We start from the raw sequence: 72,089 nt of genomic DNA on the forward strand, positions 1-72,089 counted from the left end.
ACAAGCTTGAAGCCGACCTCAAGGCGGTCACTGAGCAGGTGACTGAATTAATAAAGAACAAGTTGGCTGCCGATAAAGCGATTGAGGAGGCAAACGCTGAGGCGGCTAAGAAACTTCAGGATGCGCTGGATGAGGAGAACCGGAAAAAGAAGGAGACACCACGGTCTGATGCGAACTTCAACGAACGCTTACGGTTATTAACAGCCAAAAATCCGGAACTCGCAAGATCCATAGCAGCTCAAGAAGCCAAGGAAGCAAAGCGGTTCAACGCTGAGAAACAAATGTACGACGAATATGCCAAGGCTCACAAGAAGACCAAAGTGGTTCCCTCCTCTTTGGCTCCGACAACACGAAAAAGGAAAGTTCCCTTAAGGAAGGCTCAAGTCACCGAGCTGCTGGGCAGAATCACCGAGACAGTTGTTGACCCTCCACTAAACCCGGCTTTGCAAACCGAGGATGACTTCGAAAAGGATCTCGAGCCGCAACCTACAAGACAGCGAGTTTTCGATGCAGTTCTAGTCAGAACGGTCGGTCAACCGTTCCCTCCTCACCCGGACACCACGGGAGCTGGAGGTTCCTCTTCAAGGTCGGCTCAACCGGCTAAGGGACAACCAACAGATGAACTGATGGAAGACTTCCTGCCATCCAAATTGAACAAATAGGGGCTCTCTTTTTCACCTTACTTATGTTTACTTCGGTTTTTTTTACATATATAATATTTTGCTCTTTTGCGGTTATCTTTACTTATATATAGAAAGTTATTTTTGGAAACCGGCCTACATTTACATTCCGACATGATTTTGAATATTTTAATTAAAATAATCAAAAAGGGAGAAATTGATAAGATAAAAGATAGAATTTCTCAAAAATTTTCTCAAAATTTTTCAAAATTTTTCGAAAAATCCTCCCAAGTCAGTTTCCAAAAATCCGGCCAAATAAAACTCACAAGACCGGCCTACATTTGCAATCGTACAGGATTTTGAATATTTTAAATAAAATAATCAAAAAGGGAGAAATTGTTAGATAAAATTAGATCGGTTAATAGAACTTAACACAAACAAATCTCCTATGCAGGAACAGACAAAAAACCGGACCGGTCAAATCACTGAACCGGTTAAGAAACTCAACTGGTCAAACACCTAAACTGACCAGAAACATGACCACACAAAGAAGGCAAGATCGGTCAAAACAAAGAAGGCCAGAAACACTAGACAGTCAGTCATTAGAAGCCAAGGAATAACTGGAAGCCATCCGGTTAACACAAATAACCGACCAGCATAAGAAGATATTTCGGGTATCTTTTGAGAATGATACCAAAGAAACAGACTGAACATTGCCATATCCATACAAATCTGAGGACAGTCTGCAGGCTACAGAAAACCGTCCTACAAGATCTTTCCACTTCAGGATAAATCAGAAAGGCAATCTTCCAAGTACAGACAATTGTCTAAACGACAGTTACCACATTGAGTAAAAGACAAACCTAGCCGGTTTGACCTACATACTAGAAGACTAGACCGCCAGGTCTGAAAAGTTGATCGCCAGGTCTGAATCACTGAACCTCAGCTCAACCAATCAAATTCAAGGAAATGAAATGTGACAGTTGGCACATTTCACCTATAAAAGGAGGAGCCGAAGAGGAGTAAATGTGGGACACAGTGGACAATTAATTTACAAGTGATAAGATTGTGTTCTATCTCTAGAAAGCTTAAGTGCTAAGTTGAAGTGTGTATTTAAAATTTCGGTTAAAATTGTACGGGTGTTATCGAGCGGGAAATAAGTCTCGATCGGATTGTGTTTGTATTCCTTAGTGAATATCCTTCTTGCGGTTTTGAGAGGAAGGGGTGACGTAGGAGTTTTATCTCCGAACATCCATAAAAACCTGTCTTGTTACTTATTTTCTGCTGGTTCTATATTCTAACCGATCTGTACTAATCCATTTACACCGCTATAACCGTTTCAACATTACCTAAACCCAATCACTAAGATCCAAAACCGACCCAGCAACTTCCAAACCTGTCTTATCCAAAACCGGTTTTGCCTATCTCGTGAGTGTGCTGCTTCAACCTGAAACAAACATCTTCCGCGCTTGAACTTGGTTCTAGAGTTTCTGACAGTTTGTGTAGTATTGAAACCCCGGTGTTAATCTCTAACCGGATTAATCACCACCCTTTGAGTGAGACGCGCTAACCGGCCCAGACCCCGGTCCCCTAGCCGCGACCTAGATCCTAACAAAATGGATTATCTTAAAGGAGAAATAGAACTCTAAATGAAGTTGCAAGATCCATAATAGCCGATTTGGGTGTTGCTAAGAAACTTTGGGTAGAAGCTATCAATACCAGTTCATACTCAAAACCGGTCCATCATAAACAAACATTTTAATAAAAACACCTTTTCAGGTTTACCATGACAAAGTTCCTAATATCTGGTATTTTAGGATCTTTGGCTCTAAGGATTATATCCGCAACAATGGAAAAAACTATTTGACTGCTTTTGACGCCAAATTTGATGATGGTATTATGTTAGGATATTCTGCAGTTAGTAGAGTGTATATAGTTTATAATAATAAGACTCTTATTGTTGAAGAATCATCCCATGTTGTATTTGATGAAACTGTTGGAAATAACACATCAATAACCATTGATTTATCTAATAGATTGGAAAATATTAATATCCAATCTGACAGTGAAGATGAAGTTCAGGTCTGCCAAAGATTTGTCTATGACCAAACGGTTAATAACTCTGAATTTTAGCAAGATCAAGCTATTTCACAGCAAGTACTTGACACTTCGGATAATGCCGAGGAAACCGGTCGGTCTGACACTATTCAGCCTACCAGTCAGTCAAATCTTGATCAAATAATCAGTCGATCAGAAAGCATTTCAAGAATGAACATCAAATGGAATAAAAATCATCTTAATGAGCTAATTATAGGTAACCCCTCTACATCCATTAGAACTAGGAATCAATTGTTAGAAGAATATGCAAATTCTACATTCATTTCACATATTGAACCTAAAAAGGTGGATGAAGCATTGCTTGATCCAGATTGGATATTAGAAATCCAAGAGGAACTAAACCAGTTTGAATGAAACAAAGTCTGGTATCTAATTCCAAGACCAACAAATAAATCTGTCATTAGAACTAGATGGGTCTTGGGAAATAAACTCAATGAAAACGGTTTGGTTACGAGGAAAAAGGCTAGACTCGTGGCTCAAGGATACAAACAGGAAGAAGGCATTAATTTTGAAAAATCATTTGTTCATGTTTCCAGATTCGAGGCCATTAAAATCTTTCTAGCATTTGCTGCATTTAAAAATTTTAAAGTCTTTCAAATGGATGTTAAAAGTGCTTTTCTTAATGATCATAAATGAAGAATTTTATGTTGAACAACCTCTTAGTTATTAAAATCCTACATTGATTAGTCATGTATATAGATTGGATAAAGCACTCTACGGTCTTAAACAAGCTCCTAGAGCGTGTTATGACACACTTACAAAATTCTTGTTTGATCATAATTTTACTATAGGATCTGTAGATAAAACATTGTTCAAATTTGAGAAAGATGAACATATTTTACTTTTACAAATTTATGTTGAAGACATTATCTTTGGGTTAACTAACCCCAAATTGTGTGATAAATTTTCTAAATTGATGATTGATAAGTTTGAAATGAGTATGATGGGGGAGTTGAGCTTTTTCCTAGGTCTTCAGGTTCACAAATTGAAGGAGGGACTTTCATAAATCATGCAAAGTATACAAAGGAACTACTAAAGAAGTTTGGCATAGAAAGATGTTTTTCTACCTCAACCCTAATGAGCTCCTCGGTCAAGCTAGACAAAGATAAAGATGGTCAAAGAATTAACATCGCTGTATATTGTGGAATCATTGGTTCTCTTCTTTACTTAGGGTTTAGGGTTTGAGTATGTAGGAGGTTTCAGGCTAATCCCAAATAATCTTAGTGTATTGTTGTGAAAAGAATATTGAAATATCTTAAGGGAATTCAAAATGCGGGACTGTGGTATCCGAAGGATTCTAGTTTCAATTTGACAACTTATTCCGATGCAGACTATTTAGGTTGTAAAGTCGACAGGAATAGCACCAGCGTGACTTGCTAGTTCTTAGGTGACCGGCTTGTGTCCTGGTACAACAAAAAGCAAACCTCAGTGGTGTAGACATTCATTTTTCACACCTAATTTTATAGTTTATGCTTTTCATAAAACTGAGTCTATAAAATTTTATCGAATTTATTCACGGACTCATTGCACGATTTATATTAAAGACGATTATTTTTAGAACAATTGTGTTTTTAAAAATAATTGATTTTGGATTCTTAATAAAGTTAAGGTAGTAATTTGTCTATGTTACAACACTTAGAGAAGTTATTATACTTAGAATATTCAAGGTTTTATTTAATTAATTACCTTGGGTATTTATAAACAAATAAAAATTAAAAAAATTATTTTACAAAATATATATTAGCATTTTTATAAAATTTCGTTAGGTATATTTTGTTTTCTTTTAATTAGATTAGTTGTTAGATTAGTTTGTTAAATTAGTTTGTTAATTTAGTTAGATTAGATTTTGCAATTTGATTTCTTGAATAAGTTAGTTAGCATTTTATTTATTTAATTAGAATTGTTCCTTAGAAATAGGAATAATTACAAATAAAATTGTTTATTTGTGTTTTTAATAAAATTATTTTTTTTTTAGGATGAAAGGGTGTGTAAAGGGGATAACTGTGGAAAAATAAAAATATAATGGTGTCTACACAATCGTGAGAAGAACCCTAGGTCAAAGAAGAAGAAAAAAAGAAGAATAAAGAGGTTGCTAAAATAAAAGAAGAAGTTGGCAAAGGAAGAATAATTTAGCGGAGTGTTGAAGAGATGCATGAAGGGCTTGGTCAATTTTTTAATTAAAAATTAAAATGACCAAGTATTATATCATTATTATTAAAAGCTTAAATTCTATTGGATATTACTTGACATTTAGTGACATGTCAAGTGGAGATTGATCAATTTTTTTAAACATTTGTATATGTTTAAAAGAGAAATCTCATTCCAACGGTCAAGTGTACTAAATGGGCCTTTGGGCCCTAGGGTTTCATAGCTTTGCCTATAAATACTCATCTTAAAACCCTAGTAAAGGACTTCAACTCTCGACATTCAACCTTCACCTTCTTCTCTCTCTTCTCTCTCTTTTTCATATTCAAGTTCCCCTAGACTGCCTTTTTGAAAATATTAAGCAAACACCACTCTTGTTAAGTTGGTCACAAGATTTGCTTAGGACATCTTAGATAAAACACCACCATTAACATCAAAAGAGCAGCCCCATTTCTGGGATCCATTTGGATCACCAAAGTCGTAGTTAGTTAGGGTCTAGGTTGGAAAATCTGGAGCAGTGGACTTTGCTGTTGTAGTGGCATGTATTCCTGACGCTTGTTCTTCAGCCTTCCAGAACTTCTTCAAGGGTCTCGGCGCTTTCCAGACGACGCTTGCTCTGTTGTAGCTGCTGCTGAATTAGACTTCTGACGCTTCCCAGGCGACGCTTGTTGCAGTCTTCAACTTCTTTTTTTCTGCATTTTAGATTTATGTTTATTTTTTTTTACATTTTTTTATTTTTCTTAGTTAAGAGTTTGTGGCTTGATTAATCCTAGGTTAGAAAAAAAATAAGATTAAACCCTAACTAAATTTGAACCCAGCCCAAACTTAGACTTAGGATTTTCCTTAGACTTAGGACTTTTTTTGAATTTTGTTTTTTTTAAATAAAAACCCAAAAACTAAAATAAAATTTTAGACCCTTTAAATAATTCACTAAAGTTCTTGAAAATTAATCTAGACTTTGACCAATTAATATTTGATTAATAACCTGTCTAGTGTTGATTTTTAGGATAACTTTATGTGTAAGATATTTGCTTTATTTTTTTTCTTTTGTGTTTGTTTATTCTTTCTTTTTTGTTTATCTCATGCAAACCCTTTAAATGTTTAAAATGGAAAATTTCTAAAAAGTAAAGCGTAAGAAATTTAAAAAAAAGGCCAAAATTAATTAGTAGAGACCTTAGGGGCGTTGTGGTACATAGCATCTAAAAAACTATTTCCCACACGTAACCAAACGTCGAACTCACATTTCTTAATTTCCTAATTTTTGAAATTAGGTGGAGACTCTCTAGTCGTGAGGTTAATTAATATTGAAAAAAATAAAAAAGGCCTATGACATACTTCCCATTAAAAAACTTTCAATCTCTCCCAGATTCGACGGAAAAGTAAGATATGGAGTTGTCTATAAAGCCTCATTTTTAAAACTTCAATTTTTTCAAACATTAAAATTAATTCCCCTCACGTTTTCAAAAAATAAATTTTTTTTAAAAGAGTGTCCCAGAATTTTCAAACTAGTCGATCAAAATATTTTTTTAAAAATCGATCACAAGTGGAGACCTTAACGGCAGAAGCAGAGTATCTTGCAGCCGACAGTTGATGTGCTCAACTACTCTAGATTCAACAACAGCTAAGGGATTTCGGTATTAAAGCTGAGGAGTTCCCGATATTCTATGACAACACCAGCGTCATTACCATAACATATAATCCAGTATTGCACTCGAGGACAAAGCCCATCCACATACGATATCACTTTATTCGGGAACATTTGGTGCAGAAGCATATTTGGCTAGAATATGTATCAACTGAACAACAAGTGGCATATCTTCACCAAGCCACTCCAAGAGACTAATTTTTCTCACTTTAGAAATATATTAGGACTTGCTGACATTAATTTAAATTCTCTAAAATACTGACATGCATTCATGGAGAACCCTCAATATCTTTTAAAAGAAATCATCACATATGTTTTCATGAAAAAAACGGGCACACATTGAGGGAGAAGCATTTGCTTCTCCACATATATTTTATGAAAAACCGAGCATGTGTTCAGGGGGAAGCTTTCATTTCTCAAATTATTCCAAATTGCATAAAACTTTTCTTAAATCATTCATATGCATAAAAAATAGAAGGAAAAACAATCTCAAACAAATAAAACCGGACAGCTCTCTCCTTTTGAAATCGGTAAAATCATTCTACCGAAACAAGTGTAAACAAAACCGAACGGCTCAAGAAAAATGGAGATAAAACCGATCGATTATTTAACTGAATAACTACCACCCGGAAAAATCCTCGGTTCAAAGCGGAAGCGGTTTTTTCTTCAGGCCTAAATAATCGATCACCTGAATACCGATTTTACAGACAGCCGACCAGTTATTTACATGAAAAATTTTGGTAGCTTCATGTTCCAATCAAAATAGGACAGATGGCTAGTGTTTAGCATGTCTTATCTGAACCACTTCTTCTTAAAAAGAAAACAGTCATTCCTCAAATAACGTGAAGACCTATGTGTATCACCGTTCAAATCGGAAGACTAATATTTAAACAAAAAGTTATTTTCTTGGAAATGAAACGGTTATACTCTTTTGTCCAGTGGAATCTAGGATGAATTCCCAATCATAACCTCATCTATTTAATTATTCCCTCACGAAAAGAAAATATTCACATCTGAAAATCTACAAACCATATCATCTCTTTCAAAAATCAAAGACATGAATCCATCCCTCTCTAACAACACCCTTCTCATCGATTTCGTATACGTTCTATCTAGTGAAAATTAATAAATTGTCTACATGTTCAAATCCATAGAGGAAACGGGTTTGAGACCATTTCTAGAAGAGTGTCATGTTATATATGATTATGTAGTGGTTGAGTTTTTCAAAAATGCTAAAATATTCTACGGAAATCTCATCATGTCTAAGGTTCAAGGGAAGGAATTCATCTTCGGTGAAGAAGACTTCGGACGAAGCTGCGAACTTCCAACTGAAGGATTTATTGACTTCTCCTTTTCAAATGAAATACTTGATGATATGTCCTACTACTTCTCAAGTTCATTCGATCCCGTCCAAACTCATGGAGCCAAATCTCTTCTATAAACTGAATACCAAATCCTTAGCGAGGTCATTGGTAAATCCATTCTAGCCAAGGAATCCGTCAATCTATGCTCTAAGAAAGCTTTTGAAATAATGATAGCCATCACAAAAGAAATTTCCATAAACTAGTCGAAGGTGATATTCGACAATCTGAAGAAAATGATCTCTTCGGACAAAATGATGATCGGCTATGCACCTCAACTAAGTTGTCTCTTCTTTGATCTTGACATCTACCTTGGCCTAGGAGATGGACTCAATCCATCCCTACTTATAACAAAAGATAGGTTCATATTTATATTGATAGGGTGGAAAGAGCGAGGATCAAGAAAGAAATAACTCTAGGATCTCCTAGTTATCAATCTTAGGATCAAAATTCTCCTATCATTCTGTTCGGATGGGAAACCGGCCATTTTGCATCATGAACCAGCTACTATGTATGTTAAATCGACTTGTTGGCTAAAATTCTAATGAAATCAAAGTTTATTAAAGATAAGCTGCATTAACTATTCGTCTCAAGGAGAAGCCTTAGTTTCTCAAAAATATCTCAACCGTCTAACGCACTTAAAATGCATTAATCTTTCTAAGAACCGCTCGATTTTTGAGCAAAAACCGATCGGTTCGGTTTTTCCTTTAGATAAATGACCGACCACTTTGGGAAAGAATATGTCCATTTACACATGTGAACCTCTCGGTAGTATCTTTGAAAAGTTGTCTTAAACAATTAAATATGATTTCAATTTTCAAAAGGTCATTCCTCGAGTAACGTGAAAAGTTATGTCTCTTAATACTCACATTTATGACTAACATAACGGCTAGATTCCTTTGCCCAATAGATTTTAGGATGACCCTTAAGCAGTTTCATATGCCTATTTATGGATGATCTTTCTAAGAACAACTCACATCAAATTTATCTCAGATTTCTTTAAAGTCTAGAAATCTTTCCCTCACTCTCTACATTCTAAAATGAATCCATTTTTGCTCTCAACACTCTTCTTGTTGATTTCAACTCTGTTCTATCACTAGAAGATGATGAAGTTCTCGAAATGATATTCATACCTTTGGAAAATTATGGATTAAGAAAATTCCTTGATGGATCTCGAGTGATCTATGAAGAAGAGTTTTTTGAGTTTTTCAAAAATGCAAGAGTTGTTGACGGTTTTATTGTGTCAAAAGTGGGAGGGGAGTCTCTCCTTATTGATGAAGAAGATTTCACTCAGCTCTTTGATCTTCCCACCGAAAGATTTTCCGAATTCCATACATCCCCAAACAACATCATCCAAGACATGACCTTCCTCTTTTCAAACTCTCTAAACCGCGTGGAAACTCATGGAGTCAAGTCCCTTTTAAGAACTTATGTCCAAATTCTTAATAACATCGTTGTTAGATCTATCCTGGCAAAAGAATTCACCCATCTCTACACAAAGAAAATCTTTGAAATGATGATTGCCATATTCAGTGGCATTCCAATCAACTGGTCACATGCCATCTTTGATAACCTGATGAGAATGATCTATTCACCAAGAATGATGACATGATATATTTCTCATCTTAGTAGCTTTCTCCTCGCCCTCAACATCAATCTTGTACACGGATCCAATCTTAGATCATCCAACCTTCTGACCAAAGGAAAGGTCGAAAGATGGATCCATAGGAGAAAAGCAGCACAAGCTAGAAGGAATGAAATCTAAGATCTTCAAGTTATTGCATTATGTCATTTTCAACCTAAATAAATGTGAACCGGTTATTTTGCCTCAAAACCGGTATTCTTATCTTGAATCGGCATTTTAATTAATGAAGTTGTTATCAATTAAAATTAAGTTACATTTAATAAATGTTTTTAAAGTAAAATATTAATTAAAGTTTAAACTGCTATATACATTTATGGATTAAATTTGATCATTATTTTTATTGGGAATAGACTTATTTTCAAAAGAGGCGCCAAATTTGCCTATTTTGATGGGGCGTGGGGACATACGTTAAAAACTAACGGTTTAGTTCCCTATTTTAATAATCATTCATAAAACCGGCACACCTTATCAATTAAATGGAAAGCATGCCGGACTTTAGGAATATATTATACGCAATCCCTAAGATATCTTATATACAAAACCCTAACACATCCCTCTTGCTCTAACATCTCTCTAGAAACTATACATCTTCATCTTCTCTTTTCAATAAAAACATCACAATGGGAAAAGATAATGATCTGTTTAATCATATTGTCTAGTTTAACTTCGACTGCATCTATCATGGAGGATCGATCGAGATTCAGAAGTTACTCCAATCTATTGAAGAATCTGGATTGAGGAATTTTCTAGAAGATCCGGCGATCTATTATCCAGAAGCGGTTCGTGAGTTCTTCTTCATGGAGAGGCTAGTGAACGGTTTCATTATGGCCAAATTTAATGGTTTGGAGTTCACCATCACCGAAAACATATTTGCTGATGTTTTGAAACTCCCAATAAAGGGATGAGATTTCATAAAGGGACTATCTCAAACGGAGACATCTAGGCTACAAATGTTATTCTTCGATACCGATATTCTGATAAACTTTGACAGAAAGAAGAAGGATCTGAAATGTGAATATCGCGTCTTGTGCGATATTACCGCCAAAGCATTATAAATGAGGGGCGGGAACTTTGACTATCTAACTCGATCCAAGTTCGATATGATAGGCGCCACAGTGAGAGGCGACAAGATAATCTGGGTACTTATTCTGTTAAACACTCTGTGTGAGATGGTGTCTCCACACTCTAACAGAAGCCTTGCTTTTGCCATGCAGATCGACTGGGTCTTAAACTACCTAATAGTACCTAACGGTCCAGGTACCCCACTTCCTTTCAGCAAAATATTAACTTATGTTTGCACTAGGAGGTATTTCGTTAGAATGAGAAAGGCCAAGGGATCCATGTTCGGAGCCTCTAGCTAACAAGAAGACTGAGAACAGTTCTACTAACCCAGACAACCGGACGAAATCATTGAAGAGACTCCAATCTGACGATGAGTCCACCGTCAGCGCTGACAGTATGGCAAGAACAAGACAGAAGGAAACAAATAAGATCTCCTCCACCCAATAGAAAAATCAACCTAAGGTAAATATTCAAACCCCACCTCGTTTTGATGCCACAACTATTAATCTGCCTAAGAAGAAAGTCTCGACACTTCCCAATACTACGATTGAGCTTGCGGTTTTAGAGGTTCAATCGGTTGTATTTAATATTATACAACATGTTGTTGATGAAACTGATCGGTCATCTCCACCTGAAACTAATCGGCCCACCGTGTTAGAAACCGGCAAGTCAGAGAAGGTATGTACCGGTCAAACCGATGTGATTCAAGAGATTCGGGAGGAGATCCTAACCGACGTTGTGTACACTCCAACTATAAATGATCAGATGATCATAGAAGCTACTCCGAACCTTTTTGAATCGCTTAGTAAACTGATTCCGCCCCTAACAAAGATGATGAAGATGCTGAGGAAACCATTAGACGTATCTTCAAGGAGGTCGAAATGGAAGCTAGTGAAACAATAAATCTGTTTTATGCATGGGCAAACATAAGACTTGCGACTACTTTTAGTGACGTATTTCTGAAAGTTCTAGAAGAAAAGAAGTGGTCTACACTTCTGTCTTTCAGAAAGGTGAACTTTTTTTGACGAGAACCATATCAGTTGTTGAGGCTCTACTAAGGAGCGAACATGTGGAGGCTTTTGCTAGAAGGAAGTTAATGCTTCTAATCCTTAGAAAACACTAAGAAGAGTTCAATCTAATGGGGGCTACAACAAGAGAAGATAAGAATGTCATTGTGCTATTAAAAGCTGTTATGGAGGATTTTCTATTAACCATTTCGAATTTTGAAAGAAGCAAGCCAATGCTTGTACCGGTTGAAGAGGTGCCTCATCCTCCTCAAGGTGAAAATCAAATAACCTAAACTGAGCCTTTGGATCCCGAAGAATGAACTTCTCCAAGAAAGTGGACGAGCTTAGAAGAAAGAGAGTTGTTTTATGGGTATGAGGTTAAGGGGTCATGCGTCAAAGAACAATACCTAGGAATGTCCAAACAAGCCTATGAACAGATTTCTAAAAGACATAAAATCACTTTGGATGATGAAATTGACTCAAGTTTGATGGGAACAACCTCAAATGAAGATGGAAATGAGGAAGGGGAAGATACTGCCAATTCCAATCCACCACCTGTTGAAGAGGAAATTGAAGCTCCTCCTACCAAAACACTAATCCAAAGTCATCTGGTCATGGTCATAAGACAAAGAATGATAATGTTGAAAGACCTGCCTATACGGAACGATATCATCAAGTTAGCTCTCACCATACACGACCTATTCAATTATGTGCTCTTGACTCATCACGATCCAACTCTGAGGAAACTCCAAGGCCGGACGTTGAGCAGATTATCCGGAACATTCTAGCTCCATGGAAAGCTTTTGTTATGCCTCGATTGGATGACATGGAAAGAAATCAAGCATCCTCATCAGACTCACACAATTAGGGATTGGAAGGGTTAAGACTAGAGTTGACACAGGAATTGGGACAGATAAAACCCATGATCTGCAAAACACTCACTATTGTTTAAGTCGTATCATCGCAACTTGTCAAGTTGGTCAAATCCCAAAGTACTGCCGATACTGAGAAATTGAGGGAGCATGAAGAGGCTGCTCGAACGTATTTAGGAGGAGATTAATACAGATGATACAGCCATGCTAGCAACTACGGCCAAAAAGACCAAAGATGCTAAATGAAAGAAAACTGTACAACCTACAGTAGTGAAGGATGATATAGCGAAGAATGATACGTCGTTACACCAATATAGAGTTGTGAACCCTCGGCCTCAACCAGAAGTACCCAAATCAAAGATTCCACGTAGTGCTCGGTATAATCGAAGTTTATGTCGAGGTGATGAGTCTACAGTTGAAGAGGATCCTATTCCATCAAGGGGAAGGGGTCGTGGAAATGTTACCAGAGATCTGCCCGATTCCTTCATGTCAGGGCTAAGGATAGATATGGAAAATAGGGTTGCTGAAGCTGCAAGGAAAAGAGGGAGACACTAAAACTTTCTTCTCTCTACTTTTTCCTTTATGTCCTTACGATCAATACTTTCTTGTTGAAATATCTGGTTTACATTACTAATATCATTTCTCATTATGTTTATTAAACAGGGATGCTTCATGATAGTCTGATTTTAAAATTGCTGGTTTTGATTGTTTTAAGGTTAAAACAATCAAAAAGGGATAAATTGAGAGAAACTAGATCATTGTTTTTAATAAATCAAAAGGACTCTCATAATTTATTCAAAGTATCAAAGAGGGAGAAATTATTATAATTAAATGAAAATTAACTTAATATAAGTAGCCAACGATTACAATGTTTTGAATATTTAGATTAAATAATCAAAAACGGAGAAATTGTTAGATAAAATAGGTAATTAATTATTATGATTAATTAATTATCAATAAACACTTAATCAAGTTAATTTTGTGCAAAATGAAGAAAACTGGGAATTAAAATTGTTTTCCTTGAAAGACGGATTCAAAATCTGCAAACACTATATAAAGAAGCGGAATCGGTAGTCTGATCGGTATCATTCTCAATTATGTATAAAAAGAGGAACCGGTAGTCTGCTCGGTAGCATCTTCGGTTATTTATAAAGAATCAGAACCGGTAGTCTGACCGGTAATCTAATCGGTAGTCTGATTGGTAGTCTGACCGGTAGAAGCGCAGTTAGTAGAATGTCTGGTTATTTGTTCGGTATTATAAATGAAACAAAACTGGTAGTATCCTTACTTCGGTTTTATCATATGCAGAACTGGTAGTTCCTCTATATTGGTTATATGTTCGGTAGCATCTATTTAATGGTAGTGTGCTCGGTTTCTCTTCAAGAAGCGGAACCGGTAATATGTTAAAACGGTTTTATACAAGGCGTAGCCGATATTTTCCACATCAGTGCTATGCAGATTGTATCCGGTAATTGCATAGATCAACTTTCACGCGTCCAGACTGTTTTATTGCCATTTTGGTGCAAGTCTGATGAAGACTTCTTGGGAGCAGATGTATGCCAACTTAATCTAGACTGCCATTTTGGTACATGTCTGATGAACTCTATTGGGAGCAGTTGTTTACCATATTATTCTATATAGCCAAATCATTAGAAGACAAAATTGTATGTTGATTGGTCCTCAGAAATCATTAATCCAATTAATGTCATGTTGACTTATTATCATAATACAAAAAAGATCAAAGTATATCACATCTACTGTACTACTCTGAACCTCAACCAATCACAATCAAGAAAGGTTTACTATCAAGCAAATAAATTCGTTGAAGAAGAAAATATATCCGTTAATATATTTGTCTACTTAAGAAGACATAAGTCATCTACTTCAGCACAGTTTTTAATCCAGCTAACCTTTCAACCTTACAACTTTTGTAACCTGAATCCTTGCTATCAAATCGCTCAAGATTTCAAAATAGTGTGTGTTAGAAACTCAAGTTTATTACAATATTACCTATTCTGTGTGAGTAGTGAGTATTGTAAGTTGACAGAATCTTTTTCTGTTCAACAGAGTGAGCTTATTGAAAGGTCGAAAACAAGCATTTACTAAGCCTCGGTTTTTCGACTAAGTTTGTGTACGCATTGTAAATATATTGAATATTCTAATGAATATCCTTTTCAAAGATTTGAGAAGAAGTGATGACGTAGGAGTTTATCTCCGAACATTCATAAATCTTGTGTTGTGTCTTCTTTCCCTTACTATTTTCTAAACCGATTATTTGTTGTTTCAAGTTGAAACAAAAATTTATGCTCTTGAACTCGGTTCAAGAGTTTATGACAACTTGCGAAGAATAGAGATCGATATTAACCTCTAAGAGGGTTACTATCGATCGGCGTGTTTATAAACGTTCACTTTTGTGAGACCCCAATCTCCTTTGGCGATCCCTATCCTAACAGACAACACCAATGCTATTGCGATAACATACAACCCGGTGTTTTACTCTCAGACGAAGCATATTGAAATCATACACCATTTCATCCAAGAGCATATCAGTTAGAAGCATATTCTCCTTGAATATGTTCTAACAAGATCAGTAAGTCGCAGACGTGTTCAAGAAGCCACTCCTCAGACTAAGTTTTATTTTCTTAAAATATTTTTGGTCTTGTAGACCTTAAAATTATTTAGTTTTTAAAACATGCACAAATTGAAGGGAAAATTGTTAATGTTTAAAATAATCAGAAAGACATATGAAGACGGAGATTTCAATTGGTGTAATTAGTTCAGTCGTCTAAAGGAGCTACGTACTTAGACAAATATTTAATTAAGAAACTTCCAAATTAAGCTTGGTTAGACGTCTATTTGTGAGAACAGACATCTAAAGTGTTTGTAGACCAGCATAGTTAGACGTCGTCTGAACAGACACATGTTAGACGACTATTAAACAAGCGTAGTTAGATTTCGTCTAAACTAGATGTCTACCCAACTTAGACGCAAGGTATGCGATGGCATGTTTGACGTCTAACTACGTGTGCCTTTGGACGTCTCATCTTCGGACCAATCAAAAACAATTGTCACTCTAATATGCGCTGTCATTTAATTTTTCCGTTCAAATAGTAAAATAGTCATATTCTAAATTCGAATAACTTGAAAACACATGTCTCTCAATGTTAAGAATATGACTAATATACCCTATAGTTAATTACTTCATGAATTTGAAGTTACTAGGAATTTGGTAAAATATAGTTAATGATGACTTCTTTTAGGAAAAGGCTTCTAAAATTAAATGACGGTTTTATTTTAAATAATACTTGTTCAACACGTGACTGTTCAAATATTATTTAAGGACATCTTTCATTCCTAAAGGATTTTTTACGCTATTTGCAATCTTAAAACCCTAGTTTGATCTCTACCTTCTCTCTAAAAGAAATTTGAATCTTTCTTGTCTACTCTCTTTCTCATACTCAAAGATGACTGCTAAAAAGATTATCTCTGTCTCACAATATCTTACATGTAGATTTTGATTCGGTCTATGCTCTTGAACAACAAGATATCGTGGAGATGTTCAAATCTCTAGAGGCATATGGCCTTAGAAAAATTCTCAGCGGTCCTTTTATTCTATATGAAGATATTAGGATCAGTGCTAACAATAGAGACTAAGGTATGACTATTGATCACATCTTATGATAAACGTTTCGATAGTAATCATGTGAGGGATTAATATCTGTTTTTATTCTTCACAAATCCTTCGAGCTCTTGAAAGAGATTCAAGTACGGAAGTGTTTGTCGGATCTAAAGCTTTGAACTAATAAAAGAAGAAAGACATAAATTAAAGAACACAGGGAGTTGTTTATGGATGTTCGTAGAAAACCATCATACATCACCCCTTCTTCCACAACCAGAAGGATATCCACTAAATACTTTGAATCAAATACAACTTACTGAGCTAGCTAACTCTCTATTGAACTGAACAACCTCTATTTAACTTACAATATTCTCAACAATATTCTCACAGGTAGATAGTAATTGATTCTTTCTCTCTTGAATTTGAAGAATGTAAGAAATTAATAAGAGCAAGAGTAAACTTGTGAATTCAGTGAACTAGCAAGGTTGTAAGCAAGTGATTCGTCCGTTGTCCTTGAGCATCTATTTATAGCAAAAGGACAACAACGGTTGAATCTTCTTTATGGACATGTGGCAAGCGTTCATTGGAAGACCTGTCATAATATTAGAAATATGCAGACTCTGAGCAAATGGATTGTGGCCATACCGAACTGGTAGTACGCTAAATATCCTCCTAATATTGTCTTATACTAGACAAACTGTTAGAAGGACATTTGCATATGTGGCATTCGTTCATTGGATACAATTAGCTGGCTTGTCAAACTGCACATAATTGAGTGGAGCAGGAGTAGCAGACAGCTAGTTGATCGTGGTTAGACGTATGTTAACTTCAAACGGCTACTAAAGCAAGGCATTAGACGTGCTCCATTAGACCAAGTGTAAGGGAGTTATACGTTCTTGTCTAACTACGTGTCTCATTAGACCACTAATGTAATGGAGTTAGACGTCCTCGTCTAACTACGCATCCCATTAGACCACCAAGTCTAATGGAGTTAGACGTCATCGTCTAACTACGTATCATATTAGACCAAGTCTAATGGAGTTAGACGTCCTCGTCTAACTACGCATCCCATTAGACTACCACGTCTAATGAAGTTAGACTACAACCTCTAACTTCGCATCCCATTAAACTACCACGTCTAATAAAAGTTAGACTACAACGTCTAACATCGTATCCCATTAGACTACCACGTCTAAAGGAGTTAGACTACAATGTCTAACTTCGCATCCCATTAGACTACCACGTCTAATGGAGTTTAACTAAAATGTCTAACTTCGCACCCCATTAGACTACAACATCTAATGGAGTTAGTCTACCACGTCTAACTTCGTCTAATTATATGTCTTAGACCACGTCTAAGTTAGCATAGTCTAATGCACCTACACAAAAATAAATAGACAACTTAGCTTTATTCACAACTAAACATCATCAAAATTCCGTTTTAAACATCATCAGAATACTTTTGTTTAATGTTTCAAAGTTTTTGTTTATTTCTAAGTTAATTACATCTAACTTAATTAACTCTTTCATATAAAATAATTAAAATAGATTCATTTAAATATCTTACAAATGTAAAAAAAACCTTGTGAAGTTTGCTTCACTTCTATCAGCGCTGCAAATATTGAGTGAAGCAAGCTTCACCAGGTAGTGCTTGTTTCACTCATTTGAGTGCCGTAAATACCCAGGTGAAGCATGCTTCACCAGGTAGTGCTTGTTTTATTCTTTTATTCTTTTGCAGACTTTCATGAATGCATAAATACTTTTACATGAACGTATAAATGTTTTTACATAAATGTGATAGTGGTTTTACATGAACATTTATATATATTTAATATATAATTATATAAAATATAAAATACTTTAAATAATTATTTTTAAATATCTCACAAATAAATTTTAAAATATTTTGTTTTACAAATTCATTTAAATATATTATAAAAAATTTTGAACATTATGTTTTATATATACATATATTTAATATATAATCATATAAAATAATTAAAGTAAATTTATTTAAATATCTTACAAATGTAAATATCTAGTGAAGTTTGCTTCATTCTATCAGCGCTGCAAATATTGAGTGAAGCAAGCTTCACCAGGTATTGCTTGTTTCACTCATTTGAGAGTTGTAAATACTCAAGTAAAGATTGCTTCATCGGATAGTGCTTGTTTTTTTTTTTTTATTCTTAAGCAGACTTACATGAACGTATAAATATTTTTACATAAATATGTGAGTGGTTTTACATTAACATATATATATTTAATATATAATTATACAAAATATAAAATAATTTAAATAATTTTTTTTAAATATCTTAAAAATAAATTTTAAAATATTTTGTTTTACAAATTTGTTTAAATATATTACCAAAAAATTGAATATTTTGTTTTACAAATTCATTTAAATATATTTACAAAATAATTTAAATTTCTTTCAAAAATAATTTTAAAAAATGTTTTTATATGTATATATTTAATATATAATTATATAATTATATAAATTTTTAAATAATTTTTCAAAATATATTTAATACATTACAAACAAATTTATGCATATTGAATATATAAGTATATACATTATGAAATAATTTGTACAAATTCATTTGAATATATCACAATTATAAAATATAATTATAAACATTCATGAAAATTAATTTAAATATCTTAAATCACATAATTTATGATTATTATTTAAAATAGATCTTGAAATAAAATTATATTAATTCATAATTATTATTTTAAATATATCAGAAATAAAATTATATGAATTATTATTTAATGATTTAAATAAATCACAAATAAATTTATAAACATAATTTATAAATCGGAGTCAAGTGAAATTCGCTTCACTCAATAGTGAATATATGTCAATCAGTTTTACATGGACAATCTCATGTAAAAGTCTCTTCAATGGGTCATGTAAAACGGAGTGAAGCGAAGGAAGCTTCACTCCTTTCCACTTCTGTTGAACCCGGAATGAAATACGGGTTCTGGATTCTCTCTCTTCCTTTCAACTCAGTTTTAATTTATTAATATAATAATACTGTTGAGTTTTGATTGGTCCGTATTAAGACTTGAAGAATCAGGGATTTGATGAATCAAGATCAAGAAGTAGAAAGTCTGAAATATTGTTGATGAAAAAGTAGTCGGTGATTACACCAATGTTTGATACATAGCAAGGGTCATTTGCCCCGATTGTTCTTTCAGTTACAACAAATAATACAATAGTCCTCAAAATATTACTCTATATTTAAGTAAGGTATTGAACTTATTATACTAACAAATTATCTTTAAACTTTATATTCTGCACAAATTAACTCACAAATTAGTTAGTATAAAATTATAAATAACAAATTAATATTACTTATCTCAATACTCCCCCTTCAAGATAAACATCTTGGAGAAATAACTTGTATCGAAGATAATTAAACATCGGAAAATCCAAAGCTTTAGATAATATATCTGCAATTTGATTCTTGGTAGAAACATATGTGAGTTTAATAAAACCAGCCAAATAATGATTCCTAACAATATCACAGTCAATGTCAAGATACTTTGTACGTTCATGAAATACTGCATTTTCATAAATATGAATTGCAGCTTGATTATCACAATATAATGTAACTGGAATTGGCATTTCAATTTGAAAATCTGTAAACAGATATGAAATCCATTTAATTTCACAAGACGTAGCCGCCAAACAACGATACTCAGCCTCAGCTGATGATCTAGAGACTGTTGACTGTTTCTTTGTTTTCCAAGAGATAATAGAATTCCCAAGAAAAATATAGTAACATGTGAGTGACTTTCTAGTAAGAGGACAAGATCCCCAATCTGAATCTGCATAAGCATGTAATTTAATTTCATATTCAAATGGATAAAATGTTCCAATAGAAGCAGTACCTTTTAAGTATCTTACCACATGAAGAGCTGCTTCCCAATGACAAATAGACGGTTCATTCATGAACTGAGATAGTTGTTGCACAGCATATGCAATATCAGGTCGAGTATAATTTAAATAAAGCAATCTCCCGACCAGTCTCCTAAACCTGTTTGTTCAGGTATAGATTTATACAATTCTTCATGCAATTTGATACCCCTAATCATGGGGGTTTTAGCTGGTTTACAGCCAATTAGACCAATATCATTTATTAGATCTAATATATACTTTCTTTGATTCACATGAATGTCATTGGCAACATGTATGATTTCTAGACCAAGAAATTTTTTTGCAATTCCAAGATCTTTAATTTTAAATTTTGAATCAATTGATTTTTTAAGCATAGAAATTTCATCAATATCATTTCCAGCTATCAATATATCGTCGACATAGATAAGTAGGGCAATAATATACTGATCACAATGTTTAATGTATAAGCAATGATCATATTCTGATTTTTTAAAACCCATTTGATTCAACATAAAGGATATTTCTGAATGCCATTGTCTAGAAGCTTGTTTGAGTCCATACAGACTCTTATTTAGCTTACAAACAATGTTTGTAGATTCATATTGAAGACCATCTGGAATTTTTATATAAATTTCTTCTTCAAGTGATCCATGAAGAAAAGCATTATCAACATCAATTTGGTGTAAAAACCATCTTTTAGAAGCTGCTAAAGCAAAAATGAGTCTAACAGTAACATTTTTGGCAACCGGTGCAAAACATTGATTAAAATCAATTCCACTCTTTTGATTGTAGCCTTTAGCTACAAGTCTTGCTTTGCACTTGTTTAATGTGCCATTAGCATTTAGTTTAGTTTTAAAAGCCCACCTACATTCAATTGCTTTCTTTCCTTTAGGTAATTCTGTTAATTTCCAAGTTCTATTAACTCTTGAAGCTTCTAATTCATTATGCATAGCTTTCACCTAATCTGGATTTTTGAGGCTTCTAAATAAGTTTGAGGTGTTGAAGTATGATCAATGTTTGATAAAAAATTAGTGTATTCATCATCTTTCAAAAAAGAATGAAAAGATAAGTGTTTGGTGTATATTTACTAGATTGTTTGTGTGAAGTCTCAACTTGATTAACTACAAAATCATTCATCCAAGTTGGAGTGTGTTTGTGTCGATGACTTCTTCTACAATTTAGTTTAGAAACATTCTGATTTTATCCAATTTCTGTTTGAAAATTATTATGATCTACTTTAGAGATGTGTTCATGTGAAGGTAAATCAGAAATATTTTCATTAACTAGTGTGTGATTTGGTTTTTCAGATTCATCTTCTGATGAGGAGATAGACATTTGATCTTCATTTAGAGGTATATTATTTGAAATTATTGGTTTCTTTTGAAAAGGAAAAATGTCTTCATGAAAAGTAACATCTCGAGATGTTGTGATTTCTCCCGAATCAAGTTGATAAACAAGATATCCTTTTTGGTTTGAAGGATATCCAATAAAAACACACTTTATGCCTCTATCTTGAAATTTGACTTGATTAGTAGAGGATTTGCAATATAACAAAGACTACCAAAAACTTTTAAATTGTTATAGTCAAATTCAGTTTGAGTGAGCATATAAAAAGGTGTTTTCCATTTTAAAACATATGTAGGCATTCTGTTTATTAAATATGTAGCAGTAAGTAGAGATAATGACCAAAAACTAATTGGCACACTAGAATGTTTCAGTAAGGATCTTGCAACCAGTGTTAAATGTATGTGTTTACGCTCCACAACTTCATTTTGTTGTGGAGTATAAACACAGGTCTTTTGATGAATTATTCTCATACTATTAAAAAATTCAGAACATTTAGCATTAACAAATTTTGTTCCATTGTCACTTCTGATTGTTTTAACACTATTATTAAAATGATTTCCAACCATGAGAATAAAATTTTTTATCTTATCAAAAACAAGTGTTTAGTCTTTAAGGAGAAAAGTCCATGTGCATCTTAAAAAATCATCTACTATTGTAAGCATATAAGTTGTGTTTGTCAAACACTCTTCTTTATAAGGACCCCATAAATCAATGTGTATAAGATCAAATCTTTCTTTTGAAAGAGACAAAACTGTTTTGAAAAGGCATTCTATGAAACTTTGTAATTGGACAAGTTGAACAATGAGACATTTTATTTGCTAAAGAAGGAAATATTATTTTCAAGACTTTATTAGATAGATGCCCACATCTTTGGTGCACCATCGCAAACTCACTAACATTGAAAGAATTTCCAGAAACAATGTGTTTAGTTTCTTTATTGAAATCATTTAAAGAAGAAAAGAAAAAAGATTCCCAACTCTCTTTCCAATTTCATAGATTGCATTTTGATCATGGTCCTGCAACACACAATTATTTTCAGAAAAAGTGCAGGTTATCTTTTTATTATCTTGTATTAATTTTGCTACTGAAATGAGGTTATATTTGAAATCTGGTGCAATAAGTACTTCTTTCAGGTTAAAGTTCTCATTTAACCTTAAATCTCCAACTTCACCAATGGATTTGGAAGATCCATCTACAAAGTATAAAGATTTGTTTTGCTCCAACTTATGTATTTGTGTAAAAAAATTCCTATTATTGCATATGTGACTGCTAGTACCTGAGTCTATCAGCCACATATTTTTTCCTTTCTCTAAATGCTTTAGGCTCATGCTTAATTCAATAGCTGTAAAAACATAAGAGTTAGTAGACTTACCTGCTTCAAAGTTTATGCTCTTTCCTTTTCCTACTTCATTTGAAGTTCCTCCTCCATTTGAAGCTCCTGCTCCATTTACATCCATCCTCATTTCTTTAAGCAGCCTCTGAATTGCTTTAAATTCTCCTTGAGAGATTTCAGCTGGTGCATCTTCATCATCAGAAAATGGAGTGTTTGCTGCATATACTGCATTTCTTTTCTTTGGATTTTTCCACCATTCAGAATAGCCCAGAATTCTGAAACATTGATCTTTAGTATGCCCTCTCATCCTACAGTGATTACACACTATGTTAATCTGTCTTTTCTTCTCAACATTGAATAGCATGGTGAAGGCTTTGTAAACATTTGGTAAAGGGTCCATCATGAATATAGAATCCTTGATGTTCTCAAAAGAATCATCAAGGCCTAATAAGAACAAGTATAAATTGCTCTTTTCATAATCCATTATCACTTGTTTTTCTGGTTTACATCCAACACATGTGTGTATGTTACTTCTATCACAAGTGCAGTTTCTGTGTGGTTGTAAATGTAGAAGTTCATCCCAGTAAAGCCTAGTTTTCGAATAGTACTCTTCTAGGTGTAAATTACCTTGTTGAATTGTGTAGATGTTATTCCTCAATTGATATTGTGTTGTCCCATTATTTCCTTCATAGCGTGCTTTGATTTCGTCCCATAATTGTTGTGATGTAAGAATGCTCTGAAAATGGACTTTATTCTTCTTATCAATAGTATTCATAATCCAAGTTCTTACAGTTGCGTCGACCATCCTCCAAAGTATAGCTTCTTTGTTATCACTCGGCATCTTACAAGAACCATCTATAAAACCTGTCTTCATCTTGGCCAGAAGTCTTAATTGAACGCTCGTGCTCCACTCAAAGTAGTTGAGCCTTGTAAGAACAGTCGATGTAAGAACAGTTGAAGAGGATTCTCCACCATGTAGATATAGAGGATCAGTACGATCACGCTTTTTTTCTGCCATTTGAAAGCGTAGAGGAGATGGATCTTGAACAATTTCTTCTACAGTTGTGTTAGGGTTTTGATCCTCCACTAGTTGTTCGTCGACACTTGAGTCTTGATGAATTCTTGAATCAGATTCTTTAATAGTTAAGTGGTGTACCTTAGAATTAGGGCTTAGATCTTCTTCCGGTTCGTCTAGAAGATCGTCGTTATCGTAATCGAACGGATCGTAGACTGGTAAATCTTTTGTAGATTGTTTCCCCTTGTGCTCTGATACCATATTAAGACTTGAAGAATCATGGATTTGATGAATCAAGATCAAGAAGTAGAAAGTCTGAAATATTATTGATGAAAAAGTAGTCGGTGATTAACACCAATGTTTGATACATAGCAAGGATCATTTGCCCCGATTGTTCTTTCAGTTACAACAAATAATACAATAGTCCTCAAAATATTACTCTATATTTAAGTAAGGTATTGAACTTATTATACTAACAAATTATCTTTAAACTTTATATTCTGCACAAAATAACTCACAAATTAGTTAGTATAAAATTATAAATAACAAATTAATATTACTTATCTCAATAGTGCGCAACAGAGGAACACCCAATTCGGTAACCGAAAATTTAATTTAAGACATTATACCCTCACTCTTTAACCGAGTTTATTTAATTATTCTTTAAAAAAATATGAGACATTCCACTCACTCTGAACAAATTTGATAATATTTCTTGTATAGATTAATATTTATATAAATATTATAAACAAGTAATATAATACATAAATAGTTTAAAAATTATAATTAATTGATACAAAATATATAATTTAAATAAAATAATACTAATTATAAAATGTTCATAATTTTGTATAGTAATTATATATATATATATATATATATATATATATATATATATATATATATATATATATATATATATATATATAATTAAGATAATAATGAAATTAATATATAGCTCATCAAATATAATTAATGTATTAAGTTAAAATATAATATTTTCATATACATATATTTAAAAAATTATAGATTTATGCACCATAAAAATAATAAATTATATATTTAAATAATTATTAAGAATCGGAGCCTGATGAAAAAATAAATAAAATTACTCAAGATTTTTTATTTATTTATTTTCTTAAATGTTTTAGTAATTCTATTTGATTTTAAATACAAAATTTGCGGGTTTATTTATAATAAAAAATAATATATGAAACAACTGTTGTTTTGATTTATAGGCTTCTTCTCTGACAACTTATTGATTGTCAAATTTAATTTTGTCACTCTCTACACAACATATATTTTAGTATTATCTATGATAGTTAACCTTTTTATTTGATCATAATTAATTTCTTAATAGTTAAATGACAGTTTCTTAATAGTTAAATGACAGTTTATTCAATATTTAAAAAAGTCAATAATATTTACAATCTCTTTGGTATATATAATTTTTTTTTTTTTTTATAATTTACTTTTCAACTAATATATTAATTATATTCTTATAAAAACATTACTATTCATTAAAATTATTATTTTAAATGTTCTTATAAATCTAAATAACTATCTTATTTCTAGATATGTAATCTAGATTTTTAATTTTTGTTGTTGTTAAAAATACCAGTTTTAGGGCCAGATTGAAAATGAGTTATTTGAATAATTAACTTCTTATTTTTAAATAACATTATTTTTTTAATTAGATTGAATTTTAAATAACATTCTTTGTGGAAAGAAACTAACTATTTTGATATTTAACTTCATTTGACAATAAACATTAAACATATTTTAAATTTTAAGTCAAATTATATACAATATTTAAATATGAAAATTCACTTTTCTTGCAAAAACAAACTTACACAAATTCCATTATTATGTACTTTATCCCCTATTAAAAATAAATAATAATATTAATTAACAATAAACATATTCTCATCTTTTTTATTTGTCGCCCAAACCAAAATAGTTTTTCTCTTCAGCTCCTTCGTTTTCCTTTTCCCTGATTATCATGAATAACTCTTATAATTCTTTGTTCTTTTATTATTATTATAAATGTTTTATTTCAAAATAATTACCCTCAATTGATAATAAAAAAATCCTAAAAAAGGTATAGTATTCTTGTAACATTAAACATTTGTCATATAACTTAACAAAATTAACGAGAAACAATAGACTTTAACCTGGATAATAGATTTCTGATGATGATTTTTGGAGTTTTACATTGAACTTTCTTGGGATTTGTTGTTATCTCCTTCCCCACAAATTCCATGAAGGATTTGTCCTTTTTACCATTCAAATCCTTGCATGAAACTTTTGAATAGTTTGGATGTGGCAATGTCATGAGATTCCTTTCTATAATGTGAGCAATGGAAATCACTTCATGAGAATCATATAGAGCACTACCGCAGTCCCAAATATTGTCTTTCATGAGTCAAGAACAAATACTTTGTTATATTTTTTTTCTCTTTTATTGGTCTTATTGAGTCCAATAAATACTGATGGATAACAATTTAGTTTCCAACTTTGCCCTTGCTTTGTGAGATTGTAAAGAAATGTATGGAATAAAATGTAAATTTAATTTTTAATATATTGACCATTAGTTTCACTAATATATGCCTTAAATCAGATGGGATTATTTCCATATTCTTTCTAGATCACCATTATCATAACACAAATCAGATAGTATTAATTATATATTGCACTGATTTTATTATATTTCAAATTAAGTAGCATCATTAGTAATGTGAATGGGGCGGATAAACGACTAGTTTGACTAATTAAATATACCACAATCTCATATAGAGAGACAAATTATGCTTTGACAAAAAAATATTTTGGAAATATAGTTTGATATATATAATTTTTTGTTTATTTTATAAGTGATTAATATATTATGAGAATATCATTCAGCAACCATTACACGAAAATACTTACACAATACTCCACAGATATTGAATCAGATTTTTTTCTTAAAAACCCTAGATTATGTTACAAACATAGGGATTGAAAGCAACCCAAAAAATGTAACAATGTGGAGGATAATATTTTAACATTTAAAAATAATAATAGTTGTATTAGTTATTTAGTTACTAGTGTAATAAAATTTTAAAACACGCCCCTGAATTCGATTCTCTCTAGTGAGAAGATCTCTTTTGTATTTATCATTATAAGTAAGGGCCGGATTTAACTTAAAGCTGAGGTGAAAAGAAGTTCACTACAAAAAAAATAACGTACATAATCTTTTCATTTCCTAATTTTTCAATTTAATTGATTAATTGTCTTTCTAATTCTAAAAAAAAAGTGATAGAGACTGTCAATGATCCAATTATTATATCCTTACTTTTTTCTGATGTTCTTCAAGTAAAATATTTTTTTTTTCAAACTCAACATAACTCTGAATTATCCATAAGTACTAAGTCTTTCAAAACTAGAAGTTCATATAGTACGTAGGTATCAAAATCTCATTCAGACCAGAGCGGTACAATATAATATGAGAGATTGGTCTAGAGTAAATTGACAAATGTGACTTTCTACTAACAATGAGAACTCCTTACATCAAAGAACATCATCCGTGAGTATCTTAACATCGATGAAGCTTCACATTTTTTATGGTGTCCATCGATTTCAAACTGAAACCCATGTGAAGAAAGGATCCACATGATTGATCATGGGCAACTCAAAAGTCCATATTGTGCAACAGCTCTAGTTGTTAATGATGGTTCAACAATTATGGGTTTAAGCATTTGTCTTCAATTTATGTTGGTCAACTATAACTTAAATTATTATATTTTACCACTAAGTTATGAGTTTTCACTGACACGTGTAATTCTTGGTTTTAGAAAAGCTCGAGGTTCGAAAAATTTCAATCTTAATCCGTATATGAGGAATTTTTTAAAATAAAAATATTATTTTAAATAAATTCTTACAAATTTTAAAATTAATTATAAAAATAATTAATTTTAGTTTAAACTAAAATAATTTTTAGATTTATAGTAATCAAATTAAAATTTGGTTTTTTAGAAGTTTGTTATTTAAATTAATTTAAAAATAATTAATTTAAAAGATTATTCATTTAAAAACAGAGTCGGCAATTGAAATTCAAATCAATTATAGAATTGTAATATTTGAAAATCAATAAACTAGTATACGTGTACAAACCTATTTTAACTAGAGTTTCTTTAAGTTAGTAGTTTGATGATACTTGGAAAATGAGTTATGCGCTTCATCCTCCGTACTTATTTTAAAAACGGTCTTTAATTGTAAATTTGACTTTTGAAAATCGATTATATAACGTTTTATTTTAACCGATTATTCTTGCGGTCCTAGACATGCGTAGGTTTTGTGTATTTAAAAATAATAATAATTATTATTTAAATGATGGTACATGTTGTTAATCATGACTAGAGAGAAAATTACCTGAAGAACATTAATATTTTAAAGACATAATGGTTTAAATATAAATCACGAGGTCCAAAATATCTCAAAAATATTTTAAAATTAATTTATAATTTTTCGGGATTTTTAGAAAATAATTTGATGTCCAAAATTAAAAAAATAATATTGGAATTTGAAAAGTGCATCTAAATAGGCCTTACGATCGGTGTCCTCGTTCTTGGGTTCATTTTATCATTTGGGGCTAAAAAGATCTCGATATTGGTCGAGAACATATCTAGGTTTAGGATCCTCGGTTAGGATGCGGAAGTCCCTCAGTCGGGGTGCTAAGGCCTCTTAGTCATTCGCCAAAATTCTTGGTCGGATGCTAGAGTTCTCGGTCGGATGCCTCAGTTCTGGGTGGAAGTCATCGGTCCTGGTTTCAGGAGTACTCGGTTGTGTGCGATACTCTTTGGTCATAGGTTTAACTTCTCAATCGGATGTAAAAATCCTTAATCGAACATCTCGGTCTTGGATGAAGAAAATATTTCGGACCTCTCGGTCGTGGCTAAAAAGACTCGATCCCGACTCAAATTTATCGATCAGACCTCTTAGTTTTACCTGAAGATTCTCGGACGAATCTCGGTCCTAGTCAGACCTATCGGTCCTCAAGAACATCAAAATTGTACGTTTTGCAATTTTGATGGAAGCTTGTTTCATTGAGTTAAGGACCCGGGTAGCTTTATAAAGCTCATAAGAATACTATGAACATCATCTCAAGGTGTGCTTCCATCTGGAATATGTTCATTTTTATTAGAAAAAGTTTCTAGCCAAAAATTAAGTTTTTGATTTTAAAGTTTTAATGAAGTTTAAGGAATTTTCTAATAACTTCCTTATACTTCATATGATTGATTGGTACCACAACATGAACACAATCTGTTCATTTGGACCAATTCAACAACTCAAAATTTAATTTGTTTTTAAAATTTTGATTTTGATCAAATTGATTTGGATGAATCAAACATGATCCAAATAGTTGTTCAACATCATTAGAAATATGTTGGGAAATTTTCTGAGCTTCTGTTATTGAGGATTAACTCAAGAACAAAAAATATGATTATTATTGTTCCAAATTCAAATTTGGGTTTTATTTGTTTAAGATTGATTGATCAATCTTGACTTTAATAAAAAAAACTCATAAATGATCATATGATCGATTTCTAATCACAAAATCTAACAACCAGACAATATACAAGCTTTTGAAAATTGTAATATATAAATTTCAATTTTAAACTGGAAGTATGAATTAAAGGGTGATTGGAAACATACCAAAGATTGGAGAACACTCCTTAGACTTGAAAGAAGTTTTGGAGATGCCTAGGTCCAACTTTTAAGGCCTTATACAAAATTTTGAAAATTTTGAAAACTTTTGAGCTTCAATGGCAAATTTTTTCGATTTCTTTTTATTTAAGGAATGAGATAATATCTCTTGGCTTAAGAATGTTTAAGGGAGGCTATTTATATTCTCTCCAAGTCAGTTGATCAACTAAGTGGGCTGGAATGAGTCAAACACTACTTATTGTGTTTTGGCTGTTCTTTCGGATAGTCGCCAGCATAGGCCATCATAGCGATCCTAGGTTTGGGGGAAATGATCTCTATAGTATGGTGATCATTCCAGCTTTTGAACAGAGTCAATTCATCTAGAAACGACGAAATTTTATCTTTAAAAAATAAAAGATGGATGTGGATGGTTATCCATCTGGCATCACGACGACGAAGAGGATCAAAAGACAAAACGGCTTCGGGCAAGAACCCGGATGTGGAACGGTCCGTTAGTGTTCTTTCATTTTTTGGCGTTCCCTTGTGTTTCAGCTAACGGAGCGTTAGATTATCCTATGCAGTGCGAGTGAGTACTCCTTCCTATTACAACAGGCGACACGGGCGACTCTTGGGCATTGGATGCAAATTTAGCGTGCATCCGATGGTCGCGTTTCGGTTGTAGCCATTCTCCCGAATTTCTAACCTAGTTACAGATTTATTTTTTATTTTAAACTTTAAGAGTTTGTCTGAAATTGATTTTTATTTCCCCCTTTTGGATTTGTTTTCAAATCTTTAAAATAGTCAAAATATTTAAAATAAATATTACAAATATTTTGTCAATTTTTTTTTTTATATTTTTGGGTTAATCAAATAATTTTTGGGATAAAATGGGTACCTCATTTTATCCTAAATTATTTATTTTAATCCATTTTATTTTTCTAAAATTAATTTAAGATAAAATGAGAACAACATTTATCCCAAATAATTTTATTTATGTTCTTTGACCATTATCTTTAATTAATTTGGTTTTAATTATAATAATAATTAATCTAATTAATTTTTTAATTATGTTTTTGGTCTTCGATTTAATTAAGTATATGGAGGAGGAAGTCCAAGAACATGCACAAACTTAGATCTCGGGCCTTTCAATATCTTCATTGTTGGAAGACCTATCCAACGGAAAAATATATAACTTAGATTATAGCGATCGATTGACGTCTCATTCATACATTTTGAAAAATTATCCCGAATTAGAACATTTTTACATGTAAGATTCAATATTTTTGTTATAGTACGTCTTATTAATTAGCATTATAGAGTATGTTAATTAATATTCAATCTATTTACGCATTAGACCAAGTCTAAGGGAGTTAGACGTCCTCGTCTAACTACGCGTCCCATTAGACTCGGTCTAATGGAGTTAGACATCCTCGTCTAACTACGTATCCCATTAGACCAAGTCTAATGGAGTTAGACGTCTTCGTCTAACTACGCATCCCATTAGACCATGTCTAATGGAGTTAGACGTCCTCGTCTAACTATGTTTCCCATTAAACCAAGTCTAATGGAGTTAGACGTCCTCGTCTAACTACGTTTCCCATTAGACCAAGTCTAATGGAGTTAGACTACCACGTCTAACTTCGCATCCCATTAGACCAAGTCTAATGGAGTTCGACGTCCTCGTCTAACTACGTTTCCCATTAGACCAAGTCTAATGGAGTTAGACGTCCTCGTCTAACTACGTTTCCCATTAGACCAAGTCTAATGAAGTTAGACGTCCTCGTCTAACTACGTTTCCCATTAGACCAAGTCTAATGGAGTTAGACATCCTCGTCTAACTACATATCACATTAGACCAAGTCTAATGGAGTTAGATTACCACGTCTAATTACGTATCACATTAGACCAAGTCTAATGGAGTTTGACTACCACGTCTAACTTCGTCTAACTAGCCTGCTTAGACCACGTCTAAGTTAGCATAGTTTAATGCACCTGCACAAAACCAAATAGACAATTTAACTTTGTTCATAAGTAAACATCATCAAAATTCCGTTGTTTAATGTTTCATAGCTTTTGTTTATTTCTAAGTTAATTACTTTTCACTTAATTAACTCTTTTCTTTACTTTGTTTTTACTTTTACCAACAAACTCGCAACAGCGTCTTGAGTTAATTGAGTTGTTGATAGACAACAAAGATGTTTTCTCCTGGTCATATAAGGACATGTCAGGCATTGATCTAAAGATCACGCGACATCATATTCCCCTTTATTTAGATGTTAAGTCGATAAAGTTAAAGCTCACACGGATGAAGGATGATATTGTGACCAAGATAAAAGAAGAATTCCAAAAGCAACTCAAAGCTAAATTTATCGAAGTAGTGGATTATCCTACCTAGATAGCCAATGATATTCATATCCTCGAGAAAGATGGAAAAATACGTGTGTGTGGACTATCGGGATTTGAATAAGGTCAGCTCAAAAGATCACTTCACATTTCCACATATCGACATACTTATCAACCAAGCTTTTGGTTATGAACTGTTATCATTCATGGACGGATTTTTAGGATACAATCAAATTCATATAGCCACACAAGACAAATAAAATACCACGTTCATAACAGAAGTAGGAACCTTATATTATTGTGTCATGCATTTTAGTCTTAAAAACGCTGGAGCAACATATCAACGGGCAACCACCATGATCCTTCATGACATGATTCAAAAGAAAGTGAAAGTCTATGTTGACAATATGATCATTAAATCGAAGGATCGTTAAAGAAAGGTCCAATACCTCGAAAAAAATCCTACAAAGAATCAATAAATATCAACTACGACTCAATCGAAAAAATGAATGTTCGGAGTCACAGTTGGTAAGAAGTTAGGCTTCTTAATCACTTAGAAAGGAATCAAAAGTCGATCCCTCCAAAATAGTAGTCATCACGACTATGCCGGTACTTTGAAACGAAATTGAGGTTTGAGAATTTCTTGGAAAATCTAATACATCAGTTGATTCATCAGTAAGCTTACTACAACATACGATCAATTGTTTAAGCTTATAAAGAAATACCAAAAATAAAGGATAAAGATACGCAAATAGTTAACAAGCATTTGACAGAATACATGATTATTTAAAATCCCCTGCCATACTCATGCCTCTCAGACCCAGACCCGACATTACTCTCACTCAGATAATTTTATTTTATTATTATGATCATTTTCTTTAATTAATTAGTCTTTAATTATCACAATAATTAGCCTAATAATTTTTTTTATTGATTTTTTGGCCTTTAGTTAATTAATTTAAATTTATTTATTTAAAAATAAATTAAATAATTATTTTAATATTATAAATTTGAGGGTAGATTTTTAGTATTTACAAATACAAAAATCTCAAATAAGTAGAATCAAACCCAATCAAAATCTTCATTTATTTTAGAGCTAAAATTCATATTTATTCCTAATATAAATTATTTATAATGTTGGATCTTCTTGTCTAAAAAAATGTATTATATTTAATAGCCCCGGGATCTAATTCATTGAAATGCAATCTAATAATATTCACATGTTCTTCAGAACATATTACTAAATTTAATTTTAAATAATTCAATTCCAATATAGTTGACCATGACCACAAATTATTGAAAATAATTTTAAATACTTGTTAGCTTAAATGATAAAACTAAAACTTGGTAACCAGAAAATTATAAATTTAAACATTTTTATCATTTAAAAGAAAAAGGGAATAATTATACCAACACAGACTTTTTTTTTTTTCTTTTGAAATGATACAACACATGCAAGTCTTGAATTTGATTAATAAAATAAGACAAAAAAACAAATAACAAAATCCATCATCAAATCTATGGATCCTCATCAAATTAATTCTCACTTAATAATAATATTCTCATCATTAGTTGACAAGTTCAGATAACTTTTCCATTCAACCGCAACATTCGCAAGTGCTTTAGCCGACGAGCCCTCTAGACCTAGAGCCTTCAAAGTGGATTCCTTAAGCTCCTCCACTCGAACCCTAGCCTCTTTCCCTTCTTCCCCTCCCATTAAACTTTTCACGACTCGACCAATCTCCTCTTTCTCAATAACTCTAAACCCCAGCCCCACCTTCACAGCATTTGTCACCGTGACCGAGTTCATCTTTTGCTCGGCGTAGAGCGGGCAAGCGATCATCGGAACTCCTTTAGCCACGCTCTCGAGAATCGAATTCCACCCGCAATGAGTCAAGAAACCACCCGTGGATCTATGTTCCAAGATCTCGGCTTGGGGAGCCCATGATGGTAGTAGAAACCCGCGACCCTTAACCCGTTCCAAGTATCCAACCGGTAGGAATGACAATGGGTCGTCTTGGCTTCCCCCACCCAAGTAAGCCGCGTCGCTCGTTTCATTAGGGCAACGAATAACCCAAATAAACCGTTCACCACTCAATTCCAAGCCCAATGCCAGCTCTATGAATTCAGTGTAATTCAAAGTTCCTCCACTTCCAAAAGATACAAATAAAACAGACTTGTCAGGTTGACTTTCTAAAAAACTCAAACAACCCGTTTTATCATCTTTCCAAATACTCGAACCAATCTTAATCAATGGACCCACCGGGTAAACGGGTGGTTTTCCGGGTTCGGATTCACAAAGAGCCTTCAATGCCCCGCTTTCCAACTCTTCAAATGAATTTACAAGAATACCCCTGGCCATTCTATACCGCTTAGCCTGCTCGAGAAAATGTTTGTAAACATCGTCTTTCCGGTCCTGAAACGGGTCAAGAAGAACACTCCCGTGAATCGGGACACAACCCGGGATCCGAACCGGTTCACCCATATCCCTAAATTCACATTCTACTTCCCTGTCGAGCTGGGGTAAATAGAGGAACAGAGAAAGAACCATTGCAGTTGACGGGAAAAAGAGATACGCCGGAATCATCAATTCCTCAGCGATGTAAAAACATTCGGTGCCGAAAAGATCGGTGATCAAGGCGACGACGGGCTTCTCAACGATCAATGTTTTTAGAGCATCTTTGAGATGGGTTTGGGATCTGGAATTGATGAGACAGATTCGGGATTCTATCTTTGTTTCCGGTGGAAGGTCGTCCAAGTTAACCGGAGGAAGGAGGATGTGATCCATTTTCTCCGGTAGGGAGTCAAGAAAGGCTTTCTGGGAGGTAGAAGGAGGGCCGTCGCCGGGAATTAAGAAGGTGACGGAAAAGCCGTGTAATTGGACAAGGCGTTTTGCGATTTCCACTTGTGGAATGAGATGTCCCATTCCTACAGAAGGCGCCATTACTAAGTGAGGGATTATAGCCATAGTTAGAGAGAGAGTGTAGTGTGTGTGATGTTTGTGAATACTTGGTTATGGGTGTTTGTTTATATAGAATATTTTGAATAATGAAATTTAGAGTTCGGTGGTAGATTTTTAAATAAAATATTGATATTTTTTTATGTTTTTTTAAACTTTAAATCTAGGTTTATTTAAAGAATTTAGTGATATTATAATGTTTGATTATTTTTGAATTTTTAAAAAATATATATTAAAAAATGTATTGATAGTGATTTTTAACTATAACCAATCTTACTTTTTAAAAGTAACATTAATTAAAAGTATTGAGTTAAAGTATGTAATATAATTAACCTTCTCAATATATATTTTCTAAAATAATTAACATAACATCTGTAATGAATTTTTATTTAAATTAATATAAAACATGTATAATAATTTATCCCTCTTATTATTTATTCAGGCTAATTAAGTTAATTCATTATTGATCACTTTAAATAAGTTTTGGTTTATTTAAAAAATGTTGATTGATGGACTAGTTAATTCATTATTGATCATTACGTATTTTTTTTATGCTGGACTAGTGATTATTTGATTACAATACCAACAATATTTTTTTTTATAGTGTGACAGGTAGATATGAAAAGTTATTCCCACTTGCTTTGTGGAGTACTACATAGAATATTAGGTTTACCATATTTATTATATATAAATATTATAATCCTTAATTGTAAATGAGTACATATAGGACATCATCAAACATCAAAATGATCATATTTTATTATATGCCATACACAAAATTATATATATATATATATAATTTAAATATTTATAAAATTTACAAAAATTAGTTATGAAACTAAACTGTCATCCTCCTTGTTACCCCCTTCATCAAATAAATCTTACCTTAACGTTCTAAAGTATAAACAAAAAAAATCAATTTTTGTTGAATAAATTGAATATAGAAAAAAAAATTGCGACAACGGGTTAAGTATATAACCTGCAAACACACTAAACAGACGTAGAATTTGGCGTTTGAAGGCTCAAACTTAGAAACTTAGGGTTAATATTCACTTCAATCACACTTTTAACACATTTTTGACACATTTAACACGATATTCACGTTTTTAACACGTTTTTGACACATTTAACACATTTATCATATTTAGACACATTTTGCACGTTTTGGCACGTTTAACAAGTTTTTCACATATTTGACACGTTTAACACGTTTTTGACACATATAACACATTTTTAACACATTAAACATGTTTATTATATTTTTGACACGTTTTTGACATATTTAGCATGTTTTGTTTTTACGTTTTGACACATTTCCCACATTTTTGACACGTTTAACAAGTTTTTTTACATGTTGGGCACGTTTAACACGTTTTTGACACATTTCTCAAGTTTTTAACACGTTTAAAACGTTTTTAACACGTTTAAAACGTTTTTAACAAATTTAAAACATTTTTCACACATTAAACATGTTTAACACGTTGACACATTTCACATGTTTTTTACGTTTTTGACACGTTTGACACATTTTTAACACGTTTTTGACACATTTAACACATTTTTAACACGTTTAACATGTTTTTCACGTTTTGACACGTTTGACAAGATTTTCACATTTTGGCACATTTACAAGTTTTTCACTTATTTGGCACGTTTAACACATTTTTGATACGTTTAACATGTTTTTATGTTTTTAACACGTTCAACACATTTTTAACACAATAAATACGTTTATCATATTTTTGACACGTTAAATACGTTTTTGACAAGTTTAACACGTTTTTAACATTTTTGGCACGTTTAACACTTTTGATGAATTTTGGCACATTTACCACATATTGACATGTTTAATACGTTTTGATCTGTTTAACACACTTATGACATGTTTAAAACGTGTTAAATATGCCAAAAATGTGTTAAACGTGCCAAAAACGTAGAAAACGTGTTAAACGTGCCAAAAATGTGTTATACTTGTCAAAATGAGTTAAACGTATCAAAATATGTTAAACGTATCAAAAACGTGTTAAACGTACCAAAAACGTGCTAAACATGTTTAAAATGTGTTAAACATGCCAAAATTGTGTAAAACGTTCCAAAAACGTGTTAAACGTGTCAAAAATATGTTAAACATGTTAAAAATATCAAAAACGTGAAAAATGTGTTAATCTTATAAAAATATGTGAAAAACATGTTAAACGTATTAAAAATGTTTAAAACGTGTTAAATGCGCCAAAAACGTGGAAAACATGTTAGACATGAAAAACGTGTGAAAAACGTGTTAAATGTGTCAAAATGTGTTAAATGTGTCAAAATGTGTAAAACGTGTGAAAAATATGTTAAACATGTCAAAAACGTGTTTAACTTTCCAAAAACGTGAAAACATGTGAAATGTGTGAAAAATGTGTTAAACATATTAATCGTGTCAAAAACGTGAAAAACGTGTTAAACTTGTCAATAATGTGAAAAACATGTTAAACGTATTTAAGATGTCAAAAACGTGTTAAACATATCAAAAACATGTTAAACATATCAAAAACATGAAAAACATGTGAAACGTGTGAAAATGTGTTTGTAAGTGTAAAAACGTGTTAAACATGTCAAAAATGTGTTAAACAGGTCAAAAATGTGTTTAAACGTGCCCAAAACGTGTTAAACATGTTTAAAATGTCAAAAACGTGTTAAACATGTCAAAACCGTGTTAAATGTGTTAAACATGTCAAAAACGTATTAAACATACCAAAAACGTGAAAACATATTTAAGAAGTTAACATTTTAAACCGATATTTTATTTTACAAACATAGGAATTGAAATTGAATTACAATTATATCATTTTCCCAAACATAGAAATTAGAATTAAATTACAATTTTATAATTTTATAATTTTTCCAAACATAAGAATTTAATTGTAATTCAATATCAATTCTCAAAAAATTGGAATTAGAATTCTAATACCATCAATTCCCCTCATCAAACACACCCTTAGGGAAATAGTTTTGTTTGGGAAGGAACCAAGTTAGATTATAAATTTAATAATTGGTCAATTTTTATAGGATGTTAACTAATTTTTACATTTAATTACTTAGGCCTTGTTCTCTTTGGGTTTTCTTAAAAATCCATTCAAAATCAATTTCAATCAATCAATTCTCAACAATCACATCACTCATTTCATTAACCAAAATACTAAAATACTCTCTATTCTAAATTATTATTTTTTATTTTATTCATATATATCAATATCTTTTAAGTCTTTTTACAAAAAAATAATTATCACCACCTCAAAATCATCACTAATCATTACTTTTTTTTCCCTCTCTAAATTTTTTTCAAAAACACCAATCGAACAATGCCTTGCATATAATACAACTAATTAATGAGTTTGTTTTAAAATGCTTAGGCAAAATGATATGTAATAGAAATGTTCCGTACTTGATTATTAGGTAGGAAAGGATGGTGTTATCCTAATTTTTTTTGTACACCTCTCTTTTTATAATCATACTTTTCAAAAGTATTATTAAAACTTTGTATTCTAAAAAGACAAATCAATTAATGTTACTTTAAACCTCAATATGTGTCAGATAAAAACATGTCTTTTGATAAAAAAAACATATAATTAGGTCTCATTCAATAAGTCTTTACTCTAATTACAAATAATTGAATACAAATTACAAAACTATCATACTAAATTTATAAACTCTAATAATTATGCATTCATCAAAAAAATGATACTTCAAATTAAATTTCTAATAAAATATTTGACTTTATATTTTTTTAATCCAAAATTCACATATTACATGTTATTTTTTAATTATTCAATCATCTAACTAATCAATTAAAATGTTTCTATTTTATATTTATATTATTTAAATTTTAAATAAAAAAACATTATAATAATTTAACTAATCATCATTGAACAAGCTCCAATTAACCGCTTTAGGGTAGCCATCGGTCTCTTCTCTACCTTTAGTCGACTTTATGCTTAAAAATGATTTCATTTTGATTTATTTATCTGAGATGAAGACATAAACACAATTTTTTTTAGCTAAAATACATCATAAATTGAACAGGTATCAATTTTTTCTTAAATATAAAATGTTACCAAAAAGGGTTAAAACATATAATCCGTAAAACACACTTAACCAGGCATAAAACTTGGCGAATGACGAATTTGAGACCTCTCAAGGAGACTAAGGAATATCCACTCTTGTTGCCTTAGGCTAGAAGAGAAGATATCACTAGTTAATTTTAATTATAAACTAGAAGTTTTGACATTTAATTAAATATAATATAATATAACTATATAGAGTTTGTTTTGAAAAGTCTTCGACATTGATGAATTGGGATCTAAATATAATTACGCAAGTGGTCTTTGATAGATCTAAATATAGATATTTATATTTGACTTAGATCATTTAATTTAACAAAAGATAACTTAGTTTAATCATGTTTTATTATTTATTTTATTTTTTATGTTAGAGATTTTTTTTTTTTTTTTAACTATTGTTAGATTAAGTTAAAGAAAAGAAAAATGGGGGAAATTATTAAATTAAGATTTAAGAGGAAATCGTTAATTAATTTGATTTATGAAAAACAATTTAATTGATTAATAAACTTAGGATAATTAAAATCAATACGACATAGTTTTGATGATGTTTTGATAAATGAATAAAACTATGTTCAACAAATGTTTTAATGCGCGGGTATATTCAAAGACTCGATGACAGCAGTCTCACTCAATGAGCTAAAGAAACGCTGACAGTAGAGTTGATATTAGCAGAGCTAAAAAGCATTGGCAGCAGAGTTTACATCAACAGAGCTGGAATTACGCTAACAACTAAGTGGCCCAACAACAGTGTTGCGCCAACGGTTGTGTTACGCCAACAATTGTGTTGCGCTAACAGCCAAGTAGCTCAACATCAATGTTACACCAACAATTGGGTTGCGCCAACAACTGAGTTGCCAACAATAGTGTTGACATCTGCAGAGCTGGAGTTGCGCTAAAAGCTAAGTAGCCCAATAGTAGTGTTGCGCCAACAATTGTGTTGTGCTAATAGCCGAGTATCCCAACAACAATGTTGCACCAACAACTATGTTGCGCTAAAACTGAGTTTCCAATAGCTATGTTGCGCAAATAGCTGAGTTACCAATATTAGTGTTATGTCAGCAGTTGTGTTGTACCAACAATTGAGTTGCCAATAACAGTATTGCAACAACAGATGTGTTGCACCAACAGTTGAGTATGCTATTAGCATGGTAGCTCATCAACAAAGCTAATCATTAGTAGAGCTCGAAATCAGCCAAGTTCTACATTAGCTGAATACGACAAAAACATACTATATTCCATTCGCCTGCGCACTACCATGTACGAACGAATATTCCATTCGCCTGTGCACTACACTATACGAACAAATATTCCATTTTCATGCGCACTACCCCGCATGCCAGACGTACGACGAACGTACCGCTTCCACGTGTCAACAAAATAGATTTGACCGTTGCCTTGTAGAAAATATAAAAATGCATCAAAGGACAACGACGAATCTGCTGGTTCTTCGCTAAGGCTCTTGAAAATTACTAAGTTAAGCATACACGAGAAGATATACGTTGAGCGATAATCTTTTGTATCATTTGATAGTAATTTCATTGTTGTAAGTTGAACAGAATGTTGTCTGTTCAACAAGATAGTGTTAGAGAGTTAGGAGTTCACATTGACAATTGTTAAGACTTGTGATCTGAGTGGGTTTGTGTAAAGGCTATACAAATCAAAGTCTTCTAGTGGAATCCTTCTGGAAATAAAAGAAGGAGTGACGTAGGAGTTTTATTTCCGAACATCCATAAAATCTTGTGTTGTCTGTTTATTATTCCATTCACCGTTATATTCACTGTTATATTTGCTGCTTCAAATCCCGTAAACATTTCCCACACTTAAAACCGTTCAAGAGTTTGCTACGATTTGTTAAATAATAGAAATAGATTTACCGTCCTTAACAGGATTAAAATCACATTTAAAGTGAAAAATAGCACAACAGTATTCAATCCCTTCTACTATTGTATTTGATCCTAATAACTATCATTCTCACCTTAATCGGTTTTGGATAATTTATGTAGGACATAGTTTGAGTAGTATTTTGAACGCAAAGAGTATAAGAGTTTTAATATAAAAAAAAATCAATTTATTATCAAAGGATATATGATGTACTCAGATAAATGAAATAATTTGATCTGCAATTAAAAATATATTAATTAATTTTATAATTAACTAATTAGTAAAATTTTAAAACATATCAACTTAATTTTAATGTTTTTATTTAATAAAAGATCTGTTTGAAATTATTATTATATTTATATTTTGTAATTAATTTTGTTTAACTAGTTGTTTTTAAAAACTATTTTAAAATATGTCGAATATGAATTATTTGATATATAGAATCCATTATTAAACCGATAAATATTTAATAAATCAAATCCATCAAATATAAGATTAAACAAAATTTAAATTTATCAAAAAAATAACTGTAACTCAATTAACAATCATCTATAATAATATATATCTTATCTAATGAGAGTCTGCATTTTATTTTCTAACTAAAATTAAGCACGATAAACATTTATATTTTTTTTGTTTATTCTTCTACTTTTCTTTCTCTAACACTTTTTTTTTTTTTAATTTACAAATTAAGGAGAATATAAAAATTAAATATATGATTATGAATAAATTCCTTTTATCTTCTTTTTTTCCAAATCAAAAGTAGATCCCAAAAAATTTCATTTCCAAACATATTTTGGAATTGAATCCGGTTCTTAGTTTTGAAGAGAAATAACAATTTTTATTTCAAATATATATTTTATACAAATATTGATAGGTAGATAGGTTAATATTGTTTAAGATAATTTAACTAAATATATATTTAAAAATTTTGTTTCAATTTTTTTATTATCTAAAGTGAAGCTTTTATTAAATTTAAAAATATATTTTCAAATGAGGCATACGAAATCGTGGGAAGAAAGAAGATTAGATGAGACCGTATGACAATAGTCAATGAAGATTATTAGGTAGGGACTGGAAGGTGTTACCATAATTTCTCATGTATCTTTGTTTGGTAATCATACTGGTAAATAATTATTATTTTTAATGTTGATTATTAGGTAGCTATTTAAAATAAACTGATAGTTCAAGATGAGTTCATTAAAAGTTATTTTATTTTATTTTTAAATAAGAGGATAGTTCAAGATTTGTTCATTAAAACTCCTTATAGATGACCGTGGCCAGAAATTTAAACGAAAAGGTGGATGATCTTAATTGGTATTCAATTTGAATTTTTTTTCAAAACTAAAGTTGTTCTTTATCATTTATGAAACTTGTTTGAAAAAATAATGGATCAATTCTTTCTGAATTAAATCAAAAATAGTTTAAAATTCAAAATATAGCAAATGTTAAAGATTTTAAATTTTGTCCAATTTGAGAATGATTAAGCTCCGATTTTTAAAGAATTAAATCAATAAAACATCAGCAGAATTTTAACGTTTGAATAATCGTTCGCTAAATTAATTTTCCGAAACTAAAACAAATTCCAACCCTCCCGTTTGTCCGGCACGCAAGAGATCATCCAGAAATCGTTTTCAATCTTCATTAGAAGTTTATTTAACATTTTTTCGATTTCTTGATTTTTGAAAATATTGAAAAAAAAACTAGATTTTGATTTTAAACTCATTCTCACCGCTTCTAATTACCCCTCACTTATTCTAAATTAGTAGACGAATCTTTATTTAATCATTCGAGTCTTGCATCGATCAAGAACAACAAGGTTAAGTTATGGATTTTTTTTTTTTCAGAAGTTGATCTTAGTTTGCTAATACGGGTCTATTACAACCAACAAATCAGTGAAATTGTAGTTCTTCACGGGTTTATTATCTTTCATGCATAAACTTTTTTGGAAAGGAGTATTATAGAAGACAATAGATCGCAAAGAATATATGATTTTTTTTGGAAAATAAATGTTGCTTTCCTGTGTTTCTCACGCCTAAATATTAACCTTTTGAAATATCTTGACTTAGATAGTTTATACCCCAATGTCTACATTCGTCTCGAATTTCGTGGATATTATAAATCAAATTGGGATATAAAAATGTTCATTTATAAATATGTCGATGTCTTGCTAAGTCCCGTAATTTACCATACTCTCGAATATCGTAAAATGAGGTGATGAAACAAATGTTTAGAAGGCATATCTTCTTTGTGTGAGATGATAAATCCAAAATAGGACTTAACAATATTAGACTAGCTTTGACTCGTTTTAGAGTCGTTACCTAATTTATTTCTCGATAAATTAAGAAAATAATGTCATATATATGAACACGCCTATTCTGATTTTAGCTTGGTGTTTAGTTACACGTGAGAAGAAATATCCACACCGATAACACTACAAACTATTGACATCTTATGAAAAATACGATTTCTTAAATTTGATTAAGAATCGTTCAAATCCTATCCATGTCTAAGGTTTCAACTAAATTCCTATCCTAGATCCAAGAATGATACTCATCCGTACCTAGACACGTGTCAAGTTTCATTATGGTAAATTATAAGAAAATGTTAGAATAAATGAAATTCAAACATATATGTAGATAGAAGTGGACCGAGAAGGAACCTGAAAAGATTCCATAATTAAAGGTTAGTATTTCAAATAATTAAGTTTTATTTATAAAACACAAGGGAACTAATTTTTTATTATTATTTCAGATTTTTTAAATATAAGTAATAAATACAAATACAATGTAAATATAAAAGAAATGAACCAACAGACAAAATCATATTTTGTTAAAAAAAAATATTTATAAGTGTTTTGTTTTTCTTTTGGATTTTTAGAAAATTATATAGTATTTTCAAAATTAAAAAAAAAAAAAACCCAAAAATACACCAAGCTGCAAGCAAACAGGCTACAAGGCCTATTAAGTCGGGTGTTTCACCACGCAGGCTCAGCGAGTCAAGAGCCTAGGCGGATCTAGGTGTAGGAAGTCTTGATCACGGGAGAGGCTGGGGCCACGATCATGAAAGGAACTAGCATCCTCGGTTAGAAGAGTGCCTCGATCGTCTTAGTTGCCAAGTAGCCTTCTCGGCCGAAGATGAAACTAGTGTCGTTAGTCAGATGTGAGGCCAACATCAACGGTCGTCTTGGTCGAAAGTCACACCACGTCGGTCAATAAAGGAGCTAGCATCTTTAGTCGTCTTCAATCTCTAGCATATCAAGAATGGTTGATCAGGAATTTTGACCAAATTGCCTCGGGCAGAGATTTGCGATTCTAAATGACTCTACCTTTCCATCAACATCAAGAGATCATTTCTTAACCTCCAAAACGACTTAAGGCTGCCTAGAACTCTTCGTGGATGCCACACTAGAGAACCCAAATGTGATCAGAAAATTACATTAACAAAAATCAGATCGTTTAGTTATTTTTCGAAAATTTTCTAAATCAACTTCAAACTGTTATTAAATGATCTTGAGTTATCTTAAGCAGTTCTAAAACTAGTTGAGATCATTCTGGAGTTAGTGTTATTGAGGCTGAACATTTTCATATTTTAGAATTAATTTTTTTTTTAATCATACAATGAATGATTAAATTCTATCTCGATAGAAAGTTTGTGAATGAATTAAAGAATTGAAATGTTGAAAGAAATTGAAAAATAAGTAGCTAAGTCGGATTACAAAAACTCAAACAATTTGAAATCGTTGTTTGTTGTAATTTAGAATTACAATGATAATTATGGAAGCTTACAAGAGCTTGGAAACACTTCTTAGAATCCTAGTGAAGCTTTTTATCGGATCAGACATCACATTCCACTACTCTCTCGTTTTTCCGAGAAACTTCAAAGTCTAGCAATGATCATTTTTTATAAATACACGATAAAATAAGATATAAAGATATAGCGGTAAAGAATAATAAAAACACATGATATTACGAGGTTCGACCAACAATGCCTACATCCTTATGGAGTCGTCCATTATATTTATTTTCCATGGAATAATGGTTCAAGTAAATCTATGTTACAATGTCTCTATTTATATGAGTAAATCAAAAAACAAAAAGACTAAATTTTTACTTCTAAACTCAGTAAAGGCTTAAAGCCCATTACAATATATAAACTTTAATAAAATATGAGCCCAAAAACAAATCTCCGCCTTGGGCGTATACCGCGCTTATTAAGATGTGATAAATAAATTACAAATTCAACAATCTCCACCTTGACGAATTTCACGTCCCTTAAGACATACACGAGTTATACCCATCAATCTCCACCTTGACAAAAGTCAAGTCATCAAGAAATAAGTGGGTTCAACTCTTCAATCTTCACATTTGCTCGAGCCAGTAATGAGATAACTTTTCGTAACTCTACATCTACTCAAGAACACTTAAAAGAATAACAATCTTCATCATCACGTATATCACGCCATAAAAAAGTTATGAGCTACACATCATTCTTCACTACTTTATTCACGAGATAAATCATTATACCTCAACTTCCGCTCAAAAGCCCTTAGAAGATAAAATCATAAAATTTATAACACCAAGTAAATTTGGGTAACCACACTATTTTAACGACAAGAGATATTCAACAACTCTTCTCAATCTTTGTTCATACCCGTTGATATATGCGGAAACTAGAATTAATAATTCTTTATTATGTCAAAATAATCTTTACCTTTCTTTTCCACAAACCAAGTGTCGTATTTTTCAAGTCTAACTATTGACTGAAATAAAAATACTAATTAGACCCAAGACGAACTTTCATCATCTACTTTTTCAAAATCAGATATCTATTGAAAACTGAGAACACTCAAAACGAACTTCCATTGTCTAATTCCTCAAAATAAGATATCGATCGAAAAACAAGAATACCAAGACAAACCTTTATCGTCTACTTTATAACAAATAAATTAGGTTATCACGACATCTTTTTTCTCAAGCTAAAGATCTAACAAAGAATTTGTCACTTATCTTGCCTTGAACGTTGCACAATCAACCAACTTGAACCTCATACTTTTTCTTGAACAAATTAACTTGCAATCTACTAGTTTTTTTGAATAAAAAAAATGACTAGCAATTCAAGAATATAATTTCAAGATTCACTATTTCTCTTCAATTGTCTTCACCAATGCTTCAAATGATCATCTATAATTCTCTGAAAAAATCGAATATCTTTCAGTTTGAATTGATCGAACATCTCATCTAGCCCATTTTTTATGACTACCTCTCAATCATTTACTCAATAAGATGAAAAATCAATCATCTCATTCATGTAAACTATGACCCACAATGCATAGAAAACTAAGATAGAAAAAAGAAGTAATAAAATTATCACATTTGAATTAATCGAGTCTCCCATCTAGCCTCTTTTTCATGACTAGGAATCTCACTCAATGTTTAATTATCTTCTCACATTAAAAGATAATGCAATGATTTCTTCTTGGTTCGTTTGAAAGATGCTCTCAAAATGTCTCCACCTCAACTTATAAGTGTTTTTAACTAGTCTTCTTCTTCCTGGTCTTTCATTCATATTGTGTGTTAACTAGAATTGTGTCAATCCTTAATCTCTCGCACACTCAATGCAATCTTGCAATTGGCCTAAAGGATTGCCTTATCAACATGTCGACAATGTTGTCATCGGTAAACATCATTTTAATAACAACTTTCCAAACTCGGTCATGTTTTTGTCAAGTTTAAAGCACATAATATCACCACCGTCTTCATCTTGATTAGCTCTTCCAAACAAGTCAAATAAAATTCAAACTAGGCAGAAACTTTAAGCCCCAGAAAATCAATCTTTGAGACGTCCAAACCTTGATCCGACCGTTGAAATTATAGAGGAATGAGTTTGTTGGGTGAAATTATCTTGACTAACGATATTTTGATGATGAACTTGTGTAAAACTTAAATAAGAATAAAGCTAAACCGTTTAACTTTTTTTGTGTAAGTGCATCAAAATATATTAAGTTAGACTTGGCTCAAAACAGGAAATTTAGACATGTTGTGAGTTAGACGTGCAGTTTAATAGATACGTAGTTGGACGTGCAGCCTAACAATTATGTAGTTAGACGTGCAGTCTAACAGATACGTAGTTAGACGTGCAGTCTAACAGATACGTATTTAGACGTGTAGTCTAACAGATACGTTGATAGACGTGCAGTCTAACAGATACGTAGTTAGACGTGCAGTCTAACAGATACGTAGTTAGACGTGCATTCTAACAGATACGCAGTTAGACGTGCAGTCTAACAGATACGTAGTTAGACGTGCAATCTAACATATGATAGTTAGACGCTAGTGTCTAACTCCTTAGACTAGTCTGAAGTGAAACGTAGTTAGACGTGCAGTCTAACTCCATTAGACTTGGTGGTCTAATGGATCTCGCTATTAGACGTGGGCGTCTAACTTCCTTAGACTTGGCAGTCTAATGGAGCATGTTTAATGCCTCGCTTCAGCAGCTGCTTGAAGTTATCATCCGTCTACCCTCTATCAACTAGTTGTACGCTACTCCTTCTCCATTGATCCATGCAGTTCAATACGACAGCCAGTTGCATCAAATGAATGAATGCTACATAAGTAAATATTCTTTCAACTACTTGTTCTTTACAGGACAAGTCTAGAAGAATGTTTGGTGCACTACCAGATTGGTACAGCCACGATTCTTGTGCATAGAGCCTATTGTACTATGGGCGGATTTCCAATGGACGCTCGCCACGTGTCAATACAGAATATTCGACCGTTGGTTTCTATTTTCTATATAAAGATCCTCAAGGATAATGGATGAGCTGCTGACTTTTGGCACTATCTCACGAATTGCTGTCTGCTTGCTCACTTGCTTACTAATTTTGTACATCATCTTCGAGAGAGAGAGAATCAAAATGTGTCTAGCTGAGTGAAATTCTTAAACATATTTTAAGTTGAACATAGTCTGTTCTGTTCAACAGTTATCTAGCCAGTAAACTTTATTTGATTCAAAGAAATATAGTGAATCCTTCCGGTGTTTGGAAGAAGGGGTGACGTAGGAGAGTTTGCTCCGAACATCCATAAACAAATCGTTGTGTCATTTACATTCTGTCTTCACTTTTATTATTGGTTCGTAGCTTCAAACTTGAGCAAACGTTTTCGCACTTGAATCGCTTCAAGAGTTTGTAAGGGTTTGTGAAGAATAGAAAGTGATATTAATCCCTAATAGGATTTCTATCAAACCGTTTTGAAGAAGTTGTCATCAATAGTTAGACCCCTGTCTCTATTGATTACACCGATCCTATCAGAGTTACCGATATCACGACAAAATTTCAACTCAATCGAACTCCGTTTAAAACTTTGATAATCAGTTTGATAAACCCTACGCGACTTTAGACGAAAAACTGCTGCTAGATTTTCTCTCTACCTCTTTTTTAATTTTGACTTATTCAATAACCGATTTCCAAAGAAAAATATCTCCAAACTCATTTTAGCCAAGAATTTCTTCTAGTCAAATCCCTCGACATAGTGAAATAATGTCACTCATGTATGCCAAGACAACAATCAGTTATAATAAAACCTCTAACTAATTTTCAACAAGCATGAATATGTATCGTTTGTTTTCCACATTCTTTTAGCCAAATCCTGCATAGATAGAGTCTAACAAACCAAGTATATGATTAGTGAACCCTCAATTCATACCATAAAAATTATCATTCTTTATAGAACCTTTGAAGTATCAATACTCACTTGACAACTTTACACCAACACTTACCGGGAATGCCAATCAAAACCTACTCACAAGGTTTGATGCAAATCCAAATGTAGCTACACAAATATCAAAACTACACTATGCAATCAAACATTAAAGCCACTCGCTTTAATTAGAAATCCCTTTACATGTTGCATCATCTATCTCCACAATCTACAACATCGAATAAGCACTCCACATTATTTTTCAACTCCAATTTTCAATCTCCATATTGACGAATATCAAATCTCTTAGAAGATAAATCACAAATCTCTATCTTTGAGAAATTTCAGTCAAACAAGCCTCAATACAAATCCAAGATCAAAGAAAACACATCTTAAAAACTTGATTAAAATCAAACAAGTCTTTACTTTTGAAAATTGGAATCTAATAGGTCTTAAACCTATCTTGTGAAATCAAACGCGACTTAAAGAAAAACCTATTCAATTGCATCAACCAGTTGTCCTTCGGAATCCTTATAGAGTTGAGCCCTATGCTTTATTGGTGCCAGTGTTCAGTTACAAACAAGCATTTCAAACTAGTTCAACACCTTTTATGGCATATGATGTCTACTTGATCGAGAACCATTCTTAGAACTAAGTTACATCAATTCCAAGTAGTATGAAAGCAATATAAGATCACTCATCTTGAACTCACCCATTATTTGCTTCTTGAAAAGTTCGACACCCTTTGGATCTTCACTTGTTAAAATAAGATTATCCACATAAATACCAACAATAATTTAGGTATTAGCGTTGCCTCTTGTGTACACAACTTGTTCTTGTGTACACTTTACGAAGCCCATTTTCTTAAAACTTTTGTCCAACTTTAGATTCCACGCACACAGAGCTTGCCTTAGGCCAAATAATGCATTTTTTTAATTTAATCACCATATTTTCCTTCCATGTGGCTTTGAATCCTTCTAGTTGACTCACGTACACTTCCACTTTCAGTTCCCCATTGAGAAAAACTGATTTTACATCGAGATGATGTATTTTCCAACTACAATTAGCTACCAAGGCAAGAATGACTAGAATTGTGTCCATTTGTGCGACTGGAGCGAAGGTTACTTCAAAGTCAATGCATTGTCGTTGTACATATCCCTTTGCAACTAAATGAGCTTTGTGATGGATCACCTTACTCTCTAAATTTTTGTTGAGCTTAAATACCCATTTGTGTCCACTTACCTTGTGTCCAACTGGAAATATGATAAGATACCACGTCTTATTCTTCTTGATGGCTTAAATTTATTTATCCATTGATTCTTCCCATTGTGGTTGTCCAATCACTTCATTGTAGCAAGACGACTCCTTCGTCTATACTAAAATCAACTCTTCAAAATCAAGTGTCACTCAAGGTGCTTCTTCCAAGATCCCGGTCATGTTCCTATATCGAACAGGTCCTTCATCACTCCCAACATGTCCACCTAACCATGGAGTGGGTAAACCATCGCATTGGTATGTTTTTTCTATCACTTGCTCGAGCTGTGGAGGATTCTAGACAACCTGTTGGAACTTTCCTGAAGTAGAATGTCCTTTTTTCGATCCACTCTCGAATGAGATCGTTGAAATTCTAACATGCTCGTGATTAACCTCTTCGTAAACTTTAAAGGGTTGATCACTCTTTTCACTTTGCTAATCCAATGATACACTTTCTTCGAACAAAATATCACGATTCCCATGGATCTTGCCATCTTATGGTTCGAGCAACCTGTGTGCATTACTTCATTCTTCAACACCAAAATAAACAAACAACAGACTTCCATCGTCTAACTTTTTCATACGGGGAGTGGTCACCTTGGCGTGCGTAGTACACCCAAACACACGAAGGTGCACTAGAAGCGACTTCATTCCCGTCCACATCTTAAATAGGGTTTTGTCTCGAATAGATTTGGTTGGAACTCGGTTAAGAAGATTGATTGTATGAAGAACTGCCTAACCCAACACTTGCTCGGGACTGCCATGCTTTTGAGCAACGACCTAGTCATGGCCATCACTATTCGATTACACATCTCCACCACACCATTTTGTTTAGGAGATTACGATGCAATGAATTTTTGTTCTATCCATACTTCTTCGCACAACTCTATGAACTCTCTCAAGAAGAATTCACTTTCTCTATCTAATCAAAGAACTTTGACTCGAAGTCCGGTAACATTCTCGACCAATTGCTTCGTCTTCTTAAACGAAGAGCATGCTTCATCCATTCCTTTCAATATATGGCGCCATATAGCGTGATGTATTCTTTATGTGTTAATAGATCCACGTGTGATAGGTTTTGTCTCAAGAGTCGGTAGCCTTAGCGTGTTGGACTTGTCGTGTGTCAACATATCCAATTGCAATCTGTTTCATTATATGAATCAGTAGCCTTAACCTGCTGAGTTCATTTATATTGTAATGTGAAGCGACATCCTTAGCATGCTGAGTTCATTTGATTCGTTTAATGAATTGGCATCTTTAGCGTGTTGAGTTCAATATTTGTGTCATTTCGTAATTTAACAGCTCGTGTACTGAATTTTAAATTTTTTACATAAGTCTCTCATCATCTCGTTGATGTGAGGACTTTCTGTTTTCTAGGAATTAATCGTTATCTTAGATACGAAGATTGTATATTTGTTACACAAGTTAATTGTTATTTAGTCGATGTAAGAACTTGTTGTTTTCTTCAAATTACTCATTATCTTTCGATGTGAGAATTTGATGTTTGTTAATAGTCGCTTATTATTTCACGGATATGAGGAGGTGTTATTCTTTCCACAGAAAGTTTCTCATTATCTTACAATATCAGAACAACGATTTTTCATCTTTGATTTGATGAAAAACTCTTTGATATGTTGCTTCGTATTGTTCTTTTGAAATGTAAGAAATAACATCTTCAAAAAAACAACATGTTATGTGTGATTTTTTTAGGCTTTTGTTATTGTGGAATAATCGAAACCTTTGTAGCCAAAATTCAAACTCTCACTCTAGTACGAATTCTAGTCAACAAGGCCCAAATTCTACTTTTGTCATCAATGTAATTCCTAGATCACCGTGATCAGGTAATTGATGAAGCACAAGATATACCACAACTCATGGTTGCTGACTTGTGATCCATTTGTCATTTGCAGTTAATAATATTTGGAAGGTATCTCATCACATTCGTTTTCCATATAGACCTGCCCAGATGCATCGTCTTACAGATGTATACGCATTCCTATATAGGGACACATGATTTGGAATATGCTATGAATGCATATGTTGTTATCTTGTTCAATCACACATTCAATTCCTCCCAATATTATTGTCATGGAAGGTAAAGGAGATTAGAGGATGCACGGTTCATGTTGTATCTTTTCTACTCTTCTTTTGTATGTTTAATGAAGGGGTTATAAAATTAGTGTCTATTTGATCAAGCTTGAACACACATTTTGCAAAGTGAAAGGTCATCTTCTCCAAATTCTTTCCATGAAGGGAATTCTGTAGACACAAAATATTTACACCCCAGAATTAAAATAAATCTGCCCTATCCAGTATGATGTTTATACTTAATTATTGGTCTAGGGGAGCAAAATTAAAAAATCACCTTTTGAAATTAGCTCAGAACGACCCTCGAGTAGTTGTTAAAATAAAAATTTTCAAAAACAATCGATCTTGATATGTTTACGCGTTCATAATGACCGTCTTGAAAAATCATGAACTTTGAATCTAATATTGATGTTGAACAAAATGTACCAAACAACTAATTTGGGGATTTTTGAAAAGTTTAGAACGCAATGAATGGCTTAAAGCCATGAAATCGGAAATAGATTCTATGTATGAATCAAGTTTTGAATTTTGTTGATCCACCTGAAGAGATAAAATCCATATGATTTAAATGGGTGTTCAAGGAGAAACCTAGCATGGATGGTAAAACATTTACCTATAAAGCAAGGTGTAAATTATGACGAAACCTTTTCTCTCCTATAGAAATACTTAAATCCATTAGGATTCTTTTATCTACTATCGCTCATTATGATTATGAAATTTGGAAAATGGATGTCAAGACCGCATTTTGAATATTAATATATTAGAGGGAGTATACATGATAAAACCTCTAGGTTTTACATCTATATATAGCTCTAAAGTGTGTAAGTTGCAACAATCTATTTATGGATTAAAGCAAGCATCCAGGAATTGGAATATCAAATTTGATAAAACAATTAAGCAATTTGATTTCATACAAAATCTAGATGAACCATGTGTGTACAAGAAGGTTAGTGGGAGCGCAATTTTTTTCTCATATTATATGTTGATGATATATTAATAATGGGAAATGATATATCCATGTGACAGTCCATAAAGACTTGGTTATCCCAAAATCTCTATAAAAGACCTTGGTGAAGAAAATTATATACTTGGTATAAGGATTTACAAAGATAGATCAAAAAATTGCTTAAAAGTGCTTAAAAGATTTCGCATGGATGAATCAAAGAAAGGTTATATTCCAATGATTGAATACACCTGAAGAAATAATTGGTATGAATGGACTACCATATGCTTCAACTATCCGTTCCATAATGTATGTAATGTTATGTATACGACCTGATGTATCGTATGCATTAAGTGCAACAAATAAATATTAGTCAAATCCAGGTGAAAGTCACTGGATTGAGGTTAATAAAATCCTAAAGTACTTACAAAGGACCAAGGAAAAAATCTTAATTTTTAAAGGACATGAACTTGAAATAAACGGGTATACTAATGCCAGTTTTCAAATAGACAAAGATGACTTAAGATCACAATCAGATTTTGTGTTCATACTTATTGGAGGAGCAGTAAGTTGGAAAAGTTCAAAACAGACTACTAAAGTAGATTCAACTACTGAAGCAGAGTACAAGAGAATTTTTAAACTAAATAGAATTATGTCATTGAAGCCTTAGAAGCGGAAAATGAAGCGGTTTGGATAAGAATGTTTATTACATAAAAGTATGACGTTTATTATATGTCATTAAATAAGATATCTAAATAATTCCTAGACGGAATTTTAATGAGAAATGATATCATTAAACCATATAAGTCTAGTACATATTATATTCCTTGATTTAGTCAAGTGACGGTTCCTATACTCAAGACATGTTTGATGTTCTAAATAAACATGTAGGTGGTTAATAATGAGTAAAATAATGCACTGGAACGTACCACACGAGTCATCTCTTAGTATATATATTATAGGCCAATGATGAATCTCGTAGCAACTATAAAGAATTATTCTTATACAGGAGGTGATCAAATGGATCATATGTGGATGTCATAGTTGTATACTAGTTACGAACAATTTGTAATAAGGCAGACAAGATCTAGTGTTTGGGTATTTCTTGAAACTTAACAATACTGTAAGTAGCCAATAAGGTAGACACCGCTCTTGTATTAGTAACCAGAGTAAGTATATTCATAGACCCCATGTTGAAACTATGCTCGTAGTCTATTGCTATAGCAATTATTATCGGGGTGATGATCACCTAAGATTGAAATAACAGAGTATATATAGTTTTGGGAAAATCAAATACACATGACGTATTGTAGATACAATATTTTGATCTAGTAGGAGTTGACTTCTAATAAACATACTCTCATAACTAAGTTGAGTGTAAGAGGTGACAAAATAATATTCATATATATATAGTAGCAGAAAGGCTCGACACTATGTTAGAGTTGAAATATTTAACTTTTCGGAGCATTGAGAGTCATAGGCGCATTCCTAGAAGCCTATTATGATTGTATTATAATTAATGGTTAATTATGATCAGCCAAAAACTCTAAGAACCTAATGGGTCACACGCAAATGAAGATAAACAAGTAAGTCGTAAAACAAGAATGAATTTTTAATTCATTTATGATTGATATAAATATTAATGAATTTTTATATAGTTTTATTTTAATTATATATATATATATATATATATATATATATATATGAGTTATATAAGTATTGTAATAGATATAAATATTTTTGAATATTTATATAATATTATGAATAATATAAATATTAGAGAATATTTATATTATGTATAATTAATTGAGATGAATTTATTATAATAGACTATTATTATTAGTTCATTAAATATTGGAAAAAAAGTGAGATTAATTATAGATTAATTGATTATAATTAATTTTTATATATTATAATTATAACATTACATATATGAGAGAACTTTTTAACCATTGCACCCATTGGTTAAACCTTAAGAAGGCTCTTAAGATGTGTCTATATTAAAAGTCACAACCCTTGAAATTAAACGATTATGACATTTACTTATAAATATGACACATGAGATGTGTAAAAAAACACAATTTTTTTTAACTCTATTCGATTTCAAGTTATCGGTTTCAAATTCATCAGTACTGTAAATTATTTAAGACTCTAGCAAGTTTTGATCATCCAACTTATTTTCTAGAAATTTTCTAAATTGGTTAAAATTGTTTCTTCGCATGGATCAATTAGAGACATCGTTGAGAAGTTTGATCTTAACACGCAGTCGTAGTGATGACACGAAGAAGTGTAATCTCTAAAGAAGGAACGTCTCAATGAATAATAAAATTCTGCAACAATTCATTGATATATATATATATATATAAATTCACAACATGTTTCGTCTATGTTTGGGTTAATGGTTTTGAGACGCGCGTTAGTTGATTTGATGCTGTGATGAAGCGCTTTTCTTCCGTTGTAGTGGGCAACGCGGCTTGTTGTTGTCCGTTGGATTAGACTTAGGCGCTCATATAATGGTTGTGTGGTCTGCTATAGCCATTCCTTCTATTTCCGGCTATACTAGATCACAACCAATTTTCAGCCTTGGAGCTTGTTTGAAATTGATTTTTCTTTACTCTCGTACGCGTTTAATTCTCGCCTACCTCACGTGCCCAAGAACACGTGTGTCTTGTACTCGAGACGTTGTCTCTTTTTACGCGTCTACCAATTTTTTAGTGCACATAACGTCTTTTATTTTAGGACATGAATGATCTAATCCTAAAATAGATTTATCCATTTGAATGTAATGTCCTTAAAAACATTTAGTGCGATCCAAAGTTAGTCGGTCTCATGCCTTACATATCCTTTATAGTGCTCTTCCCTTGAGGGGATGCATCGAAGGACTTAAATGGTAAACATGACTAGTGCACTTTTTAGAAGAAAAATAATTTCTACAAAAACAACGCTCTATAGAACCCTATGGCTTACCTTTCTCTTGAATCTCACAAAAAGTAGATAGGAGAATTATCCATATAAGATGTTGTCCTATCTATTTGAGATGAAGAACCAAAGTAGAGTTGTATATCATAGACTTTTCCTTGCTTGGCCCGTACAGATTCGAGATTAGTACGTATTAAAAAACATGTAATCTGGTTTACTCTAAGAGTCACCACTTTCGTTTACTTCATAAAGAAACTAAAGATAAATAAAATAGATTATTCATGGATTAAGGGTCGGTGCTTGGTTACGCGTGAGGAAATGGTCGTAGCAATTATATCCTATGTGCCTATCCTGTGGGAGAGTTTCTACTAAATGTAGTTGGTCATTTTTTTGTGAAGGTACGTTACACGTTTCAATTATGAGTTTAAAATTATTTTGTTTATGTATGCCCGAACCTTGTCTCTAAACTAGAAGGAATAATCATAGCTCTAATTAGATAAAAATAAAGGTTGACATCAAGCCATTAGAATTTTCTTGATTTCCATTTATAGTGTCTTAGGACTATTTGATCAAGATACCCTATGCTTAGTCCAAAGGTGATTCTATCTCTCGTTAGGTTTTTCTAGATTTATATAAGATGAAATAGAACATCAAATGCATTCCTTGGGCACTCATGCATGTGAACCACAATGTGAACTCTCGCATTTGCCATTTTGTTTCATTGTTTGCTTGTTGATATAGGCTTTGAATCCTTACATGCAAAGGACATCATCAATATACTGGAATATGTATTAAGAAACAAAGAGGAAATTGGATCCCCAAAGTATTAAGAAATCGAGAATTTTCCTATAAGAATTGAAAAATATAGAAAGTTCTTGTGCATGTCGAACAAATTTTTAGAAATACTTTTCACTCGATTACTGAATTTTTTCAGGATTTCGAGGCATCCGATATGACTCGGTTAAAATGAGCATTTTCCGAAAGTTTTCCTAAAATTATGAATATCTCTAGGAAGGTCAAACTCAAGATATTATCGTGACAAAATAAGCTGTTTTTTCAAACAAGCCCCAAAAATATAGAAAAATATTATTTTTGTTGAACATAATAATATTTTTAATAATTCCTGATTTTGTGAAAATTTTCTAAAATTATTTTGAGACTTCAGTTGAAGGTCAAACTTGGACAAGGCAAAGAGTTTAGTGGCCCAATTAATTCATAATTAAATAATAAATTCTGGATTAAAGCTTTTAGGTGTATTTTAACATTTTACAAGTCCAATGGATAAAGTGAATGCGCCTTAGAACTTAGAGGAAACAGAAATTCCAAAAAGGAGAAAAGTTGAACGTCCTTCGTCGTCTTCCTCTGGCCTACCACTCACCGAGGTTGGCACATCTCGTTAGGAGTGGAGAAGCCTACTCCAAGCGCCATGGATGCTTAGAACATTCTTCGACCAAAGGATGGGACGACTACTGTCGTTTAGGAATCAACTCTATTTTCGTCGTCTAGTTGTTCGTCATAAGCTCTTTGGAATCCAATGCTGAAGAACAGAGGAACACTCTATCTTCCACGATCTAAACTTCTGAAATCCGACAAGGATGTCACTCTACCCTAGCCATCATTTAATCTGCTGGAATCCGCCTCGATAGAGGCTTTTCAAGGCATTGGCGATCTAGAACTGTGATTTTGAGACAAGAGAATGAAGAATAGAGGAATCTAATGATGATTCCTTTATGGATCTGAAATCCAAACGACATTTATCGTCTGCAACTTCTCCTTCTTTGATGTTTTGTCTCCGCAAATAGTACTTGAGCATTCCTCATCTTCTAGTGCCTTGATTGCACTAACACCACGCCAAAGACTCACTCTGAAACGTCATTGAAGAACTGGTCGGCAGTTCTTCCTTTGGCGACCAAAACTCGATGATTATGTCGAGTTTGAGACTTAAGAAATGAGACTAGTCATGACCTGGACTCTTCCTAACTAGACTTAATTTAACCTAGGGACTCTAACAGTTAGGTTAACAAAGCATTCAAACATCATTCATTGAAACATTCATTAATTAATTACAAACTGAAATTTAATTAACAAATCAGCATGTATTAAACTTATCGTCAACGTTGGTGTATAAATCCGACGTCTTACAAGAATTATAACATTTCTAGAGTAAAAGACCTACCTGAAGCAACAGAAGTAAAGAAGAAACACAGTTGAAGGTGAACTCGTTGGATATTAACAGAAACTCGTCGGAATCGCCTTCAAATCGTTCTTCATTCGTTTAGTTACTTTTTCTCCAAGCCTCTATCTCTCTAGTATAAGTGAAACATTGTTAATCCTCTGTTGTAACTACATTACAACAATCTTTTCCAAAATGAATGAAGAAGGTTTTAAAAATCTCCATGAGGGGTATTTTTGGAATATTTTGAAATTAGAAACTGGTAACTCATAAAACGAGTTTGATCGACATTATTTTCTCATGAGCCGTGCCTTGGATGATTTTATCCTCTTAGGTAACCGGTCAAACTACATTTTGAGACCTTGTTTGAGCTTAGTGGTCAAGTGTAGACCGAGTTACACATTTTAAAACTCAGGTCTTTTTTGGTTCGGTTTTTATCCAACATGGATCAACCAAAACTTCTAATGGACATAACTTTTGACTCTGACCTGTTAGATTTCACATTTGTTATGGAAAAAATCTTAAATACTGGCTGCAAATCTATGCAATTTTGGATGGAGTGTCGATGGTCTCAAAGTGACCAGCTTGGCTTTCGCATGACCTAAAATATGATGTAAGTCGAACCATGATTTTTCTAACCGCCAATTCTAGGGTTTAAGAGAGTCGGCCTCATTTTGGATACAAATGAACATCATAGTAGACTCTTCAATATTTCCAAATCATCCAATATCAGATAATTCTATTGCGTATAGAACCCTAGGTGATTTGTCAAATTTGAGAGTCCCTTCAGGATTATGTCAGCAAAACAACACCCCAAATGTATCAAATTTGGGCATTTTTCAAATAATCTTGTGCTTGACGTCAGCTTGTGCGTTTATTTTTGAATTTTTTTGGCGCACGACCTGGGTTATTGACTTTTGTTGAACCGCTATTGACTCGCCCGACTCAACTTAGTTTTTGACATTTTTTGCCCTTTTGAAGGCCTTCTATACAAACATGTTAACAATAATATTATACTCAAAATTCATAATTTTTCGAATCAGTAATTCTAAACATATCAGATTTCCCAAATTTCAACTTTTTATGAAGAATGACATTTGGACACACAAACAAGTCATGAACTAGTTGTTTGGTACATTTTGTTCAACATCAATATTATACTCAAAGTTTATGATTTTTCAAGAAGGTCATTTTGAATGTATAAAAACATATGAAGCTCGAGTAATTAGCGGTTGGGTTGGACCGCTATTCGAACGTGGTTCTAAGCCAATTCCAAATGTTAATTTCTAATTTTTGTTCTCACGGTCCAATAATCGAGTATGAACATTTTACCAGACCGGGCATAATTGTTTTAATTTCTGGGTGTATAAATTGAGTGTCCACAACTCCTTTTGGCTTTATTTTTTACCTACAAAATATTAAAATAGACATAAACATTTATTTTATATATTTATTTTATTTTATTATTATTTTGTATATTTTTGGAGTTTTAAATAATTAATTTGGGATTTAAAATGATACAACATTCATCTCAGTTATTTATTTAATTTATTTAAGCCCTTCAAAATAATTTAGAATAAAACGAATATAAAATTTATTTAAATATATTTAAATATATTTTATTTTTCATGGACTTTGTTTTAATTAATTGGAATTTAATTAATACAATAATTAATCCAATTAATTGTTTAATCTTGGTTTTGATTTGATTTTAATTATTTTGAATTTATTTATTACAAATAATTATTTTAATATTTATAAATTGGGTAGGTAAAATTCTAGTGCTTAGACCTAAAAATATCATTTTCAACACAAACACAAAAGATATTTTTGGTTAGGACATGTTTGGTTAAATTGTTTATTTTCTTATTATATTTGCATTTACAATAAGAATTTAATCAATTTATAATATTTCCAAAATAATATAAAACACTTTAAAATAATATTTTCAACAAAGACTAAAATACTTATTATTTCTTAGGACCTCTTTGTTTCATTTATTTATTTTTCATTAAATTTGTACTTATTAATTATGTTATAAAAATCCAAAAAGTAAAATTTATGTTTTCATAATTTTAAAAATTAAATAAATTATTTGTGAAACTAATATGAAATTTTGAATCTTTTTAGGTTTATCTAGTCCACGTTTATTTACGGGTGTCGTATTTGAGCTTTGATTCTTTTTTGATATTGTATAATGACGAACTTATTTGAGCTTTGATTCTTTTTTCATATTGTATAATGACGATCTTAGACGGATTCTTTGGGAACATAGTGATTTAAAAATAGACAGATGCTTAGGTTTAGATAAACACATTTAGATGCGTGTCCTAGGATTGGATAAAAAAAGCTTCCCTCATGGTTAAGATATTGAAATAACCATTTATTGCTAATCCAAACTCTTAACAAAAAGAGCATATGTCTACCGATTCTATCAGATATATTGGGTCGTCAAAAAATAATAATACTCAAAGTGAATAAAATATTAAAATCACCACTCTTTCAGACTCATGTCTTGAATTACCTAAAAGCAATATGAGTTTACACATTATATCATATTGTAAATTAAGTATAATAAGAGCTCCCTCAACCGAGAGTTACTAATAAATCTCTCCAATACAAAAAAAATTAGAATAATGGAAGCGAAATAAAACTCCAAAACACATGGTACAAAGCGTAAGCAGGATTTAAGATGTCATAAATAATTCTTGAGTGGAAAATTGTTTTACAAAACAAATATTTCAAAATAATCACGAGAGCATGAATTTGAGTGAATTATTGATGATATTTGTATCCAAAGGAAGATGATAATCAAACGGTCCATAAGCAACACTCAAAATGAGTCTCTAAACATGTTTTATTCGGAATTCATTAAAAAATGAGAGAGAGGACAATACATGTCTTAACTAGCAATCACAAGAAGGAAAACAATTAAAAACCTAGACAAGTCATATCGACATTTTCCAAAAAAAAAGAAGAAAAAAAGAAAGAAACCCCCAAGGTCATGCACTAAAAATATCCAAGTTTGATTGGAATTTCTTTTTACAAATTTTGTGTGAGGGGAATCAAATTTTATGTGATCGAAAACTTAACGTTAAAATGAGACATTCTAGATGACTCCATAAATTACCATCCTATAAAATATGAGAGAGATTAGGATATTTAATGAAAAGTCGTCATATATCTATTTAGAAATTTTCTATTTTATTAACCTCACGATTATAAAGTCAAACTACCTAATTTTAAAACAAGGAAAATATTTTAGGCATATACACGCCATAAATATATATTAATTTGAGTCCCCTTAGGTTATGTGTTGGAAAGGGCACACACTATGTCCTTAAACTCCCCTTAGGTCTCTACTAAGTCAATTTGTGCCTTATAAAATGTAGTATACGCTTTACTTTTATGTTTTCCATTTTTTTACCCTACGACTAAGGGTAATTTTTGTCCACTTTTAATATGTATTTTTTTTATTTTGTACAACAAAATGAAAGAAAAATAGATGTCCAAAAATAAATAACATCATAAAGCCTAAAAAACAATCCACACATAAATGGCCTTAAAGTTTATCAAGACTAAGAGTTTATATGTTCAAGTGTTAAGATTATTATAAATTCTATCAATTTTTAGGTATTTTAGTTGAGTATTTAGTAAGGATAAATATCTTAGAGTACAAGTAAAACTCATGAAAGAAAATTATCTTTTTTATTTTTCAATTTTTCAATTTTTTGTGTTTTTTGATTTTTAAAGTTTTATATTTTTTGTGTTTTGATTTTAATTTAGCTAATCTAGGATCAATTAAGGCACAAACTTATAATATGTGGCAATAAAACAAGAAACATAAAACATAAGTCTAAACTTGACCAAAATTAAATTACAATTAAGAAAAATGATTTGCGGTTAAATTCGTTGGTCGTGGGTTGTAATAGACTGGAAATCCTTGGTCGTGGTCAATTGTCTCAGTTGTGTGAAGAGAGGCGCAAATGAGCAGCGATTAGGTGCAGCATAAAAGGAATCCTCGGTTGCAAGCGTTGGTAGTGAAGGAGCAACTACTAGTTCTCTCGGTTAAGTGATGTGTTGAGGATGACCAACGACTTGAATTCTCGGTCAAAAAGGTCCAAAGGGTCGGGAAATAGAAACAAAATCAAATGAAAGATCGGTGGGTTGAAAAATAGTGAGCCAAAGGCAAGTTCTTATAGTCGGATACATTGAGAAAGTAAACCAGCAACAAGGAAATAAGCCAGCTACGAGATTGCTCAGTCAGACGCGCGCACAACAGGATGGAGAAAAATAAACTTTGGCATTTCAGCGTCATGGTTCCTTGAAAAATCATTGGATGAATGTCAAGAAAATCGGCGAGGTGTCTAAATACTTAGAGGAGCGTCGTTGAAGGTAAAAACCTGTTATTCCTATGTATTTCTCGGTTGGACAACCGAGAATTCTATTTTTTTTGAAGGGAAACTGCTCAATGCCATTTCATTAAAGAAACCCAAGAGTGGGGTGAATAAAAAATGAGTCACGATTAAAACTAGAAAAATCATAGTTTTTATTAAACCAAATGAGTAAAAGACAAAGTTATACAAAATATACAGCATTAATAGTCTGGTTCAAATGAGAAATTTCATCTTTGACTAAGCTCCATTGTCTTCAAACGTTGTTATTCTTTTTCTTCTTTGTAATTTCTCTTTATTTCGAGAATATATTATTTTTTAGCATCATCATCAACTTTTCCTTACTATTCATTTGAACCTCTATTTTGCCTTTACTTTTTCTCTATTTGTAAGTGATGCGGACAATTCAAACATCCTTTTATTATTATGTTTAACACTCTTTTCCACAATTGGTGATTGTACTGTTTCCTCCTCAATCTTCTCTTTTGTTATTTATTAGCTTTCTTTTTTTTGCATGTTCCTCTTCCTTGTATTCAGAAATTCTTCAATATCATTTATTTCTTAAATTTCCTTACTTTCTTACTTATTTAATTCTTCATTGCTTTCTTCCTCTTCATTTTCTTCATTTTTTTCTTCTTTATCATTTTCCTTTACTACCACAATATGCTCTTCTAGTCTTGATTCTTCCGTTTCATTTTTCAACTTTTCTGTTTCCTGGGCTTCTAGCATTTTCTACTCTTCCTCAATTGTATTTGCACATTTAACACTACGATGTTAGAAATTATTGTAAACAGCACATATGTTTGGCCTCCATTCATATGAGATTTTTAAGACTGTGGGTTTTTCCTTCTTGTCAACAATTATCAGGTTCTTTGGAAATGTATTTTGATGATGCACTTCAATGTTTATTTTAGAATATATAAGCTTCTCTCCTCTCTCTCTATAATTCAGTTCATATATAATGGTTTCCCAATACACTAGCAAAATGACTTAGAGCTTCCACATCATACATGTGTGTTGGATGTTACTAAGATTGAACCATATTGGGATGTTTTCTTTTGGTTTGCTTAGAAGACTCAATTCTTCAAAACATCTTTCCAAGTTCATAAAGTTGGATCCAATATAAGTATACCCGATTTTAAGAATATAATCCAAGTTTGTTCCCTTCTAGAATTGTAGAAAATAGAGATCATCAATGTATACAGAAATCTTCTCTAGTCCCTTCTACCTCCATTGTTTCATTAGTGCTTCATTGATTACTGGGAAAGATACACGGTTTTATCCATTGTAGTTCCCAATAACTATATTTCCGTGACTAATTTAAATTTAAAAGGAGATTTAAGAATCTCGATTTTTTTTTAAAAACTCACTCAAATAGATTTGACATTTGTATGTATTATCCTCTCCTTTCTTTTCTGCATTCTTTTACCAGACTTCATTTATCTTCAAGCTGGAATTGCTCCTTATAGTATAGGTCTTTGATTTTGGGGACTTCATCAACTCCCTCATTGTTTTCACTTGACCAGTTTACTATCATTTTAAATTCTTCCTTCTTCAGTAGGTTTCAATCTAAAACATAATATATATTCAATTAGACGGTTGTTTGCTGTATTTTTTCTTTGTTGAGCACAATCTCTCTTATCTTTGCATTCATTAGTAGCTTTGTGATTAGATTTTTAAGTCCAAAGAGATTTTCTCTTTCATTACACTCAATCTTCCATATTCGTTTATTTCCCCCCTGTTTTTTTGTTTCAGTTTCACCAATATTTTGAACATATTTTGGATGTTTATCTTTATTATTTTCTTGTACTTTTTCTTGTACAATTTCTCTGGTTATCCTATTGATTTCATTTTTAGTAGCCTCCTTTATATCTTCAAGAACAAATTCTTGTATTTCCTTAGACTTTTTTCTTTTCTTCTTCCCATTATTATAGAAGAAAAAGAGCAGTACATCAACAAAGTAATTACAGAATATGGTAAACCAAAAGCCCTAATTACCCATTTCGGCACTATGACCGACCAAGACCTGCATTACCATGACCGAGAAAACTTGATTGCGGAATAAGACGAACAAGGAAATTCGAGGCCAACGTCGCAGCGGACAAGGCACATGGATTGCCCTGTTCGCACGGGTCACACATAGATTATTCGACGATAATCTGCGAAAAGTAGACGAAAATCCACCCAACGGCACGATGAACACGCGACATGACAAATACACATCGACACGATGAAAACACAGATCACACAAATCACATGGAGAATTATAATTATGAACCAATTTTTTATGAACTAAAAGGTTAGTTATACATTCTATTTAAGAGAGATTAAGAGTAAAGTCAATGATGATGAGCCGTGGATCCTAATGGGCGACTTAAATATCACTAGATTCATTCAAGAAACAGAACCGGAAACGGGAATCACGCAAGACATGCTAGACTTCAATGAATCCATTAGAGACATCAACTGTATCGAACCTTCTAGTTCAGGTAATATATTTTCATGGCCAGCTACTAGAGGGTTAGAAGAAATGAGGAAGAGTCGCATTGATCGTGGGTTGATCAATGAGAAATGGGAAGATCTCTACCCGAGAAGTAAGATACAGGTTCTACAGCCAGGAATCTATAATGATTGCATGTTGATTTTTTTTTGGAATAGGGATAAAAGACTAAAGAGGCCTTTCAAATTCTTTAATTTTTGGATGAAAAACGATTAATTCAAAGGAGTACTGACGGAAAAGCTGAATACCAGTATCAACGGGACAAAGATGTTTAGAGTTTGCGAAAAGCTCAGAATCCTGAAAGATAAGCTCAACAAGTTCGACAGAAAGAATTACAGTGGTATATAAAAAAGGGTAAAGGAAGCACGATTAAAATTGAAGAATATTCAAAGAAAACGCTTGAGGATGCAGAATATACCTAACAATCTAGTTGAGGAGAAAAAAGCACTACAGGAAATGCACGGCTCGAAACTTTAGGAACCAAGTCCTTAGATTAAAAGATTATAATGGGAAAATACTTTAGGGGCAGGAAATCGTTCTAAAGGAAGCTATCATTTATTATAAGGGTCTAATTGGAATAAAACTAAGTAACGAAGGACTCGATGCTAGACTTGGGGTGTTGCAACACATTGTTCTAAGAAGAATCTACAATGAGGATGTTGATAAGTTGGTAGCAAGTGTTAGTCAAAAAGAGATCAAGAATGCTTTGTTTACGAAGAAAGGAGGTAAAAGTCTAGGACCTTATGGATATAACACAAATTTCTTCAGGGAAAATTAGGATATAATTGGGAAATATGTAAGTGAAGGGGTTCTATAATTATTTCAAAACAGGAAAATGCTTAAGAAATGGAACGTTATAGTATTGAATCTGATTCCTAAAATCTCACTTCCGCAAAAAAATAAGGATTTTTTTCCTATTTCATGTTGTAACGTAATCTATAAAATCATCTCTAAAATCCTTTCGCAAGTAATTAAAACTGTTATTTCAAAATTAATTAGTTTAGGGCAATCAACTTTTATTCCAAATTGCTCTATCTCCCATAACATACTTCTTATACAGAGTTTATTGAAAAGTTATGGGAAGAAAGCTATATCTCCGAGAGTAGTTTTCAAAATTGACATTCGAAAAGCTTTTGACTCGATAAGATGGTAATCTATTCATGAATTCCTTAATGTTGTTAGTTTGCCTAACATTTTTATCGAGTGTTAATGCAGTGTGTTTCGACTTCTCACTTCATTGTTACCAAGAATGACATACATAGTGGCTTCTTTAAGGGTGAAAGGGGAGTAAGACAAGGAGATCCTCTCTCACCTTACCTCTTCGTTCTTATTATGAATATCTTGAACTGCATCTTTAAAATGCTTCTAAGGAACCATAAATTCAAATTTCACCCCTACTGAATAACACACGTTTGTTTCGCTGATAATCTATTCCTAGTGGCTCACGCATATGTTGAATCTGTTAGTACAATTAAGGAAGCATTGATAATGTTTTATAGTATTAGATGTTTATTCATTAATGAAGACAAAATCCAGACTTTCTATGGAGAAAGAGTGAAAGAGGATTTGAAATAAAATATATTTAATATCACGGGGATAAAAGAAGGAACGCTTCTAGTCAAATAAATATCTTGGAGTCCCCTTATCTGCAAATTAACTTCAAAGCTAACATTTTCGCCTACTTATTGAAAAGGTCAGAAATTATATCTTCGGTTGGACTATAAAACCTGTCCTACACAAGAAGAATAGAGCTTGTGAAAAGAGTTACTAGGGTAATCATTTTCTATTCGGTACAATAAATAGTCATTCCCAAAAAAATCATTGTTGAACTATGTTAAGATCGGTGTCGACAATAGAGATGGGGTCTAACTATTGTGAACAACTTATGACTTTCAATTCTATTTTAACTTTGTTAGAAGTTAAAACTTGTATCTATTCTTCACAAATATTCACAAACTCTTGAACAAGTTTAAGTGTGGAACAATTTGTTGGATTTGAAGCGTCAGACAAATGAATGTAATCAACAGAACGTAAAGAACACATGAAGTTTTATGGATTTTCAGAGAGAAAACTCCTACGTCACCCCTTCTTTCTCAACAGGAAGGATATTCACTAGAAGACTTCGATCGGTTTAGAACACACTACACCACCTAGTCAGAAACCACATGACTTAACATCCGCTTGCTTCTGAACTTCTAGCTAACTCTCTATTGAACTGAACAACCTCTGTTTAATTTACAATAATGAAATTTCATATAGAAAGAACAATATACGATTTATAATATGATCATAGCAAGATAGTAGGTAATTTGCACTTGTTCTTGAGAGAGATTAAGCAATCAGATAGCAAGAGCAAGTGTGAGCAAATAAGAAAATGTGTGTATCTAAAGTTCAATTATTCGTCTGTTGTCATTGGGTATCTATTAATGCTTGAAGAGCACCAACGGTCGAATCTTCTTTATGGACACATGGCATGTGTCCATTGGACGACCGCTAATAGTACAATAGTACATCATACTGTGAACATTGGGATCGTGGCCGTAAATGACTAATAGTGCGCCGAATATCCAATGATATTTTTTTATACTAGAGAGATAACGTGGGCAATTTGAATGATAAATTCATACTGGCAATCTTTCATTTGTTGAGATTAGTTGGCTTGTCAGACCGCTGATAACAAACATAACATACGAGCTGAGTAGAGAAGCAAATGCTCCTTCAAACGTCTAATCAAATCATAAGACGTCTAACTATGCTCACTCCTTAGACTACGTCTAACCGCGCTTTCCTTTAATAATGTCCGAAGGAGTTAGACGACGTCTAATCGCGCTTTCCTTATACCGCGTCTAAGAAAAAGTTAGACGACATCTAATTGCGCTTTAATTAGACCGCGTCTAAAGGAGTTTAAAGGACGTCTAATCGCGCTTTCCTTAGACAACGTCTGAAGAAGTTAGATGACGTCTAATCGCGCTTTTCTTAGACCGTGTCTAAAAGAGTTTAGACGACGTTTAACTACGCGTGCTCCTTAGATCGCGTCTAAAGGAGTTAGACGACGTCCGAATAGACAGACTTCTTCAGATCTGTACATGCACAAAAGTAAGTTACCTAACTTAGTTTTATTCAAGTTACAACTTAGTTTTATTTAACAACATCATTAAAATTATGTTGTTCTTATCTCTTAAATTAATTAATTATTTCTCTCTTAATTTATTTTCTCTTTTCCTTTTTTAATTTAATCCAACAATTTTCCCCTTGATGATGTTAAAACTAAGTTAAGAATCGAGTTAAAAGCATAATCTCAAAAACAAACCAATCTTTTTATAATCATACACAGATTTGATAAGATAGAAAGAGAAAAGTTCAAGATTCTTCCCTTTTAGTTCTTGAGTAATTAGAGATTGGGATCTCTGTCGTTGAGTACACATTCTATGAAGCTTCGATTATCTCATTGCCCACCTCCACGACCACATCCGCGACCTCCACGACCACCTTGGATAGGTAGACTACCTCTTGTTAGTCTCCTTCGGGAATGGGTTCCATGAATACGAGCTTCTTTTTGATTTATTATTTCTAGTTGATTTTCTTCTCCCTTTTTATCATTATCAGGGTCAGAATTAACAAGGGCTCTAGCTTTGGCAGCTTCAGCCTCATCATCTTCTTCGGCTAGGAAACGCCTGGCGACAGCCTCTGCGGCTTCTAATCATTCTGCTTCAATACTTCTCAAAGATATGGCAACCTCCAACACTTGAAGATTTATAGATTCAATCAAGGACCTTGACTCATTATGAAGTTCAAGAACAAATGACTTGGTCTGGTCATGAATATCCATGTTTTGCTTGTGCATATTCGCCTGCATCTTCTTATACTAAGTATTGAGAAGCTTTACTTCATAAGTGTTATGCAACAGGTTTCTATCGGTTCCCTTTTGTGCAGTGGCTAAGGTAGAATTGGCTTTAGATGATTCTAGAAAGCTCTTCTTGAGATTTTGCAGCCAGGAGGACATGTCTTGAAGGTTTTGCTGCATCAGAGCCAACATATCCAAAAGGATTTTGCGGAAACTCGCAGCTCTAGGAGAAGCTTCTTTAGAAGAAGAGGGAGCAGAGGATACAATATGTGAACCAACAGAAAGAGAGCTAATAGGATTGGCACGAAGACTTACCTGAATCGACTACTCTGGTTCTTTATCTTGGGAGGATGCTCGGGGAGCATTGATCATTGCCCTAGAGTCATCTCTAGCTCCTTGGATCTCAGCATAAAGCTCATTGCCATATCCTGAAATATCTTTAGATCAAAGAGTATATTCATGAAGGTAACAGACGGTCCTCACAGGTGATAGATGAGTTCTTGTTAGAGGAACAAACATCCTCTCTTCAGACGTCCCTTGGGAACGGACACGTTCCCCCTCAGCAGACGGCGTCTGCTCTTGTTTGGACAAGGGGGGACATCAGACGTCTCTTTTTGAACAGATAAAGGCGTATGCTTGGACATAGGAACAATAACTTAATTCTCCTTAGCAATAGGAGTTTCTTTTTCAGACAGAAGGGGCTTCTACTCAGCTCTGAGAATATGACAAGGCTCGTCATGAGGAGACGACATGCCATCAATGCATATCACTGGCTTATCATTGTCTGGGTGATTGAGCTCTACATGTGATGGTCTGGAATGAAAGACATCCGATCGAGACCACTCAGTGCCATGAACGTATCAGATGATAATGGAGTAGTAGGACTCTATGAGTAAGGTTAGGCGGTTAAGAACCTTCACCTCTGTTTGAGAAGACTTGTCAAAGGGATTGAAGTTAGCCTTCCTTTGATTGAGTAGAGGATTGAGAGCATACCCCATTGCATCTGCTACGACGATCTCTTTTTGCTTAAGAGCCTCGTGGACACTTGTCGTTTTTTCCATGAGAGGATGGACATATCCTTTTTCAATAGTTCCTTCGACTCCTTTGAAATATTTTTTTTGGTGATAATTTCAGAGTATGGAGAGTGGAGTCCTTTGCTCATTCAAGTATCAAAAGATTCAATCCGCTCGGCCCCTTTCACCTCAACATCTTCTATGATGAGTTCGAAAATCAGATTGGCTTTGGATATGTGCTCACGGGTGTCTTCGACCACACCTTTTCCTTTTCCTGTAACTTTGATAGGTTTAGGAGTGGGTGCTGGTTCTATAAAAAAGATACATGTAGCCCCCCGTGCTGCTCTAAGAAGGGCGAAAGGAGATGTGTTCTTCTAGATAAAAATTCTCTAAAAGAACAGTATCAGTAGGGACAATAGTCGTCTAGATGGGTTCTTCTATAGAAATTATGGTAGCCTCAGTCGAAGGCATAGCCTCTTGCACTACTTCAGGCCTAGCCTCAAAATTACCAGCAACGTCAGCTACTACTAGTTCAGCGAGGAAGACAGGCGTGTCTTTCCCTTGAATATTCTCAATATTTACACCATGAGAACTTCAATAGATGGCACTTCATCTAGATGAACATATGTAGTTACCTTATATGGCGTCGGCTGAACATCTTTAGGAGACTCCACCTGATCAGTTATGATAGTTTATACTTGCTGAGTCATGTTACTTTCTGTCTGACTAGAAGTAGGAGCAGATGTCACAACCCTCTCCCTCATTGGACTAGTTATTGGCGATAGCGAGATCCAGGATAGAGAAATAGTGGCGATAGGGTTTCCCTCGAATCTTGCCCTTTAGGCAGGGAGTCAACTTATACAGTTTCTCCGATGGGTTCCCTCTTACGACTGTTGGAGCTAGAAGTAGACTCCATAACAGAAGGCCTAGACTTCTTAGTAGGAGTCTTACAATTGGAAGTTGCATGATGTTTGGACCGAGTGATCGATTGACCACTTTTATGTGGAACTAAAGACTCAGAATTCGATTCCTTGACCATCTTCATACGTGCAAGGAAGCTCTTCACAGTGTCGATCGTCAATACTCGACAAGGGTTAATAGTCGCACCCCCACTTACCAGAACCTGTAGATAACTGCGTTGGACTGAGAAGACCAAACTTTTTGTTAGATTTTTGGTTTGCCAGACTTGCTTGTTGGCTGCTCCCTTTCTGGACTTCAGTCAGATTTCAGTTGACCTTACATAAATAATCTCATCCTTTAATGTAATGTTAAGTCCTCACAGCTTGGATCAGATTCTTTTTCACTTAAACTAACCCTAACAAAACTTTTAGTCTTAAGCTTGTCTTTCATCGGGTTTAACTTCTTTGTTGACTGGTCTGGGCTGGCCTTGTCAAATCCTAAACCGAATTTGCATCCGGTAGGCCTCAACAGACTAATTTGTTGTCTCACTGCATCTCCAAACCTCATTCAGGAACTAACCTCATAAGTCAAACGTTGGTTTTATTAAATATTGTTTGAACCTTTTCCTTGAGATTCTCATTCTCATATGAGATTTCAGCTATTTTGTTTTCAAAATCTTTTGGTTCAGAAGTTTAAGATGAAGAGACGATAAGAGTTTTATTTGTCAATATCATCTCATTGAGAGAATTTGATAACTTCTTGTACTTAGTGATCATGTCATTAAGTGCAACAGTTAATTCATCTCATGTGAACTCTTTAGAGAAGAAGTCAAATATCTCAGATTCTTCCTTTGCCATGAAGCAGGTAACGTCTTCATCATCGTTGTCGCTGGATGATGAATCATCTAAGTAGCTTTGGGCCCACTTAGTTTTGCTATCAGAAGCCATGGGAGCCATCAGCTCTTTGTTGTTCTTCTTCTCATCTTTTTTCTTTACATCTTGCTTCAGCTTCCTGCATTCCGCCTTGAAGTGTCCTAGTTTATCATAGTTAAAACATTTCAAGTTAGCCTTATAATTACTTTTATCATTATTGTTGTTATTTAAATAGCTTGAGTTAGGATTGCTCTTCTTCATGAATTTGTCAAATTTCTTCACGAAGAGAGCTATGGCGTCCCTGCTGATCTTCTTGGCAACAGTCTTCACAATAGTGGCAGCCGGTGGCTCCTCAACAGTCACCAGCGCCTTGGTAGAGATGGCTGATGTGGAATGCCCCTCTTCATTCCTAGAGTTTATTTTATCTCGTAGGCTTTCAGATTGGCTAGTAAATCATAGTGATCTATCTTGTTGAGGTCGTTAGACTCCCTCATCGCCATCGTCTTAATATCCCACTCTCCGGGAAGAGCATGCATGACTTTGATCGTAACCTCTCTGTTGTTGTAAGTCTTGCCCAAAGTGGAGATAGTATTGATAATTTTATTGAATCTCTCATCGAACTTAGTCGTCGTCTTTCTAGGACGCATCTTGATGTTATCGAACTACTGTGTGGCAACCATGAATTTGTTTTCTTTGGTTTGCTCATTTCCCTCACACAATTGAGTCATCCTCTCCCAAATTTTTTTGGCAATGGGGCATGTGAGTATCTTGTTGAATATGTTATCATCCAATGTCTTGTAGAGGATGTCTTTTGCCATGTTG

General features: G+C 32.8%; 2 protein-coding genes across 2 annotated transcripts in view; one reads left to right on the top strand and one right to left on the bottom strand.

Moving 5' to 3' along the window:
* LOC124939148 overlaps positions 1-662 on the top strand; it is an 11,363-nt gene extending 10,701 nt beyond the window's left edge. Inside the window, exon 6 of the mRNA XM_047479656.1 lies at positions 1-662. This exon is cut by the window's left edge and continues 26 nt beyond it. Within this exon, the coding sequence (XP_047335612.1) occupies positions 1-662 (662 nt within the window).
* A 32,424-nt stretch (positions 663-33,086) lies between these two features.
* On the bottom strand, positions 33,087-34,716 carry LOC124940182 (hydroquinone glucosyltransferase-like). Its single transcript, XM_047480665.1, has one exon. The coding sequence runs from the start codon at positions 34,693-34,695 to the stop codon at positions 33,271-33,273; it is 1,425 nt and encodes a 474-aa protein (XP_047336621.1). The 5' UTR covers positions 34,696-34,716; the 3' UTR covers positions 33,087-33,270.
* Positions 34,717-72,089: the final 37,373 nt, after the last annotated feature.

Source organism: Impatiens glandulifera, chromosome 5 (genome assembly GCF_907164915.1).
Source record: "Impatiens glandulifera chromosome 5, dImpGla2.1, whole genome shotgun sequence".
Classification (NCBI taxonomy): Eukaryota; Viridiplantae; Streptophyta; class Magnoliopsida; order Ericales; family Balsaminaceae; genus Impatiens; species Impatiens glandulifera.

Excerpts from the sequence above, each read along its gene's own strand:
- LOC124940182 (XM_047480665.1), bottom strand. The coding sequence starts at position 34,695 with ATGGCTATAATCCCTCACTTAGTAATGGCGCCTTCTGTAGGAATGGGA.